Genomic DNA, 66,753 nt, shown 5'->3' with positions numbered 1-66,753 from the left:
AAACTGGTGGTTCTTGATGATATTAATTAATTTAATTTAGATAAAATCTGGACTCCTTATTTTAACAGTTTCAACTTTCAACTATGGCTTCCCTTCTCTTCTCAATCTCAATGTTCACATAGGTCTATTGTTGAACACATGGATCACTGTTTCACTGCTTTTTGAATTTTAATTCCTTAAGGACTAATTTTGAAATTATAGTATAAGAAATTTTGATGTATAGCAATTTTCTTACATATTTAATAAAAAATAACTAAGTTGTGGGCTTTGTAAAAAATATATAGGCTATGGAATGAATATTATTAATTATTAATTGAACAGATTAATGAAATTGTATGAATTAGGAAAATGAATACTAGGCCAGCCTTTCTGAGGAGTGATTAATAACAAAGGTGTATGAACAGAAGTTAACATCTTAAGAAACTTAATGCTAAAAAAAATGAATGAACGAAATGAAATATTACAACTATTATGGGACAAAGACTAAATGATGGCTTATTTTGAAGACACTATGTAGGGAAATAATAGTAAAAAAATGACTTTCAGCAAAAACGTACTTAAAAACAACCAGTTACAACCAGTAAAAACAACATACCTAATTCACGTATTTTAAGGTAAAATGTGTAGGTAGACGATGTTAATAACTATGAGATATTCGTAGGTCATTCAGGTAAAATTGTATGTATTAGCAAACATTTCACCTATGGAATAAGCAAGCCATTACCTAAATTTTAAAGGGCCTTTCAATTTTTATAGGGTTATGAAGTCGGTGTAGTTTGGAAAAACTAATTAACATACATTTAGTAGGTGCGACGAAATGGTTATTAAATTAGTTAAACTACCGACGCACTGCTGTAACGACTAATGTGGATTTATAAATATAAAATACTACTAGTGATAATAGGTACTAGGGGCCGAGTTTTTCCCCTTTTATTGTTCCCCAAGGACAAAAACAAATTCCGTCAAAATTCATAAGGCCGTTCCTTGAGGACGAAAAATCTACAACGGATTATTATACGTAATGAAGATTCATATTATGAATTATTATGTCGAAAAAAAAACGGAAAAAAAACTATGTACTAATCTATTCCCTGGTTGATATCCACCAACCAAGTATTGCGGCTCTAGTCGTCAAACCTGTCAGCTGATTTGCTCACCCCGAACATGTAATCGCCTTAAATTAAGTCATGTAATGAGATCCAGCTAAAACCTTGTCACTCGGTAAGACGCACGGAGATTACCTTCCAAACATGTCCTGACGTGTTATGTGCAAACTGTTGATATTACAGGCGCCATTGTTATTTGAAATTTGGTGTTTCAGTTAGCGTGGCTTCATTTTAAAGGTTTACCATGGTTATGTGACTTTTAGCGAATTTCCCTATAGGGAAGTAGCTATTACCGTAGGTGGCACAGTAAGACCTAGACCCGGGACCGATTTACTTTTTCATTTTGATGTCCCCAGAGACCAAAAACACCATTCGTTCAAATTTTTATATATGTATATATATATATATATATATATATATATATATAGACATATATATATATATATATACGTCCGTGAACGCGATAACTTGAGTAATTTTTGTCCGATTTTGATGAAATTTGGTTTAAAGGTGTAAAGCGGGATAAACTTGAATGAGTTCGCGAATCAGCACGATCGGACCATGGGAACGGGGCTTTACGGGGGGTTTTATGGGGTAAAAATTGGTTTATCTCACTTTTGACCCTCAAAACACAAAATTTCCCAATTTCTCTTTAGACCTTTTTAAAGAGCTTAAAAAAACAAATAATTTAGTATATAAAAGTATTTTTGTTCGATTGTTAGTAACGGAGAAAATAAAAAAAAATGTAAATTTAAAATTCCCATGTTATTCTTATGGAGAATATGGTCAAATGTTGTAGTTTGCTTGTTTATGGATATATTTTGATCAAACTTGGCAAATTTTTTTGTACTAAGCTATCAATATTTTACTCAAAAACACACTTTGTTAGTTTCCTTGTAGCAGCAAACCTAGGTACTCGTTAAACATAATGTTATTAAAATATATTTAACTGAAAATCAATTCAGACAAATGGAAATTCGCTTAGTCGGCAGGATTGCTGCGGCGGGGGTATTTTTGTTTAGAGTAGTTTTAGCAATGATTCACAACGGGAACCTAGATAAAATGTAATTTAAACCTACTTGGAAAACAATTTAGATCACCATTCAGCAAAGAGGCTATACATTTAGATTTCAATTGTTACATTAAAGTCAATAAATAAAGGATATCCAGTTTCCACCATAAAATAAATTTATATATAGCTGATTTTACGAGAAAATCAGCTGTCAAAGCTGTTGTAAATACGGTTTTTGCAATCAATAAAGCTCTGTTTTAAAAAGAGGAAACGTTTTGTGTCCAAATGTAGAATCATGACAATGTATGTGTGACCAAAACATAAAATGTTTAATATTACATGCTCCAAAAGTTGAAGTTGTTTTAAATAATCCTTGTTTTAACAATAAGTTACTTAATAAATTTATTGACCTTAATTGGTTTTCAGATTTTAAAACTATGACATACTCTAAGAAAGTATAGAAAACTATATAACAACCATTATACATGTTATAATATTACCTAACTCGAAAGTGGAATTGTCATTCTCTTGCTGTAAGTTACTTCATCTTAATATTACAAAGCTTATTTATTTTATCCTTCCAACAGCCAACGGCTACAGATGTGGAGTTACAATGCTGATACCAATTTAACAGAAACACATAACAAATTTATATAATAATAATCGACATCTATAGACTCAGCTAAATAAATGAAAGCTGAAACAAATCTCAAATTTGAAACGATAAAATACTTCAACAAAGTAGAAAAGTAAATCTGCAAATGCATTTGGTGCGTAGCGTTGTAAGAAAGGTTAACACCAAAGTTAGAGAATCCAAATTACAGAGGACGAATGCGAATGACTCGAGGGACGTATAAACGATTCCTCACAATTGGTTTGTCCCCGCAAATCCAATCAAATGCGGAGGGAAACCCACCACCATGTCACTCTGCTTACATATCTCATGGCCTCGAACATTGCATGTGGCACGACTTTGGACACTACAAGAATACTTTCCATCTAGATGCAAAAACCAAAACATGTTTGTTTGTGTATTTAGTGTGGTGTAATTTATTTGTTGTTTTAGTAGATGTTTATTTAGTTCTGATAAAGTTCCCCTCGTCTGAACGATCCTAAAATTTTTTCTAGCTTTATCTGTATTTTCTTTTTGAATAATTGAAGGACAACGTGGTCATAAAACTATAATCCATATATAAATCATAAAGTACCGCATGAACTTTTAAGAAAACTAAAAGTCACACCCCAATAAACCATATACTTAAAATGTTCGTTATGACGAGAAACCTTGCGAAAACCTATCCATGCTTTCATAAATTGCCCTTTAAGGCCTTAATTCCTTTCTAAAGGGAACTTTCCATATACCTAATGTTAAAAATACCTCAGCTGTACTTATTTTTTGTTATTCTTTCAATTTATTACATTATTAAAATCAGGTGTAATTATTTGTTTGTATTACTGTATTCTGTTTTGTTTATTTAGGCTTAAATTAACCAATCAATAGTTTTGTTAATACCTCTGAAGTCAAACAGGGTGAAGCCAGTGGGTAGCAGATAGTAGAATATATTTTTTATTTTCTCAATTCAAAGAACTTACAATACAATGTTCACAATTAAGCATTAAAAATTCACTTGAATGAAAAACAAACAACTTAGTTATGGTGATCTGAAATCTATTGGTGAACAGTCAGATTTAAGCTCGGGTATATGGGACATAAGTTCCTTGATCTTATCTGTCAAGGACCCAAGATTACCTTGTGATTTAGACTGCGTGGATTTCGTTTAAATGTTCATAGAATGTGTGCATTCAATGCTCTCTATTTGGTCGTAGTAAATTATAAATTAGTAAAGTACCGAGAAACTATGTACTTTACATCAACAAAAACTCTATTTATGACATATATAACACACACTCTTAATATTCAAATCTATGTTGTATGAAAATAAAAAGGATCTATAATGTAACAAACCAAATCATAGTGGAGGTTCCATTATCACGAAGTTGTTTGGAAAAAGTGAATACCGGTATGCCGACAAAAATTACGATTCAAAAGGTTTTTACATACAACCATGATCAAATTATGTAGAGGATTTGGAAGGAAATATAGGTACTCCAATAATTTATATTGCGTTATTATCACTTACGCTTATTGATTAACAATACACAATATATTCGGTGTTAAAGGCTAGTATATAATTGAAGCACAATAACAGTCATTTTTCATTTTATTTAGCGTGAAGCCAAATGCTTCATTTGTGGTCTACACCACATTACCTTTAGTCAGACAAACCAAATTGGGCTCGACGGATGAGATAGCTCTTGGGACTGAAAACGAACCCGCAAAATTGGTTTGTCTCCCCTATCCAATCAAATGTAGGCCACTTACTGCACGGCTCTTACTGTCAACATTTCCACACTATAAGGTTGGCGGAGATTAAAACTATAATGATTCTACCACAGAATAGTATATTTATGCTTCTAGTACACCTCTTAACTTGTGTAAAACTAAAGTAATATTATTATTCATGTCTACATGGCCTCGTCTATGTGACTGATGGTGTAACGTGATCACCACATAATATGTCAACACTACATAGACAGTATACTATAGTGTGTGTGTATGTGTGCGTCAATGGTAGTGACGTATGACATCGTGTCAAATGTCCTCGTGTTGACATAACTCTATCTTTACCGGCGAAAATCAGAATTTTATATTTATTCTGCAGTTAATAAATTAGGGTTTGTCTTTTTGAGCCATGCGTGAAAACTTCTCGATTATACAATATCAACTAATTTTGAATACCAAAAATGCTGTAATATATTTTTTCCTAACTCGAACCTTTTTTAATATTACAAATGACAACATGTAAAACAGATACTATACAGGGTGTATATAAAGTCCCGCACGGGCTTAGTATTTTCTAAACGGCAACAGATAAATCAATAAGATTTGGTACATCAACACCACACCTAAAAATCTACTTTTTTAAGGAACTATCAATTTTCTGTCATAACATGGGGACGTCCCACAAGGAGTAGAAGGAAATCTTAAATAGAAGCATAGAAGCATAGAAGGAGCTCAAAAGAACGCCTGAGTAAATGGCAGTCGTTCAAAGATTCAAAATGGCAGATTCAAGAAATTTTTGAATGACTGCCATTTTGCGCAGAATCAACCTTTTGAAGTGCGGTTTGCGGCATTGTATTCTACTAAAAAGGGCATTTCATTTTATGTGCATATTGACCTATGCTTCCTTTTAAGATACCCTTCCGACTCCTTGTGGGACGTCCCCATGATATGACAGAAAATTCATTGTTCCTTGAAAAAGTAGATTTTTAGGTATGGTATTGATGTACCAAATCTTATTGATTTATCTGTTGTCGTTTAGAAAATATTAAGCCCGTGTGGGACTTTATATACACCCTTTATATTTGACGAATGATCAAAAGTCGTACCAACAAGTATGCTTTGTAAAGCGTAGAAAGAACAATACATAAAACCATGCAGTCACAAAAGATCTTTATTTCAACTGGAACTGATTTTCCTTTCAATATAGGACTTCATGAATTTAAATATGACATGGAAACGAACAAATTGATTGTGATTGGATTAGACCTACTCACAATGAAATAATTGTTAATGTCACGTACCGTGCTATCACAATGTCAATAATATTAATCCTAACAGTTACCACTTGTACCTAATTATTATACGTGTTCAATGCTATCTCTGCTCAACTAGATAACATTATTAACCTGGCAGTGTCAACTTCATTCTGTGAAGAGATAATTTATAGTTGAGTTCCAACTGTAATTGATTCTCTTGTTTATACAAACAAATATTTATATTTTTATCGGAATTAATGATGACCTTTTTCGTTTTGTAATAGACTCCATTTCAAACCTTTGTTTTCCTGTACTCCTTCGTTTCAGAAACACTGTATAATGGCATCACCTTTACAAATGACAAAGTCCAAACTAAACACTATAATGCCCTTTATTGTCACCACTTTCAACTCTTCCTTCATCGAGCTCTATTTGCCTATAAAATAATTCTCGAAAGTATGAGCACATTATTGAGAAGTGGATTAAATTATTATTAGCTTTAAATTTTGATTATCTGAGGTATTTTTTCAGTGGTGCAGTTCCAATGCAGTTAAAACCGTACCGTGCTCACCAGCACTCCTTCCTAAGAGAATGAATTTACCAATGAAAGTCTTACACAACATTTACCATTTTTTTCTACGTCAGTGTCATTTTGAATTTAATAAACACTTTTAAGTGAATGCGGACCAAGTAAAACATACCTTAACTTACCATTCTCAGTCTACTTCAGTGATATTTTTTTATTTATACATTCTCAAGTTTTTGAGGATGTGCCAACTTGTACCCCACACATTCTGAAGTCCGTGATACACACAGCTTGACTAGAAAAACATTAAGTTCAAAGACAATTTTACTTTACCTAGCCAGAGTTATCTTGCAATTTTACAATCTATTATTACGATCACTAAATCCACCCAAACTTACGAGGATCTTTAGCTTTTAATGAGCCTAAATCTAACCATAATACAAAAAATAATCAGGGTATTCGGACGTAACCACTATATGAAAGTTTAATCCGATCTATATCGCGTTTACCGCTAAGTGAACTGTAAAGGCTTGAAATAATTGAAACTTCCTAATTGACAGCGATGTAGTGTGGTCACCCATTGTTGTACATTTGTGACAATAACTGCTGACAATCATTTCTCGTCGTTACAATTCAAGTGTTGTGGTTTGATTATCGATTCAAGCTGTCAAATCTTAGGATTCTCCAATAGGGATAGTTCAAACAAATTGTAACTGTTTATGTTGTTCACTAAGAACGATAGAAGGGGTTTTAACGCTTCCTAGTCGTTATATTTTGGGAGGAATGAACCAATTTTGAATACTGTAATGGTCTAGTTTCAAACCACAATTGTATTTCTAAATTGTATTTTATTAACATTCTTTATTCTATATTCTTCATTTTATTGGATTTCTATTGTATTTTCGATCAGTTTGTTTATTAAGCTTTTTAGAACGTTCTAGGCTTTAGAAAGGTTTTATTGCAATGGATCAATAATCTTGAGGAGATTGAACTATAGTTACGGATATTGTACGTTTATACTATTTTAGAATTATAATTACAAAATAGTTTTAGCAATGGATGATACTTTTATGTCAACCATATTAAATTTTCCTTAAATTTTCGTTAAAGTGGGTTTCATGTAAAAAAATATAAATACACCCTTGAAAAAGTACACCTTGTTCATACATTTAAGCTATACGAATTCGTTGTTGATTGACACTTTTTCCTAGTGGATTATCTTTATAGAAGTAAGACCGATGACTGTAACGTTCCCATAAAAAAAAACTCTCTTTTAACTTGATCTTAAATGCTTGAACTTGATCTTGCTGGAAACACACAGTTATATGGACGAATGAATTTAGAAATCGTCTATGTTGACATACAAAACCCCTATCAATACCGTATCTCAAATACTAAAAAGCACGACTGTTTTCCAATATCGGAAATCTGAACTTGACAGTCAAATATATCATCTGTCAGTTTTGCTTCAGGCAATTACGAATGGACTTGATTGGCGAGGGCAGTTAGCATTTGGTACAAAAATACTAGGTTTTAACTTCTATTTAAATAGTTGTTGGATAAGTAAATTAATTGAACATAAAATCAATTAAGATTCAATTAGAATGTGTATAGGAATAGCAATTACCTAATTACCCAATGAAACGGGAACAGTTTCCAAAATTTGCAATCCCTCTAGTAAAACTTTCTAAAATTAGTTTTAATCCAACGATAATGTACGAAAGATTAATAAAAGTAATGAATATGAGGTTAGTACGTTTGTTATGTTTGTAATCCATTTGTAAGCTTTTGTATCGTTTTCAGCAATTCTCTACAAGTTTAACACTACAAGATCTGTTTTATGACAAAATATAAACATTTTGTAATTTTAATTTTATCTATTTTGATAAAACAAAATAACCTTGTGAATCATTATTGGAAATAATAAGAGAAAGTGAGTGATGAAGAAAAACTTTAAAAATATCTATTTAAATGTTGCTTCGAGTGGGGTTTTAAAGTAAGGTCCGTTTTTGCATGTAGCTCCGTAGTTCGAGTGCAAGTGTGTAGCCTTTTCATACCTTTGGATAAATATTGACTTGATAGTTTGCCAGTAAGTTGAAACCATCTGATTTAACCGGTTTAGTTCAAATTACATTGGATCAAGAAAATCGGTGAAATACTGTACATATTTGATCAGTTGTCGTTTTCAAATGCCTTGTAATACCTTCAATAATCAATTATTTTCATCCGGGTGCTTTGTACTGTATTTAGCCTGTTTATAAACATATCAAAAGATTGTTTGTTTACATTTACACATATTTTTCCACGGCCATCATACATAAGCCTAATGATAAATATAAAGAAATTAATCCAGTTTTAACTGTATAATATGAATTACCAAATTGAATTGTGTTTCTTTAAAACCTCACTATTAACAGAAACAGGGTCCCAAAGAGCTTCGCTCAACTCAGCTCAGTTAAAATTATCTGAAAGTCAACACTTAAAAAGTAAATTCAATGCGATTAACTATAATTTTACCGTAAAATTGCCCATAAATAGTTGTTAAAACCACTACAATTAAAATTTACCAGCTAATCACAAAGGTGGTAATAGATTAGAAATAAATGACCATTTTCTATAAGTGGAATTTCACTTGATATATTACTGTATTATCAAATTAGCAGCCTAATATTAGTACGTAAATCCATTGCCAATGTCGGAACGATAATACTGTCTGATTGAATAGGAGATAATTGAAACAGTATTTGGATGTTCAGCATGAGTAACTTTGATTTCAAATATACGGATCAATAGCAATTATTGATACTCAGAATATAGTCATTTACAATAGCGATTATAAGGATTAATTAATTTTATTAATTTATAAGGATTAATTCTCAGTTCTAAATTTAATGAATAACCAACCTGTCTAACTGTATAAATGGTTCAATTGTAGGTTTATAAATAAAACTAATAAAAGAGTTAAAGACACCCAGTGAATAAAGGTGGGTAGCAAAGACGATCTTGGTAGTGTTTTATCTGAAGGTCGCTGGTCCGATTACAAGTTAGATCGTTTCCGGACCCAGATGTCCATTTGTCACGGGCTATCAAGGTATTGGAACCAGGGTGTAGGCCGTTCCCTTGCAACAAGTTCAAAATGCCTATGGTATAAATACACGGATGAAACAGTGGAGGCGAGACAAGAATGGAATGTCATAAAATTAAAGTCACAATATTGTTTGCACTAAATAAAATATTATATTGTTGTGTTGCTTAGTGGTTAGTGTCTTTCGGTGGGAGGGTCACTAGTTCAATCACCGACAAATCCACAGTAATTAAGAATCTTGTGGATCACTTCTTAGAATGCTTTGGCTGGACTCTGTAGAATAAGATGGAGTAGAAGACACATTTCAAATTGGTTCTTACTTTCCTCCACTTTTATGTTTAAAGGATGCACTTTGGACGATTAAAGTTTGTATAAATTAATACTACTACTACTTTTCAGCTTGGATTACGGTTAGTTTCACGATCTAATGCCAAGTAAACATTACAGGTACAGTAGCAGCTAGGAGGGGCTTATCCCTTGTGGGTTATAGCGTCTCATTAAACCAGTGGCTAACAGCTGTAAATACTGGTTTGCACTTTTGAATACATCCAAGTTTTTTGAGTTTAAAAGAATGATGAAAAATGTAAAACAAATGAACTTTAACACAAACATTCAATTTATTACGAAACCTTTATTCAAAACGTACATTTTAACAATCATTTAAAACAAAATCAATAAATTTAAAAAGTGAGTGGTATTTATAAAGCATAAGCATCTATGGTCGTAGACAAATTAAGAAAGTATCTTTTACATTTAATTAGCAAATTCACTTAGGAATGATCATGTTTTAGTAGTTTGTTTTGTCTTGCGATATTGAAAAACATATTTAATACCATGAAAAAAGCATAATTTTTATATTATGTTAAAGATATTACGTTAAAAATTGTTAATACTTAATATTTGTAAACCCAATAAGTGTAACATTTAAAGTATGGTAATGAATATTTGTATTGGTAGCAGAGTGGTTATAGTAAGTCTCTTTAGATCTGAAGGTTACTCGTTCAACTCCCAGCGAAGAAGTATCTAGACCTAGATGTCATTAGTATTTGATTTATTAATTAATGATTTTATATAACGAAATAGTTGACGTTAAATGGTAAGAAACCATCGTTTTGACAGCTCACTTACTTACCCGTTTAAAATACCTTTATGGCCTTTATGTATACAAAATAAACATGTAAGTACCAACAGTAAAAAAAAAAAAAAAAACAGTCCAACAGAATATATGAATGGATCGAGGTAATAATCAGGATAAAACTGTAATTAATATTCAAATCATATATGTATATTCAAAGCGTCGAACATATTACTTAAACATTTTTCAATAGCTTATTACAATCAGAAAAGCACTTCAGAAAACTTATGTGTAATTAGTTCAAATAATCTGTGAATAATATATTTACAATAAAAAAATAAAAGGTTCTATTTATAAGTCCATAAACACAGATCGGTCAAAACGAGAAGCTTCATTATTTTTGTATTGGGCTGCCCAATCGAGCGGTTATGGTTGGCAAATAATTTATATGGTTCTAATTGACAGTAAATGGTTGAAATGGAAACTCTGAATTGTTGTCTCGCTTCACAATGAATACAAAGGTTCCGCTTTCACAACAATTACTCGCATTGATTGACAAACCAGTGTTTCGAATGATTACTTTTTATTCCTTACAAGTGGTTAAGCTGTAATAATATGTAAAACTAATAAAGGCGATTAAAATGAAATTGTATATTATATTTAAAACTTAGAAGAACAAATAGCGATGATAATATAATAATGCTCTTTTGCTTGGATCTATATAACACAGTTTTGCAGATTTAAAAGGTCCAATGTCATAATAAATATTAATGTGGTATTGGACTCTTGCTGAAATAACAAAGATTTTATTATTTCAAGGTAGATGAGCTTTTTGTTATGCAATTTCTTTACCAACAATAGTTGGTAATATGATAATTGATAATTTAAATCCCAAAGTAATTGATTTACTACCGTTGAACAAACAAAGGATACCAAAAAGTTTTTACGACGAGGCCAAGATTGGTTTAATTGTTAGCAATTTCGTGTCGAATGGGTATACAGTATTGCAATGAAAATAGACTAGCTAGAGGAACCTCACTATTTATATCACAGAAGAGTGGTGTATAGATTAGGATATTTACTTATATTTTTTATAATTGTTGTGTTTATGAATTCTTCCTTCTTTTTTTGTTTTAAATACGGTGCAAACCTTAATATAGGTTCATAACATCAGCTAGTAATTTAAAAGGTATACTTTGAAACATGGATAAACATTTTTAGGCGTTGATGGGATTTGAACCAAGCAACGTCTGAAGTCGTATGCTTTAAGTACAACACAAGCCATGTTCTACTACAAAAGATTATTACACATGTAGATATTATGAAAATTTAATCATTAAAACACAGAGTATAGATGACTTGATAGTTTAGGAAGCCTAGTTGTTAAAGTGCTCACCTTTAAATCTGAAGGTTAATCGTTTGATCTGAAACTAAATAGATTATGGACCAGCGCTGCTTTTCATGCTCCATTAAATTATGAAATTTAAAAATAGCACGTGGCAATGTTGGATAATAATACCAGGGTTTGCACCGTTCCCAAAGAAATAAATGGCAAAAAGAAGTTGTAATAAAATGCAGACAAATGCTTAGATAAATAAATAAGATATTTAAATTTGTTTTAAATATTTTACTTTACCACATTGCTTTTCTAAATACTCGGACCATAGCCTGGGTGATAGCGTAGTCGGTAGAGAGGGAGTGTTATCAGTTGACCACAGTGCATGGGTCATCATCATATGGGACTGATCGTAATGTGTGTAACGTTTGGTTGTATCGGAGTCTACCAAAACACAATGGAACACTCACAAAACATTCAGTCTCAAAATATAATATGCGGCAATAATGATATTATAAGATATTTTCACGTTTTTGAATATTGTCCTTGTTAAGTGATTGAATTTATAATTCTTTAGATGAAATTCAGTTTAGGTCAAGAATTTGTGTTTTTTAGAGAACTACGGACCTGACTGTCCATTGTAAATGAAAGACCTCTCGAATAGTGTTCACAAATAAACAGTGATAAATAAGTGTAATAAATTCCTTTTTATGTCGCAAAGCAATATTTCTTCTAAAACCCCATATAAAATTTAGGTAAGGAACTTTGTATAAAGTCTAGACATGAGTGATTTTTTATGAGTGAATTAAAAGTGTGGTTATGTTTTAATTCATGCCAGTTAAATTGTTATATTATTCCAAGTTATTAGAATAATAGAACATTTTTATATATTATGCACCCGTGTCCATTCCTTTATTTAGGCTTTAATACCAGATATAAAGTAATTATTATAATTTAAAATTTATAGCTTGAACCTTATATATGTAAAAATCAGTGTATAGGAAACAATTACAAATAAGTATTCGTCTGCTGGGACAACAAGAAATAATTAATAAACATAAAAACCTAATCCATTACTACTGACCAAAAACACTCTTAAATATGTTTTTAAACTAATTAATGAAGAACATAAATTTATAAAGGAGTGTTGTGTTTAAAACAGTTGCAGAAACGATAGCTAAGAATTTAAAAATATCACGACTATGTTATTGAACATAACACTTTATACATTTATCTAAATTTCAGTTAAAAATACGTAATCGATATAAAGTTATACATAATAAAGTATGAAAAACATCGTGGGTATTTCCTTAAAATCAAAATATTTACTTGTGATTTTTTTATTTCTTTGGTATAATAAAATCTACCATCCTTTGGGTTTTAGAATATGTTAACTTTTCATTGTATTGATGATTTGCTAACTCAGAATGCTTAGGATTTTAAAAACGGTTTTTTTTTATTCAAACGCTCGAATAGTATTACTTAAACATTTCATAGATTTTCAAGATAAAATGTCTAATAAATATGTCCACTAAAAAATTGCCTAAAAACTGTACCCACTAAAAGTAAGTCAACATTTCTAACACATAGCTATTGAAATGCAACCCTCCATGTCACGTATACCTAGTATGTTGTAAAATAAGAAACACAACAGTTGTACGATTTTATACAAAACTAACCATTAAAAGTACTGCATTCATATTTAAAATATAAATAACTAAGAAAAAAAAAATAGACGTATTGTAGGATTAATAAAAGCAAGTTGGCGAAGAGTGCTTTACCCTCCAAATCGAGGCAGTCTGGCGGCAAATTACAAGGTGTCTGCCTTGAGGGCAGTCACTGGAGTAATAATTACCACTCATCTCTACATTATAACAGAAGGGCTTTCCGTTTGTAAACATATAAAAAAAATATAGTCCCTATCATTAACTTATGGTAGTTTGTTGTGAATGAGTTTCTTCAAATACTGAGAAAGTTTTCAATCAAAGAAGGAATTAAAATGGAGGAAGGTATGCAGCACAGAGAGTACTATAAATTGTAGTATGTTAAATAGACAGGGACCTCTAAAAAAGGATCTTTGATACAGAAGGACTTCAATTGGAAGAATTTACCCAATCCATGGGAAAATCTTCTCATTTAAGAGGCGTGCCATTTTTCGTCTACTTTGCAGAAATCTCCTCTAAGAAAACAATAATAACAGTTGTTACTTAATTATATCGACTTATTTTATGCATATAAGAAGGCATCTCGTATGCCTTCAATTTGTGACGAATTATGGTTTTCTTTAAAAGGGTTTAACTTTTTAATTGTACCTTTCTGGATAAGATAATTTCATTCTACTACCCAAAAATAGGATTATAACTCAAATCTTAACTGAATTGATAGAAGTATCTTTAATAGTGATCGATGTACGTGGGTGTATTGATTCATATACATTAATAATCATAATAATATATTATGGAGGAACATTAAAATGACTGAAAATGCATCACAATCAAATTACGCACCATCAAATTTCAATTTAATACGTAACTTCAATTTAGTTTAAATAAAATTTAATACATTCCAATGCATGAATATAGATTTTCTTCGCCTTATAACCAACCGTGCCTATATTGCATATAGTGGGTTATATACCGACTCATAACAAAAGTTGGGGAAAATAATTGGTTTACTGTAGTAAATTTAGAATAATAGCTTTAGAACAATAACTTTTTTTAAAAACATTTACCTTAAATAATTGTACTATAATTACTCACCAAGGTAAAACTCTTTAGAAGGAAAAGAGTAAAATAAAACCCTCGATGCTAAGTAAAAGCAGCGCGTTGTAGTGATATTTTAGTGTTAAATTGTTGTTGTAACATTAAGAAGACAAATTGAGAAGAAGAATGTTTGCCGCCAAATCGAGTCAGTCTGGCGGGAAATTGTCGAGCGTCTGCTTCGGCTGTGAAATAATAACTCTCATGTCACCGTAATGTACTCACTGCGTCTTAGGGAGAGTTTATTTTGTAGCTAATACATAACTGAATTCTATCTTACATCTTTTTATCAAAATCATTTAGATTGATTAGCTTTAGTATATTTTAAGGAAAGTATGTAAAGAATGTTACATCATGTTAGTTTTATTTTTGTTTACACCACGTAACCGTGTATATGATGAACAGTTTTTAAAATTAAAATTAAAAGAAACTAATTCATACTCTTGTACTTATCTTCATAATTTGATCCAATCTAAAATGTCCCGTACATTGTTAAATAAGTATATTCAAAATTAAATCAAAATAAATTTTAATAGTTTATACGATAACTCAGAAAATCCATACTGTTTACAATTTACATAATTTATACATCTAATTATGTAATTTTTAGACTAATATGTACAAAATATTCGCCCCCGGGTGGGCTCGAACCACCAACCTTTCGGTTAACAGCCGAACGCGCTAGCCATTGCGCCACGGAGGCTGATAATGTAAAAGGGTCAACATTTGGTCAATTCCACATCATCAGTAAATTTAAACATTGGTTGAGAGTTTCCTATTAACATAGACAATTGAAATTTCACTTTAAGAATATTATTACCTTAGCATTTGTCATGAACATAACTATTGTTCGTGCTCATTTTATTAGATGATGACCATTAAACTGATTTAGCTTTCTATTTCCTGAAACATTTAATAACATTTTTAAGATGTGCGTAGTTTATTGGGAATGAGTAACGAACATAAAAATGTATACGTTTTAAAATCATATATACAAATAATTTAATTGGCCAAAAAATATAGGAAGTGAAATAATTGTCAATTCCTTTAAAAAAAGGGAGAAGCAGGTAATTTTTTCTAATTTGACCAAGGGTTACAGTAAGTTTTTGTGTAAATTATAATTAATTTTTTCACAGTGGGTGTATTACGATTTACCCTTATATAGTGTATAATATGTATACCTAATAGGTATAGAATTCAACAATCATTGAACAAGAGAGAGAATTAATCTCTTAAAGTTCTGATAGTTAGGAATTTTGACTGCAATTGATAACAGTTCAACATAGTTTATTTATATGCCAAAATTTCACATGGTACAATGCAGGGGTACACACATTTTTAAGCATTTGACGTCGTGTTTTATTTCAAATTTAAAATGAATCTAACGCATAATACCAATAAACAAACTATAAAATTAAAACATAAGTTTAAATAAACAAAATTAATACAATATACCTATAATCCAAAGATTACACTATTTAGTACAAATACATTGTGTGTAAATTAAGTATGGAAACAAATCTGTATTTTTAAAACCGAAATAGATAGAAATATTCTATTTGTGGCAATAATAGTTAACAAAGATTCCGCAATTTTTCACATGAAAAATATTTTTTTACCCCCCTAACAGGGTAGGTGGTAGGGGGTGACTTATTTTTTTCAAATAGCAACCCCTATTGAGTGACCCCTCATTTTGAAGGGTTTGTCAAAAGAAACACAATGACGCAAATCCGAGGTGAATATCTCACTCCTAGCCCAAATGGCGGATATTCCAAAATTTGATTTATTGTACGTGAAAAGCACCAATTTCACAAATAATGGAAAGAAATCTGTATTTTTAAAACCGAAATAGATAGAAATATTCTGTTTGTGGAATTGATTGTTGACATAGGTTCCGCAATTTTTTTAATTAACAATATTTTTTCAACCCCTTTAACAGGGTAGGGGGTGGGAGTGACTTATTTTTTTCAACAACAACCCCTATTGAGTGACCCCTCATTTTGAAGGGTTTGTTAAAAGAAAAAGAATGACGCAAACCCGAGGTAGATATTTCACCCCTAGCCTAAATGGTGGGTAATGAAAAATTTAATTTTTGTAAAAAAAAGCCCATTTTGGAATATCCGCCATGTTAGCTAGGAGTGAGATATTCACCTCGGATTTGCGTCATTGTGTTTCTTTTGACAAACCCTTCAAAATGAGGGGTCACTCAATAGGGGTTGCTATTTGAAAAAAATAAGTCACCCCCTACCACCTACCCTGTTAGGGGGGTAAAAAAATATTTTTCATGTGAAAAATTGCGGAATCTTTGTTAACTATTATTGCCACAAATAGAATATTTCTATCTATTTCGGTTTTAAAAATACAGATTTGTTTCCATACTTAATTTACACACTGTATATGCTTAGTGGAATCAAAATATATTTAAGTCCACAGAGAAACTAAAACCTTTTATTAGATTATATGACCATCTGAAAGGTTGCATGAAATTAAACGTGCAATCTTTGTGTTTAGTGGCTTAAAAATTCTAGCATAATGGCACAGCATCAACCAGTTATCAGGTTTACATGCAGCAGTAAACGTTCTGCATTGTGATATCAGGCCCCCGTAATGTTACATTGTAGGTACATACAATGAACATGAGCTACTGTATTGTCATTTTAACTATTTTTTACTTTCTTAGTTTGTGCAGATAAACTTTTGGTTATTATTTACCAGTTGTTTTATAACACATACTACGTTATATGAAGTTTTTACATAATCATTACAGTGATTCGGAATGATTTCTGTAGCTTCTTTAGCATGGAAGCTGACACATTTAGTTATTATGTTTAGTTACTAACCTGAGGGCTGGCATAGAAAAGGTTATCCTTACTGGGTAGGGTTTCAAATTCAAATATATTTATTTAAGATATTACAAGCATGGCCTCACCAAGTTTACAAAACTTGTTGGACCAATAGATTCGAAAAATGAAAAACAAAGTTTACAGATTTTTTCCTTTAGTTATGTTTTCTGAGTGCAAACAGAATGCAAAAAGGATATTTTATAAATAGTAAAAAAGTATTAAATATTTATATTGTGATGATTATCCATTCCTACTTGTCAACTTGAATAGGTGATACGTCAATTCAGTGAGTTGTAGCTTGTATATTTGTTAGCGATTGAAATACCAGTAGAAAAAAGTAAAAATGTGTCATAATCATTGGCATTGTGTACTTTTAGAGTTTTCAGAAGGCTGTCGTTCACATTATGTACTTTTGAGACACCAGAAGGAGGTAATCATCAGCAAAAGCATAAAAGTGTTAACATTTTGTTCAACACCGAAGTTTTCTTAGAACACTAAACGCGCTTAAAGGAAAGCGCTCCAAAACCCTTAAAAAACTTGTTTGGATATACAGGGGAGTGAACCCACGGCACACAAACCAAAGTCCGAGACCTTAACCACTAGTTACTTTGCTGATCAAACCTTTTTGAATTATAAATACATGTTGTGGACTTGAATATCAACGAATACTTATGGGATACATTCATTGCATCACACACACACAACTCGTTTCTCTGCTTCTTTAGGCTTTTGAACACCTCTATTTGTAAAATACACCATCTACAAAATATGCACAAAGTCAAACATCGAATGGAAAAATAGTGTTTCAAGTAATTATAAAAAGTTTTTTTTTTGCCCGTACAGTGAAAATTTGAAAAGAAATTGAATAATAACTCAAAAAGATCTTTCACAATCTTAAATTCCAACAACATAGTTGCAAGCCCTAAAGTAGATTAGCTTCCATAAAAACAATGAATGAAATAACATCACTATCTTTAGACTAAGCTCTTCCAATCTTATCTAAACTCATTTAAAATTGTAGTAAACAAATCCCTAATTTTTAAGCCAGCTTTGTAGCCTAATTAACTGAGTGATCGGAGGTCACGTGGTTCACGTGGTGCTATCTTGTGACTGTTGGTATAAAAGGCTTTGACTGGGCTCAAACTTTCGTCTGTTGGGCCCAGGCTTAGCAGTATGGCACAGCCTGCTCTTCTACAGGTTGGAACCTATTTTCTCTTATTTTAAAAGTGTTTTGGTTTTAGGAGAATTTTTATTTACCAGCTTTCCCATTTTATTCTTCAGTTTTTATAATTTTTAATACTGTTGATTCCAATTCTAAAATTATTCAAAGACGTTATTTTTTATCATTACGTTAAATTATAGTGCATCAATTAATTCTCAATAGATTTACCATTCTAGTTTTTTTCCAAAATCAATGACATGTGGTGTTTTATTTTTTTGTCATTATTTTCTTTGAATATGTACTATTACAAAAATATTTGAAACACGTTTGTTGAACTAAGCTGACCTAAATAAAATGTCTTAACTGCAAAAAATTTATCAGTAGGAGGTTGATAAGAGCAAAATTAATTTGATCGGAAGACAGTTAATATTGTTATGTCTTCGTATATTTCCATTGCCTCGGAAAGGTTTAATGTATTTCTTTTCCTTTTAGCATACATTTTCATTTAATAAAAAAAAAAATAATCAGTGTTAAATTTTTCAGAACAACCATTACGATTATTGCATAGTTTTTGTCTTAAATTTCAAAAGTAATACAATAAGTTTGCAATTTATCTTATATATCTTACAATACATTTCAAAGCTTATAAAAGCGTATGTTTTTTTCTTGAACAATTAACGCTAATATGAAAGCAATTGGAAAGGCTGCATACTTATAATTAATCATCATATATAGCTTTCTTTATAGTTTTTAAAGGTTTTATGAATGGTAAGGCAGTAAACCATTTCAAATTTAAATGTAAGAAAAAAGTTAACCAACCCAATCAGTATAACATACATAAAAAAGTAAATTACACTAGACTTAATTTTCGTGAGATGTTAAACGACTGAACGAACTAGGAACATCTGAACAAGACATTATTACTTTTAAATAGAACGTTTAATACATAATAAAACTAAATTAAATTTATATTTCTAAAATATAGTAAACGAATAACAAAATACACAACGTGTTAAATAACAATGTTAATAAACAATGTGTTAGTTGAATGTAGGTCTACATTACTTAAAAAATATGTCACAAACAATTTTAAAACGAACGTTGGTGTAATTTACCATAAAATATACATGTACATTATTTTAAATCAGTGTGCTACACTGATAAGAAATATTAATATAAATCACAAGTTGTTTGTGATTTAAGGTAGTCGCTGATAAGTTATAATTAATATACTTGCCACTGTTACGTTATACTTTTGGCAAGTCATTGTAGGGTTCATTGACATGGTTAGGGCTCACTGATTCGGGGTATCGTTCGTGGTATTAACAAGCTATACATGGTAAACGGTTTATGCTTTTCATAAACAAGAGCTTATCATATATTTATATTTGAATATCGTGTACAAAAAATAGCCCTACTGCAGCGAACCTGCAGACTAAGGGCATTTCCATTTGCCTGATTTGATTTTTCAGTGAAATCTACTTAAATAACATTAGGTTTAATGGGTACCTAGGTTTGCTGCAACCGAGAGAGTAATAACGTTTGCTTTTTAGTAAAACATCAATAGCATAGTGTAAAATAAATAAATTTGCCAAGTTTGTTCAAAATATATCCATAAATAAGCAAACCACAACATTTTACTTATTCTCTATAAGAATGACATAGGAATTTTATATTAATTTTTTTTTCAATTAAAATGGTTTAGGAATAAATTGGAAATCTTAATGTTTTGAAGGTCAAACAAAGTGCAATTTTTAACCCATAAATACCCGTTTTCATGGTCCGATCATGCTCGTTCGTGAACTCGTTCGAATAAATGTAAATTTACAGGTGAGTATCAAATTTCATTAAAATCTGGAAATTCTTTCTTGAGTCATCGTGCTAATCGGACACATAATGGCGAATTAGAACGGATGGTGTTTTTAACCTCTGGGAACATCAAATCGAAAAAGTAAATCGGTTCCAGGTCCAGGTCTTACCATTAGCCCTACGATAATAGATTATTAACTATATGGGAAATTTGCTAAAAGAATGGGACAAAAATTGCTGAACAATAAATCATTGTATATAGGTTTTCCAAACAGTTAAAACAGGACATAATGTGACATAATTAGCCTAATGTTTTTGAATGAAGGCCAGTATATCTTCCAAGAAAGACAAACTTTTAAGTATCAGTAAACATATTTGAGAAGTGCGGAAAAGGTTTTTCCCATGATATCATTTTCTTAATGCATCATAAGATTTTTGATTTTATTCACCTTTGTATCTTGTGGAAGGGAAAAAGTAAAAGGTAAAACTAATTATGACATAAACATTCATGTAATGAAAATTTAAAAAGTAAAAAGATTATAGATAAATTTACATACTATATTATCGGGGTGTGGCTTATCTATATTTGAGTGCTGTACTGTACAAAAGGCTGGAGTTTCTGCAAATCCTCGATGGGTAAGATGATGTGTTATGTGATAATATGGTGATTGGCCATCTTTATATAAGGTCCATCTCTAAAATTTGATGCATATCGGATTTGAAATGCATATCGTATAGGCCTATAATCGGATGAAAGAAAAATGTATATAAGAAGGAACTATTTTTTCAAACAATACAATCTACAATTAAGTTTAACAACACATATTTTCTTAATGACAAAGCTACAAACATGATGCAAGATAAGGTTTTTGACTTTAGACCACCGACAGGATGGAACCTACGCAGGCATCTTATCTAGACCAACATTGATGTTGTAGTATATTTATGTTTAACAAACCCATTTGGTTACTTGCAGTGACTTATCAAAGTCACTTGACAAAGTTAAACAATGAGAGTTTAAAAAGCGCGCTGGCCCTGATTTTGGGCAGTGATGTCTTGTGGATTCCTACCATACAGTTAGCCTTAGTATCGTCTTGCCAGGTAGGAATGCTAGTAAATAGTATTAGTATCTGAGAAAATCATAAATATACTTTTAGATTATTTTAATTCTAACTTTACTAATATAAAAAAAACAGTTAAGGTGTTCGACGTATTATCAAACTATTATTGACTTCACTAAAATGAATTATGTAATCTTTTTAGGATACACAAGGATTTTAATGGAAAATAAACCTTTCAATAATATCAAGTTCATAGTATGGAACTATCTTGCCAAGATATAAATGCCGATTCGCCTTACAAGCAATTAAATAATGCTATTGTAATTGTACAATTTTAATGGCTAATCAGACAAATTAGGCTTACGAATAAATGAGGTATGGTTATGAGTTATTGAGCACTAATAAATTATAAACTCATGAAATACTAGACAGGAGGTGTATTTTGGTTACTATACGATTTTTGATGCTCTACCATCATAAATTAAATGTACGTGATAAATGTATAGTATAGGAAAAATGGTGTGCTGTGAACTGTAACTAGAATAAAAAAGAAAATTGCTTATGTTTTACTTAAACCTGAAAGATACGTTTTGATATACATATATATATAAACCTGCCCTTGTATAAGAACCCCGCACGTTTACATACTTATAGAGTTTGTTCATTCATACGCCTGGTTATGTGAATACGAACTAAAAATAGGTTTTACCTTCGTCAATACAGCTCAAAGTTCATTCGATGATGCCAGGATCAGGAAGAAGGAGGAGACGATGATTCAATGGCATTGTAATGAATTGAAACAGCCGAAACCAACGTAGTAACACCATTTGAGCTGCACTGACGAAGGTAAAGCCTATTTTTAGTTAAGTGTAGCTCAGGAGCCGAAATCTGGGTTTTAAGTGAATACTAAATCACCAATTAGATTCTACATCACAAATTAACTTGTTACGTCGTTATCTTAATCGCCACTCTTGTAAATCTATAGTAAAATAATCTGCTGCACTTGACCATTTAATGATCTCTTCACATAAAGGAATTTCATGACGGAAAAAACTAAAACTTTCTTGTATTAAAGACAGAGCTTGATATTCATGTACCAAAAAAAGGTTAGTGATAGAGCCCTTATTACTGTAACATAAAAAATCTGTTTATTATTTTTATACATAATGCAACACAACACTAGTTCTGGATTCAGTTTGAGTGGAATTCAACATTAGCTATTTCAATTTCTTTTTTCCCTGAAATATTGTGATTACGTTTGTAAATCTAATAAAGCTGTAATTAAACAATAAAATGATGAGAAATTGATTTTTAAATTGTTATTTTTAGTTAAATAGAGGTTTTGTATTAAACTGTATCAAAATTTTAAAAGCCGAATGTTTACAGAACAAAAAGCTTAGGGACCATTACATTACTAAAATAAACAATATTAGCATTTTAGCAGCTTCACAAAAAAGCTGGTCAATGATAGTTCGTGATCGCCCGCAATACTATAGATGCGATACTCCCTGGTGTGGATTAACGTCCGCACGAGTGAGTACTACGACTATCAGCAGTACTATCCTGAAAATTAGACCGATTCATATATACCAAGGCAAAATGTGGTTCGGATTCCACTATAAACTGTATAGTAGGTCTCTTAGTTGCCATTAGCTGTATGTGCTATTAATTAACAGCTGTGTATAAGGAATAAGTCGGTCTTAGTCACTAACAAGACTACACGATCGCGCCCACTCATCCTACAGTCATCTCCATTCAAACTTGGCTTAAAATACCTACTTTGTAGGGTCGCCATTTCATTGAAAAGCATTAAAAGTAATAACTATTTCATCAGCATTCGCCGTAACTACTGGCTTGGCAATCTGACTTATACGACCTTATACCAACGGAATACCCACACTTAAACCAGGTAAAATGTGTTGGAGTAGTAAAAAACGAAAGTCATGTTCATTTGAGTATATTTAACTGAAGCATATGTCTGTGTCGACCAAAATTGGCTTTTTACATAAGGGTAACTACAATATTATACAACCATGGTACAATACTGGTCAAGTAGTAGAGCGAGGGGCTTTGATCCTAGAGTCCCGGGATCTAATCCCGTCAACCACCAAAGGCTTTTAGCGATATAATGATTCCTTAACTCTCAAGGCCTATCATATAATGTGTAAACTGGTTCTGGGATGTCATATTTTTGCAAAACCCGTCCAGACTAAATTTTGTAAAAAAAATTAACACTTCCAAAACTAGCTACTTATCTCCAAATTCCTACGTCAAGGTGGGGGTTTTGACACCAAAGTCAAAACCTAAATTGACAGACAGAATTGTGTTCCATAATAAACAAGAGAGAAGCGTGCGCTCACATAGCTACTGCTCATTGCGACTACTTCGCTGTTTAATTTGAATTCCAACGCAAACAGATAACACTGCATTTACACTACGAGTATGCGAGTTTTTTAATCTCGGTAAATGAAACTAGCCGTTATTTACGTTTATGAGTTGGAAGGTGGTTTCGTAGCTGTAAATATTTTTTGTAGAATTATATTGTAAAAATTGTTATACGCATTATTTTTTGGGGTAAAAAAAAAAAAAAAAACTGTTAATGTTATTTTATCGTGGCTAATGCTGTATAGACATTTACATGAGTATTTACCCTAAATTAATTTAATTAATTAAGGGAAAATATATAAAATCTGAATAAATACCGATAAATTATAAATACATACCACACTTAATGTTGTCTTAAATATCAGGTTCAATAAAATTTCAACTAATAGCGAGGAGTGCCAAAACTAATAAATGTTGAGCTCTCAATATTTTCTTAGGGACACAACTCAAAACTAATTACAATGCAGTTCAAATCTTTACGCATGGATTACGCTCAAAATTGTTAAGAGCAAGAATTTAATCATATTATCATCATGACCATCATCATCATCATTATCATAATCGTTTTTTTAGCATAGTAATACTAAAAACATTGACTATACTAAATATTTTCTTAGAGATGAGAATCGAAGAACATTAGAGTTTGTAATAACTACCTAATTGACTTTGGCTCCGTAAATTTACATTTATAACTAATACATTCTTAGCATTTCACTACAGCATTTCCGTGTTCAAATAGTCTGTGTCAATCAAATAAGTTTCTAAAATTACACAACAAAAACAAAACAGAAAGCTTTGCGAGAACATCGGTCCTATCGTTGCAAGGTCATACTTAGGTTTAAAATATAAATTATCGTAGTTAAATGTTGTCTACTGAGACAAGCTATCCCACTTGATATTGTTTGCAAAGTATAAACGTTCACTACGCGATTCTTTTTTTGACTTCCAGCCATAGTGACCCGCCAGCACTTAAATTTACAGGAGTTGCATTTTTTCGTTTAGCTTTAATAAATATAAGAGTTATTCCAATTTTCGCTTTTTATCTCTTTATGCAAACCAATTAACCACTTTATCCAAGTTATGCCTTGAAAGATTCTGTAGTTTGCTCAAATCCATATAATAATTTAAAATTAGAAAAATAAAATCATTTTTAAATTTTTAACACGCTACAATTGAAGAAATAAATATGCAAAAAATTAATTTTTAATGCCATACACCTAATATTTACAGTCTATTGTATAATTTTTAACCAAATTTCTCATTTAGCACAATACAACAGCGGCGTCAAAGAGAGAATTCGTGCTGAATTTGTAAAACAAGTGTAGATTAGTGAAACAAAGTTATAATTAGTCAGTGTCCGCTTCCTTCTCGCCGCTTTGTGTTTGTTTTTGTTTTATTCCAAACAAACGTGACTGAACTACAAACCACGTGTTGAATGTGGAGGTCCAGTGGATTTGTCAAGGGAGCCTAGAGAAGATTCCCATGATCACTTTTATTGACGATGTAGTTTTTTTACCACCTTCACTTCCTAAGGTGCTTGATTCTCGTCCGAAACAGTTTTACATTACTAGGTTAAGCCTAGGCATTATTACTTTAATGAAATTCATCTTTGACCGGTAGGATTTGAACTCGGTACCTCAGGAACCAAAATACCATCTCACCAGCTCTTCCACTCGTGGTATTAAAGATAGTAAATCCGTGTTACGCTACGTTAACCTTTGCCATGGTTTCGTCCTGAAGAAGAATTCGGGTTATTGTATCCCACCTAAAGATATTTTAAGATTTTTTAGGAAACCATATATCGAGGAGATCTAATAGACCTATTAAAGGAGCTTTTTTAAAACTTTGGGTGGACAACCCCCCAAAAAAGCTTCATGTGGCTTTATAGACTGAGTTGTCCAATACAGATTAATTTCTATCCCCCTTAAGCCTATATTATTTGTTTTTTTCTAAAACAAATTGTTTTTGGTCTTATAGGATGGGGGTTTTACTATTTTTGAGAAAGGAGGACTATAGTTTGCAGAAGTTACATATTTAGAGATAATTATATGATTGGTAAAAAACTAACATTGGTGTTGAGGAGTGTTAAAGTAATAAAAGGGGTTGGGAATAGAAAATCGTTCATATTAAACTGTCTAGTTAATTTAATTACATGTATCTTCTGTCCTGGGCCCGACTTCAAATTTAGCAAGTCATCATCGCAATTCAGTTTTTGATATTGACGTGTGTCGATAATTTAGAGTTTACTCTAGCTGTGGGGCTAGGTTTATCAGGCGAGGATAAAATATTCTCATTGGAGGCATTTTTAACCTTAAATTTATAAGAACATATCATAAATATGATGATGATTTTTGGTCTGATTTTGATGGTTTTGTTTTTACAAAATCATAAGTACCACAAAGAAGTACCACATAGTACTTTGGTAAGTACTATGTATTTTTTGTAATGGCAAATACGCTATATTTGTTACTATTACTATTGGTTTAATTACAAAATTGAACTTTTGCAGCTGAAAGTGAATGTTGTAAAATATTTACTATTTCGACAATTAAATCCAAACAATAAAAAAAACTCCGTAGAAATTTTTATTTTTTAAATAAAAACAAAACAAGACCGAAAAATGTATTACTACCTTAAGAATATCACATGACTTGAATAAAGAAAAACAATTTTTGATTGAAAAACAGTTACATCTTAAAAGATACATTATGTCATAATTGAAAAAGATATGCAAATTATTAAATTAATTCTTTTGAAAACTAGTTGAACCAAAATTAGCAAACATTTAGGTGCCACCTTTTAAACTTATTTTTGTAGACATAATAACACAAATATTTCTTTATAACTGCTAAGTCTGAACTCGCACGCTGCAATACACACTCGCGCACACACGAATTGGTAATGACGCCGAGCCAATCAAATTTAAATTTACAACCTGGGAAGTACTCTTCCCCAAATGTTATCCGTGCCAATTTCCTTGGGCACCGGTTGGCCTTGAGGCCAACACCAGTCTTGAGACGTGTGGTGGGCTCTCATCAGCTGATTTCACGCCAACAGCTGTGTATTGTTGCAGTCCCGCCATGCCGCTAGTCAGTTGACTACAGCCGTCATGATCGCCACCGCCGCGCTACTACTGGCCGTGGCTGCCGTCGTCGCTGGAGCCCCGGAACATGCACGTGAGTATTTAATTGCTTTATGGTTATTTAAAACGAATATTCAGTACGAAAATTCTGATTGATTAATAATCTATGCCTTTGAATGGTTGTAGCTTTGTTTGAGGTTTAAATTAGTTGGAGTTTAAATAAAATAAGTTTAAATTTGTTACAGAAAATGTGACTTGAAAAATGGAATGTATAATTAATTAACAGTGTATGCATTTGCATGTTTAAATCGTAATTAATAGTTGTCTTATTTATAAGTGTTATAATTGTGAATGAGTTTGAAAACTAAATTGGTTAAAGCAAACATTATAAAACAATGGTAAATTTTACCTTACATATATTTTATTTCTTCGTTTAGAGCATTTAAACACTTTTTTATATACAGAGTAAGGCAAGATTTCATGCCGTTTCGGTATTTACAATTTCCCTAAATACAACGGAAACAAAACCTGAAAACGGTCTAAGCATACTTTACAGGGCGTTACTTTGATTTATTTTATGATAAAATTTAGTTTTCCGGCTAATCAGTTAAATATTCAACTGCACAGTGTTATACCAAACACTGAGACCTATATATGTTAAACCTCTAATACAGAGACTCTTAAAAGTCAGGATGGAAGCTCAAATCATTTAGATGAATAAATTATTAAATTAAAATAAATAACAGTTGCTGTCACACGATATTACACAAAACCAATCGTAAATGTATTATGTAGAGGCATATTTACAAAATATAATGAGGAATACTACATATAGCCTAACCAAAAAAATTTCTACAATCTCGAAAACCATTAACTTAATACTTTTTCCACGAACTATTTCTTTAGTAAAAGCATAACACATTAAATTGAGATTAGTGATGGTATTTAAAAACGTCAACGTTTTACTTTGTAAACAACCAAAACACTAGGTTATTCTTTAGTATTGGCACAGATTATAGGTAGGGCCTTGGTTAAAAGTTAAAGCATCATTTAACTTTTTTTCAAAATTGTTTTGTAAGTTTTATCGGTAGAAAAACAGATGAAGAAAACAAATAATTACACCTCAACTAATACAAAGCACTGAATGAAATGAGAACACTGATTAAAAATTACACCTACAAATATATTTTTAGTTCCAAAACACACTTACAAGGTGAACGTTTTAACAGCTGTTCGCAGCAGTATATGGAAGCTGGAAGCCGTTGTGATATCTTATCATTGCTTTGTCAATAACGTGTTTCAATGGCAAAGTAGAGCACCGACTTTGTTTACATCTAAAGATGTCTCTAGATAACATCCAACCAAAACATTAACGGGTTTGAATCAATAATTTACCTTCTTTGACAAACGAAGACATTAAAACTAAACACCTATCTAAGATTGGACATAAGGAAACTACGTTCTTATTGCAAGCTAATAACTTTTATAATTTAAGCCTTAAGTCATCCTCAATCTATAAAAAATCATTTAGGTGAAAAAGTCACTCACAAAAAAATTGCTGTAATATTTTAACTTTAGCTTAATACATGTTCAACGAACCTTACATTACGGTAAAAGTTTAAGCTACATTTGAGTTATAGCGCTAACCTGCAAACCCATTCGTTAGGATGCATTGAATTGATTAAAATGAAATTGGTTGTATAGAAACACAAGATCTTTAATTGATAACAAACAGTTGTAAAATTTTATGACCACTGTTAAGTAAAAGCATTTTAATCGAATAATTCGTTAGAGTATTGTACACAGACAATAGTATTAATGATGCCCTATAAATAGACGGGCCTTGAGATTTAAAATCAAGGTAAATATTGTCAGTTTAAAGAGTTGAGCTATTGAATATGGATGACAGTTACAGCACTAACACAGGCTAGTATTACCGTTGTTGTAACTCATTGTAATCTCTTTGGCTTGTTTACTAGCTTCTCTTATCGCATGTTCAATTAGCATTAGTATTATCTATCCAAACTAGCATAAACCATGCACCTGATTGGTTTAACGAGACGTATAATTGTTAGAAAAGTCAATGTACCACGATGCGAACCTAATGTGAAAGCGATACTGATATATTAGCATCTGGTTTAGTTCTAGTTTATGATCTACATATGAACGCCTCCTTTTTGTATTCAATCATGGATACTATTGAATCTGTGGTTTAAAAAAAAACTAATTTGACTAGTATAATATGTACATATATATTCAATTACTATAAGAAATAAATCGTAGGAATGATTGGTTATAACAATTTTTCCAAATTGGTCGAACAATTTGAATAGCAATGTTTTGGAGTTCCGATTTATGAATATCAAAATGTAATTGTATCAGGACAACTGATCCAAAACAATAGTGTAGTGCTAAAAAGGATCATTTACTCTCAAATACTTAAAAGAAGATTATAAAACTTTATATAGTTTACTGCATGTTCCCAGTAATTAGAGAACAAAATTAGCTTTGTTTTGCTTCTTAAGCAGTCAAGGGAAATGTTAAGGGAATGTGATTGGAGCAAACTTTTGCACCCAGTGTTTCTTGTGAATATTTTGTTACGATAATGTTATAAAATCGCTGACTTTGTTCTAAAAGTCAACCATACAACCATTTAAACTTTATATTTCGTTCCCTTCGTTCAGGGTTTTACGATGGATTTGAAGGAATAAAACAATATATCTGTGACTTTAGACATAAAAACACAGGGAAAGAATAGATTTTACTATTCATAGAACATATTGGCATATGGATTAAAAAGAAAATTAAATATCACTGCATTAAGAAATTGAAAGTAGTTCTGGTGACCAATCTCTAATCATGTATGAAATAACCTCAGGCATTGGAAGTATTCCAAAGAGAAAGTAAACCCGCGTCAGGTCATTGACGTTATATAACGCAAGCAGAAATATCCTTACAGTTAGTTTTCAGAAATTAAAGCAATTGAATAGAGATCAAAATTTAGACTTAAAACTCATACTCATTCAGACAGAAATTGCAAACAAACTAGGCCTAATAATCTTTCCAAGAATAAATAAAAATTAAATGGGGAATTAAATACCAATGCTATGTATATGCTCATTGGCATTTCCTTTCACATTAAAATAATTGTATGAAATTGTTGTCTTCAACATTGTGTATCATATACATACAATATACAATCTATTTTAAAAGTTTGATTGGAGATGACCACAAACAATTCTTCACACAGCTGGATTCGGTAACATGAGAAATTCTTTATGTTCAGTGTATGACAACAATTTATTAAACAATCTTCTAATAGAACAAGTAGCTAAGCAAACAAATGTATATTTTATCCGTGATTTCCCACTCGTTAACACTATTTCGTACGGCCATGTGACAATATGTGTGGTCGTCTTATCTTATTTTCATTCTTGACTAGTTATCAATGACCTTCAACCGCCTACACACCAATACTCGTGACCAAACAAGTCTGTGGTATTGGGGCTAACATAGTTTGAGAACTTTATTATAAAAGAGATTTCAAATGTGATCATTGAAATAATTAGTATATATTCCGACTCAAGTAATATGTGTAATCATTTCTATAATCTGAATGCAAAGTTCATGACGTGCATATCTTTAAGGTTATAACTTAAGGTCAGAACTAAAGCGCAATGTGTAAATTATTTCTCGAAGATGTTCCCAATTATTTATGTAAAAACCTCAGCAAAATGTAAATATTTGATATCAAATATAACTCATCGCTCAGACAGTAAAGACATTAATAAATATATACGAATCATAAATCAAAATAAATCTTATATATCTAAACTGATTCATTTTCAAAATTACAATTTACTCTTAAGAAAAAATTTTTAAATTTGATTTGTCTTGGAATAAAATATAAACAATTCACAAATACACCACCCAAATCTTGGCCTGCATATGGCCTGAAAGATGCCTTAGATGTCGAACTGAACTAGAGATACTTATCTGACGGAATAACCGATGATTCTAATGCTTTGCAGCCGTCCAACTTTGAGACAATAGTCCAGTCAATGAATGATCCAAAAGTAGGTGTAGAGTGCGTGAGCAGGTAACTAAGCGATTCCTTCAGAAACTTGTTCAGGGGGCTTAGGGTGTTAACATACCAAAAGTCCTGACTCCTAGGTGGTGAGCCAGGGGGTGGAGGGGGGAAAAAGGGGGGGAGAAAGGTACGCATTTTGGGGTTTTTGATTATATCTCGAAAACTATCAACTTTTTGTATACTATAGTAAATTATAAAATTGAAGAAGATTAAATTTTCTACAAGAAAAGTATATAATGTGTTTATTTTGGTTTAACAGATTACGAGTTATAACTTATTTAATTGATATCTTATTAAAATACTCCTTCCATAAGAAATACATGTAAATTAGTATGCGAAATGGGGCGAATCCTATCCACCCAAAGAAAATATAACTGATATTCTGGAAATATTGACAAAATTTCCAGTAATTTGACACTTTAATCATGAAATTTTGTCAAAAATTAAAGCGAGGGTGAGCGTTAAAAAATGGGATGATTTAAGGTTTTTTTTATATTTCCAATAAAAAAACACCAAAACTCGAAATTTTGTTACCTCGCCCTCGCCTTAATTTTGGATCAATTTTAATTATTAAAGTGTCAAATTACTGGAAATGTTGTCAAGATTTCCAGAATATCGTTTATATTTCCTATGGGCGGATAGGATTCGCCCCATTTCGCATACTAATTTACATGTATTTCTTATGGAAGAAGATTTTAATAAGATATCAATTAAATAAGTTATAACTCGTAATCTGTTGAACCAAAATAAACACATTATATACTTTTCTTGTAGAAAATTTAATCTTCTTCAATTTTATAATTTACTATAGTATACAAAAAGTTGATAGTTTTCGAGATATAATCAAAAAACCCAAAATGCGTACCTTTCTCCCCCCCCTTTTTCCCCTCTCCACCCCCAGGCTCACCACCTAGGAGTCAGGACTTTTGGTATGTTAACACCCTAAGCCCCCTGAACAAGTTTCTGAAGGAATCGCTTAGTTACCTGCTCACGCACTCTACACTTCATTCCTTGACTGGACTACAAGCTACAATATTCACTAATGATTTGCTTTAATGAAATTTAACAAGTCATATCCTAAAGACTAAAATGCTACAGTCTTTTTTATTTAATTTATTTACTTATTTCTTATGGTGATCTTTTTGTTTCCAGAACTCGACCAGTTCAAGTACATGACGGCTGTTGATGACTCAAACATACATTCCACTACTACAGAAAATGGTAAGTACCTTGTGTTAAAATGATGTTTGGTTTATTGTTTTTTAAATCATATGTCGTTAAATTATTTTTGGACAAGGCCAAAGTATACCTGTCAAGTTAACGTAGTCAAGTTAAGGTGTACAGTATGAACACATAATGAGGTGCATACAGTTTCACTCTATTGTATAAGTTGTTTATTTTTCGATGTGTAGCCTAACATTTAAAATCGCGTTTTACATAGGGATTTTTAACCAATGTGTTGTATAGGATATGGCTAACTAAAACTAGAAAGGTTGTTATTATTCGTTACATTGGTAGACCACCAAAACAAACTTAAAATTACAAATTGCTATACAAACTAGTGAATGCAATTTTCTTTTGCATTTTACTGTTCAAACCAATCAAATAACTTAACCATAATTATAGTTTAGGCCTAAGCTTAGGAGTGCGTCAATCTAATGAGAAATAATGTATAATCACAGGTTTCAAGCTATAGGCCTACTATGATTCTTGTGCCATGAGAGAAGCTTCTTGTAACAACATTAACAAACGAATGGTGAATTTTATGAATATATTATTGCGAACTACCAACACTTGTACACCACATAACATTAGTAATTGTCATAAGGTGACTTTAAAGTCATCTAAATATAGGTGTTGCCGCCTGAAGGCTAGTGTTTGTTTGATTGATGTGAACCTAAGTACTTAATTGTACTAAAACAATGGAGCCTGCTAACAACACATGATTTGAGAACGTGCATTGTCTTTCAGTTGTAGTTACGTAACAATGTAATTTTATTTTCTAGACTAAACTTCCTTATGTATTTATAATTAAGTGAGTTGGAGGTACCTATAGTTAAGGTTTAGGTAATCTATATTGTAAAGCAAACAGTTAATTCATTCTCAGTTTACACCTCACAAATATTTTATAGTTACTGAGCCACTTTTATACATGTTTAATATTATATGTTTGTTTTGGGTGACTATAAAATTCTTAATAACATAATTACCAAAGCTTGTATGGACAAAAAACAAAACTTTAGAATGTGGGTGAACGAGTCGAAATTAGACAGCAAGACTAAAGTAGAAATTGTACCAATCTTTTGAGAACACTCTGTATTTTTTAACGTAACTAATGGATAAAAATGTGTTACTTTGGTTAAATTAATCAGTTATGAGGTTGTTAATATGTTGGATATGGTTGCAATATCAAAGTATGCATGGATGATTAGCAAACTATGTTGCTTTACTGACATCCAAATATAGGCTACATGAAAAAATATAGATTTCGTTTGCACGCATCAACGACTCGTCATTAATTTAGCTCCAAGTTAAAAATACAATTATAAAAACCCTCTCAACAAGAAGTAAAGATAATTTCTTTATATAGACTTGGCACTGCGATAAGATTGCTTAGAGTCACGACTGTTTCAATTAATTATCAATTTGAGGTCTTATCCGGTAAAGTTCATTATCAATTTTATCTATTCCAAAGTGCAAAGTTACAGCATTACCCCGACCTTGTCGTTTTTAAGTCACGTTTTTCCCAAGTAGCTTCGTTTTAAGCAGGAATATGCATATTTATCTCGAAAAATTCATCTAGGAATGAATGATTTTTTTATCTAACGTTCTACCAAGAACCTGAAGATGTGCCCTAGTGGCATGACACAGCTGTAGTTGCACTAACTACACACGGATCGTTTGGCGCAAAAAAGGTAACATAAACCATTTTTATATTGCAATTTACGATCCAGAGGCTTACCCACCATGAAACAACATAAATACCTTACGTAAATGTTTACCCAAACTTTTTGTGGATTTTTTTTATCTCTATGAACCAGTAATACACAAGTATGATCTACTAAAAGACACAGCTAAGACTTTATTTTAAGATACTTGGTATAGTTACGAGTTTAATAGCTCTAGGAATCGTTACTAAAAGTTTAAGCGTGTATAAGAGTTTGTTATTAAGATTGCGGATGGTTATGACTATTTTTTTAACCAGACTATTTATTAGGATAAATCTAAATCAGTAATGCATTAATGTATGAAGTTAACTTTGGGATGGTCGATGGCCATGCTTATAACATAATTAAAATGTCAACAGTTTAAACGTCAAATACACCTTAGTAACAAACAAGGGGGTTTTCTTGTAGAGATTAACCTATTTCTTGATAACTAAGATGTTGTAATGTTCTCATTTTAAAACACAAACTATTTATCCCCAACGTTTTATAACAAAATACAAACTTTATCAGGTGTCACGTCGTCGAGACAAAGTATCGCACAGTTGTAGAAAGAACAAACGTGTCTCAGTTTTATTAACACAGAGTAGGGAATGCAGGTCAGCTTCTACGTGCAGGGGTGCGATTCAACAAAAATATATATTATATTCCGTACATACTTTATAAACCCTATCCCACAGTTGATGGTCAATATCCCATCTCTAGTTGGAAATATTTAACACATATACTTCAACCTTAAACCGTAATTCGGGGACTAATAGATCGGACGTGACTAATGCCAAGTTTGTGCAGTCCGTTCCGGCAAAGTATGTAATGCAGTAATTCGAATGACTAGACATTCTATACATTGCCTTAAGCTTTTAGGCAAAGTATGAAACAACAATAGAATTGTATACAATTTGCCTATAATACAATTTGTCTATAATATACACGCATGAATGCACACAGGTGTGTCAGGTAAAGTATAAAATAAATGTATTTGTTCAGAAACTCACAGCATTGAAATATTTTGTGTAAGGTTAGGATGGTTAAGGTTAGTTTGTTTTAGATTAGATTGGCTTATGCCAAACAAGGAAAACTTCCTATAATTGTATATTTTACACTTTACCTGCAGTGCTAACGGGTATCCTAGAGAATGACTAAGTAAATAATAATAATAATAGTTTAGCACCTAGTTAGTTTAAGGAAATATTGTATAGAATGCCCGATTAAAAACTTTGCCTGTAACACATACAATAGAAATAACAAATTGCCTGCTTCAAAATATATAGATGGTTCAATATAATTACGTAGATTTTCATTCTAAATCTCACAACAAATCTAAAATGGAAACTAAATGTCTACGAATCTCCTTAGTAAAAGGTAATGTACAATAAAGTGATAATAAATATAATTGGAACATTAACCACATGTACTAACCATTTGGTTTGTATTGAATAATACAACTCTATATAAGCGTTACCCACATATATAACTTCATCAACAGACATGACAAAATCGTATTTGTAGGAAGTATAAATATTTTTTTATTGTTTACTCTGGTGGCGTTAAGTTAAAAACGATGAACGCCTAAAGTAAAAGCTGTTTAACCCCTCAGGATATAATCATAATCAGGTTTATGGTGGGGTCGCCCGCTCATATAGCACCTAAGTCCCCCCCCCTATACCATTGACGAAAAGAATTAAATATAGACCGTCAGCTGTGCTGCGGTTACCATAGATTCAGGTGGTCCCCGCTGGGAGCGCTACGTAACACGGCACTCCCAACGGTGTGTGCCAGAGCCTATGGTAACCACTGTATGGCTGACAGTCTATATTTATTTTTGTCTATGCCTATACGTAGTACTATAAACCCACCACGTTGTTCCATATGTTTTACGCACTACGTACACCCCGAGTGAGCCAAGCTTGTGCAGGATGTACACGAGGATCAAAGGTGTGATATTATACGGCACCGAAAACTTCTCTCGCATGCAGATTGCATTACGGTCTAAGTGGTGTGTTATCCTCTCCCTTCCTCCCCCAATCTCTCCCTTTCTCTCCCTCTTTCTCCCAATTCTCCCCCTTACTCTCCCTCGCTCTTTGCTGCCCGATACTTGTTCTGACAACTTCAACAGGCTCCCACAACGTTATTGCTTCCTCGGGTTTGGTATTGGTCTTATCATATCCTGAATATTTCAAGATTGGATTATATTTAGTAAACTTTGAACTTAACTCATTTTAGGGGTGGCTATTTAGTTTATTTAAATTTCACATTTAATCCACAATGAAATTATTTTAGTTTAAAATGTTATCGGAGGCATTTCACAAAATTTTTAAACTTTGATATATATATAATTACAGGAAATTATATATCTTATTAAGGTTTATTACTTTTTACCCAAAAATATTTTTGAACCTTATTATAAGAACATACTTTTAACCCTATTTTTTTAATTTTTAAATTTATGTACTGCATAATTTGACATTATTTTTTATTTTGACAAATGTAAGAGTTGAACTAGTCAACCTCTGGTTGTACATAATATTTTTATAAAATTACTTGGGGTTAGTCTATTGGAATAATGTTTAATTCATCATTGTGAAATCATCGGTTGGGCTGAAATCAATCGTGTAAACCTTGCCAGATTCACCCTGTAATATGAATGCGAACGGATTGTGTTTTTGACCTCTAGGGACCTCAAAACGAAAAAGTGAATCGGTCCCGTGGCTAGGTCCCTACAGTCACGGGGCCTACAGTTTATAGCTTATCCATTGTATGAAAAATTTGTTAAACTAATCACTGTTAGATTTACAAATACTGAGCAAGTAGTAAAAAATCTTTTAAAACGCTCTAACAGAAGACAATAATAAAAAAATACAAACAAATGTAATTTTCAATTTTGTGATAATTTTGTAATAATGCACATCAAAGTAAAGCTTGGCTTATAAGGAATGCCACATTTTTACCTGAGTATATCTGAATTGTGAAACTAGATGTTGCACTCAGTATCCTATTACTTAAGGTCGGGTTTGATTAAAAACTGCACGATTGTTGTAGATGTTGCCTACTGGAGAGCGCAGGCTCAGGACAAATTGTTCGCCAAGATGCAGCAGCGACCAATCACGTCAAAGGCGAAGAACTTGATACTGTTCCTCGGCGATGGAATGTCCATCACAACCGTAACATCTGCCAGAATATACCACGGCCAACTCGACAACCAATCTGGGGAAGGATCTAGTCTCAGTTTTGAGGAGCTTCCGTGGACTGGTCTGTCAAGAGTAAGTCCAGCAAATACTCCCCTAAACTATGTTTAAGAAAGGAGACCACAAGAGTAACGTATGGATGGCCTCATTATAATAATGGTTGGGCCCGCCAACGGTAATGAAAGACACACCATAAAACATTGCTAATACACATCTAACTTCAAGTGACATCGATTGTTTGTAGTTAAGAGTGTGGGGTTTGATAAATACCTTTTTAAAACTGGCGGTTCTATCAGAGCCAGAGATGGGTGAAGAGTCTAGTTATCTTGGTTTCCAAAGGTAGATAAGAGAAAATATGTGAAGGAAGTTAAACTAGGGAGATCTTCGTGAATAGATCTCATGGAGCTCATAGTGCGTCTGTGTACAGCCAAATCTTAAAATCTGGGAATATAGGTGACTCAAGGCCACCAATTGACCGACATGCCACTTGATCGATATGCCACTTGATCGACATGTCACTTGATCGACATGCCACTTGATTGACATGCCACTTGATCGACATGTCACTTGTTCGACAAGTGTATTGACCAACATTTTAAATTAAATGTCAGTTTATGATTTGCACATCTCCATCCTAATGAAAGTTGGACGATGACTTTGTTTGCAGACGTACTGTGTGAACAAGCAGGTGGCAGACTCGGCATGTTCGTCTACTGCCTACCTGGGCGGAGTCAAAGCGAACTACGGTACTCTCGGGGTGACGGCGGCGGTGACTCGAGGAAACTGCTCTCTATCCAATGATCCTAGTAACCACGTGGACACCATACTGAGTTGGGCGCAGGAGGCAGGTCAGTGGTATTCAATAGCTGAATAGTTATAGTAGTACTTATCTGATGATAATCATGTCTACAATAAGATCCTGGGAATAGTTGTGGAATGTGGTTGAATGGTTGAAAAAATAGTTGAAGAACTGTGATAGCTAGTAATACTAATAATACTGGTCACACTAGTAATGTAATTTGACTCCGATATAGAGATATGTATCATTTTGATGAAATAAAGAGTTTGAACGAGTTAAACTATAATGATACGAGACCAACCACAAACAATGGCAAAGAAGGATTCCTAACGCTTATTTTGAAGGTCGCTAAATGTTATTTTTAGTGACTAATCATTGATTATGCACAGCATCTGTGTATAGTCAATGGTAAAATACAAATATCTCTTTGGATAATCCTTTTCCTAAGTTTAAATCTGAGTGCTACAGTACTGATAAAACACGTTACTTTCTCTAGGCAAGGCGACTGGCCTAGTCACAACTACCCGTATCACCCATGCTTCGCCAGCAGGCCACTACGCCCATATCGCAGACCGTGATTGGGAGAGCGACTACGATATGTTGACTGAGAAACACAAAGCCGATCCTTCAATGTGTCAAGACATAGCTTACCAGCTGGTCCACAACTTGCCTGGCAAAAACTGCAAGGTAACATAGATGAGATGAGATAAGATAAGTGTACTGAACGATCTGTCATCCTTCTGGATAAGCTGAAGACAATGTAAAAATATTTTTTAGGTGTAAAGCAAGTTTTAATGTACGCGGTGAGTTATTGCACGTTAATGTAGTCCCAGGAAGAGGTCCCTATTTTTAAATTGATATGTAAGACGTATAGAGCGAGCTACATACTTGAAATTCTACAGTCGTAACCAACACATATGTAAAGGTGTTGCACCCGAGTCTCAATTAATTCTGACCAACCCTAACAAAATGTTGGAAAACCAAAAAAAAAACAGCAAAATAATCAAACGTATATTAAGGGTAAACCTACTTTTAGAAAATTTCTTTGATATTCGCCTTTTTGTCCTAATGTGCCAAAATTAACTGATACTCAATAGTATTTCTTTTACATATGTGTATGTTAGGGCTGTTGAGTTTTAAGTTTGTTAAATCCCGGTATAATATTTAGATCTTGGTAATTCTAAAACATTGAAACACGTTTCCGATCCAATTAAAATACGTCAACCAATAACGAATTTAAGTAACATACAAGTAAGTTAACTTAGACTTACACCATAACTAAAAAACAACAACAAAAACAAAAAAAACAACAAAATACATAATCCAAACTAGCTATAATTTCCTCGCAGTTACCGCATGCAAAACACTCAAGAAAGATAAAAGGAGAATTTTCAACTGTTCAAAGCGAAAAGAAAAGTAATTTGCAAGAGTGTAATAAAAGCCATTAGTTGTCTGGTCCCATCAGGTGCGTTCATTGTTATGTAAATTGCACAGAAAACGGAAGAGAGGCAACGGCATCGCGATTGACGTAAAGCCGATCTGCAAGTATAAGAGGCAAACAACTCTTCTCCCACCCTCTGCTCTGGGGGTAAAGACAAGGCTTATTGAGTGTCCTACGGCTAGCTCGAACTTTCCACAGTGTTGTGTTTTAATTTGTATCTTAACGCAGATCTTGTTGAATAAATACCAATTATCGATGAATAGTAAAGGTGTTGAATGCTTACGTAACCGGATTGTAATATTATTTTCATAGTGATATTGTAAGTAATATATTAAAAATTTCAGTTTTTAGAGAAGAAACTGCATATTATATTTAGTTTATTTTGAATAAAAATATTTTCACGTTAAACTATTTCCTTCAACCACTCACACTTCAAGAGATAATACATAACGTAACTAAAACCACAAAATACAAGTTTATAATTAGATTTTTGCACCAGAAACTTACCTGACAAGGTAGCTCGGTGGTATTGCCAGAGATTGCACTAGATTGGGGCTATGCTCGTACGAGACTCGCTAGGGTTGTCTTATCATTACGGCCACCTCTGGGTTTACTATGTAACACATGCCGTCACTGTACTTAACCGTCTTAAGATTACTGTACGGACCAAAACACCTATGGCCCTAATCCAAATACAGCACCTATGGACCTGTGGTGAAAGGCTTTTGAGCGAAAATCCTTCTTTCATTCCGCTTGGTATCATAAATTTTTACAAATTAAGAGGTTGTATTTTCTAGGTTCTACTTGGAGGCGGACGTTCCAGATTTCTTCCAAACAATACAAACACACCTTTGGGCGAAGGCGAGCGAAAAGACGGTAGAAATCTGGTGGAGGATTGGAAAGAAGAGAAGAAATACAGAGGAAAAGCAGCGTATGTAACTGACAGAAACCAGCTGCTCGGTGTGGACATAAAACACACAGACTATCTCCTAGGTAAATCATTAAATAAAGTTAGCAGAGTAATAGGTAGGTATCAAAACAACGTAATCGTGGAATGCAATTGTTTGTGGCTTCACGAATTGCCTCGGGTTAGTTGTATATAAAATAAATAAGAACTATAACACTAACATTTTCTACTTCCATTGAATTTGCACATCTTCAAAAGTAACAACATTACTAGGAATTAGTGGAAGGAAACCTACCAATACAGAGAGAGTTTCGTTTAAAGCTAGAACCTTTATTGCAAATACATGTAACTACATCTTTGGTGGGCTTCTAGAAAGTAAAATAGCTAAATTCTATAATAAATTCGTGGTGTCAAGAAAATAGTCTTAAGTCTGAGGGTGAAGTCTCACACCCTCAAATCTAGTAGTTGCGCCACAAAATCATACGGATTTAATAACAAATTTCTGGATCTAACCACACGCCAATCGTTGTGAGATGGCAATTAATTGATCTGCTCATTAATCCTATCCTCTCTTCTACTCTCTTCATTTTCAACTTATCTTTTGCCATCAGGTCTGTTCCAAAAGGAGCACTTGCTGTACCATCTTGAGGAAAATAGCGAGCTTCAGCCGAGCCTTGAGGAGATGACGGAAACAGCGATAAAAATGCTGCAGAAGGAGAAGAAAGGATTCTACTTGTTCGTTGAGGGAGGCAGAATAGACTTTGCTCACCATGACAACATGGCGAGGCGAGCACTTGACGAGACAAACGAGCTACACAAGGCGGTCAAAGTAAGACAAAATACTTTTATTAATGTAAATATTTAGAAGCCCATAGTAAATGATTGAACAACGGGCGAGCCCAATTTGTGGGAAGGTTTTACGACATTACAATTGTAGGGATACTAAGTTTTTCTTATCGTTTAGTTTATCTTTAGTTAGCAATATACAGCGAAAATAGTTCAAATGAAGCTCCTTTCAAATGCATGTTTGGCTACTTTTTGGTGCTTTCAGGTGCAACTTCGAAAGACCAAATGTTCATGTGTATGGTAGTTTACGTAAAAAGGCATAATCACTGTCTTTGCTATCAAAACCTTCTAGATTCTTTCTAGTTTCAATTATATAATCTCCATTTAGCAATTCATAAAGTTGATCATAAACCAATGGATAACCTGAAGAAATAATTTTCTCTTTCTTTGCACATTTATAATTTACAAAATCCAGTTTCTCGGTAAACTTAAATAATTACGGCAGTAATTACGTGTTTTTGTTATTGTTCAGCATTCTTAAATGATGTAATTTTCACTCAGAAAGCCCTGGAGATGACAAGTGAGGAGGACACTCTGGTGGTAGTGACAGCAGATCACTCACACACAATGATGATGGCTGGATATGCCAAACGAGGCTCAAACATCCTCGGACTCAGCCAAAAGTCGGACAAAGATGGGCTGAACTACACAACTCTCAGCTACGCAAACGGTCCTTCGGCAGAGAGGAACAGAACTGGACCTCGGAGAGATGTTACAAATGATGATTTTGGTAAGAGAAAATTGTTAGTTGTAATGCTGATTAGGTACGGTGTTCTTTGTCTAGAGATTGTGAATAGTGGTGACGAGTTCATGTTTAGGATATTTTGCTAACATTTTCCACCACTGATTTGAAGAAAAGAATTCAAGAGGCTTAAAGTGTAGCATTTTAAATTTTATATAGAGGGTAGAAAACTTAGCAAACCATGTATACTATTTTCATCGTTTATGATAGTTTCTTCCTGAAGGTAAAGTGAATTCTTTCTTGGAAAACATCAATAGCTGATGGCCATATTAAAACTAAATCTGAGCACAGGATCTATTATACTTGAACTGGCCAACTTAAGTTTGAAGGCGAGAACAAAAACCATTTAGCAACCCAGAAAATCCAATCTTTATCTTCCGTTTTAGGATCATCCTCCCAATTCTGCACCTCGTACTACTGCATTACGTTTTGCCCATGTGACTTGAGCGATTACAGCCTTTAAATAAGTAAAAAGAAAACGTGATTAAGGGATCAAGCGTGTTATATTTCTCAACGCTTATCTTAAACTCCATCTGATGGACACATAACATTTTCTCTTCCCCCTGTCACAGAAAATATTAGTTACCAAACTTTCAACCGTAGGTACTGTAGTACATCTCTGAATGTTAACGTTTTCCTTGGAAAACCTCTAGCCTTGGCTACCGTTGCAGGAGCGACCACCTAAATTAGTAATTCCTACCATAACGTTCTATTCCTATGATTTTTGAGGTTCTGTCCGTTCTATAATGTAAATATGGTATCTAAAAGGAACGTTTTTCTACGCCTTCAGTAGAAAAAAAGGTAAACTTTTTCTTACGCCTCCAATGTCACTATAGCATTTTCTCTCCCCTGTTGCAGACAACCCCAGGTACCAGTATCCCTCGCTGGTGCCACTCAAGTCAGAGACACACGGAGGAGATGACGTCGCCGTATTCGCCCGTGGCCCGTGGGCCCATCTTCTGGTTGGCAGCTACGAGCAAAACGTCATTCCCCACGTAATGGCCTACGCCGCCCGGATAGGCCCTATGGCATCAGCCCCCTCCCCTTCAGCTGCGCCTTGTATGACGTCACTAGGGGGCTTTGCCCTCATGGCTGTCTGTTTACTCAGGCTGCTGCAGTAACAGTATTAGTTTGTTAGTCTAGTCATTTTTACATTCATACCGACGATCTGCAATTTAAAAAGTATATGAACGACCTGAAATTGAATAGTATATTTTTATTGAACGTAAAAGATAAAATTTAACTATTTAATTTCAATATGTAAAGCTTAGTATGAAAGAGAAATCCCATCGAGATATTTTTGTATTCGAGTGGAAAAATCTTTTGTAGTCTTGGCTATATACGAGAAATATGTACACTCGTAATATTTTTTTTTTAATTATGTTTTTTTCCTTTATACAGTATAGAGCAAGAATTGACGTTTATTTATTGGGTAGGTTCAAGCAATACGAACAAAAAAGGTCAAAATTTTTAAATTTAATATTATAGACCTGTCCTTTAGTCATATATTTTATGAATAAAAGCCTTTTTACAATTCTAATTATATTTCTGATAATTCTTGTATTTAAACAGACAAATTTTTCTTACTGTTTGAATAGAAATGTGTGCATATAATTTTATAATGTAGAATGTAATAAGGTGTAGGCGTAAACATGTTTTTATTTTACAAAAACGTGTTTGTGCCAAACACATTTAAAATGCAGAATGTTATTTGATTATATAACGTTGTCTTGATTATGTTATAAAATGTAATAATTAATTGGAAACATTTTTTAACATTTTGCGACATTGAAAAAGATAATCTCATAAAGCAAACTATGTGATAATTTTATGAAGGATACTTCTGGTTCGATATAATGTATGGTCTTGCAATGTTATAATAATTGTAATAATAATACAACGATATTAATTTGTTGATTAAATACTTATTATTATTTATTAATTTTTTTTCTACATAAATAAATCGTGCCTTTTGGCAAAAAGCCTGGATGTTAGTGTATATGTATGTTTTTTAATCACTCCTTCTCCCCTCACTGATTCCGACTTTGACTTTATTTTATAATAATTAAAAACTAGGCAATACTGGAGGATAAAATTAACAACATTTCGCATTTTAAAACAAATATAAAGTAAGAACATTTATGGATCATTATTTGCTTCGTATATTTTTAATAACATGAGCTTTAAACATAACTCTGAAAAATTGTTACTACACATTACATAGTCACTAAACCAAGCAAGGTGGTAACAGTAAAGATTGGAGATCTTCTCCTATATAAAAGATTATTTTTTCAAACTTGTCAAAGCCACTGTAAACAGCATTCGCCTTGACAGAGCCTGCGTGAAGGCATCTTCATTTGCCTTGACTTTTACACAGCAAATGTTTTATAGAAGGCCTATTTCGGTCTTGTCTATCCTTATCTGTCTTCCGGAATTTCACCCTGGGTCGATGTGCAGAAGCAGACTTATATTAGTCGTTATTCAATCTTGAAGAAAATCTTGAAGTTTACTGGTTGAATTGTATGTCAGAGAGTCTTGAAGGGCCGTCATGGAGTTGGTTGTACGTCCTTTTGCCTCTCTCAGTCTACTTTTAAGTGTTCAGCGGGCCTTTAACGGATATTTTCACCCAAAACTTCAACTCCAAAATTATAACAAAATGTTACTTTCTCTATATGTATAGGTGGAGGAAGCAAAACAATAGTTAATAAACAATCGTCGTTGGTTAACACAAAAAAATACCCCCGCCGCAGCAAACCTGCAGACTAAGCGAATTTCCATTTGCCTGATTGGATTTAGACTAAAATGTCTCCTTAAAAATATCACATTTATTCCCTATTTAAATAGAATCAGTTTAACACATACTTAGGTTTGCTGCAACAGGGAGGGTAAAAGTGTTTTTTTTTTATGTAAAATGTTAATAGTTAGTAAGAAATAAAAACATTTTCCAAATTTGGGCAAAATATGTTAATAAACAAGTACACTACAACGGTGTACTTATTCTCCATAAGAATAACATGGGAATTTTAAATTAACAATTTTTTGGAATTTTCTCCGTAACCATTAGGCGCATTATAACGCTTCAATATACTAAATTATTTGTTTTTTAAGCTCTACAAAATAGTTTGGAAAGAAATTTCAAAATATTATGTTATTTTGGTCAAAAATAGGAAAACCCCATTTTTACCCCATAAAAGCCCCCATAAACCCCTGTTCCCATGGTCCGATCATGCTGGTTCGAGAACTCGTTCGAATAAACGTAGGTTTACACGTTTGTACCAAATTTCATCAAAATCGGATCATTTTTGCTCGAGTTATCACGCTAACGGACACACACACATATATATATATATATAAATATTGAAAAACTAAGGAAAGAAAGAAAAATTCATATAGTATAATGAAAAAAATAATACCAAAATGTATTAAGATTTACTTAACATATTTTATTATTTTTACATATGATTATATTTTTAATTTTGTTAGTTTAAAGAATGAGGTTATGGTAAAAATGACTTGACAATGGACGTAGTTCCGAAACATGTCGTCATGAAAAATAAATATAATTACTAAAAGGGTACTTTGTTATATATGTTTTAATTTTATATAAATATATATATATATATATATATATGAATTTGAACGGATGGTGTTTTTGGCCTCTAGGGACCTCAAAACGAAAAAAAAATCGGTCCCGGGTCCAGGTCTTACCATGAGTACTACGGTAATAGCTTATTCCCTATATGGGAAATTCGCTAATTCCCTATATGGGAAATTCGCTAATTCCCTATATGGGAAATTCGCTAATTCCCTACATGGGAAATTCGCTAATTCCCTATATGGGAAATTCGCTAAAAGGAATCCGTTTGTTGTATTCCTCGCTTACACTTACTACTTTATTGGACATGGGGAAGACGACAGAATGATTACAACATTTAACCACTTGTTTACTATTACAACTCTGACACGTCCACACACATATTGATAGGATTGGACTGCTGGAGGTTACCTGTGGTGAAGAGACGGCCAGACTTGGACGGTATCATTGTTTAGGTAGAGATGTAGGTGTTTTGTAGCCAATGCTGTTAGCTGAAATCGTAAGATATTGTACCCAATACTATTCTAAAGGTTAAATACTTTTTTGTTGCCAACGTAATCCAATGGTCGTCTGGCGATAGAGACCTGTTTCGACACTCATGGTGCCATTGCCAAGCCTTTAAGACGTGTTGTCGCTCCTAGGAGGTCGTCAAGAAGTCTTTAAAACACAAACACGAGACACGAAAGAATATTTTCACGAATAAAGCTCTTGACTCTAGTTTAGACCTACGCCACAGACAATATAATACTTTAACCATTAAAGTATTATATTGTCTGTGCCTACGCCCTGAACCTGCAGCCGTGCCGTAATCATTAGTGTTTTTGTATGAACATAATGTTTTATTTATTCGTTAAAATAGTTGGTAAAAATGATTTCAGTAATAGAGATCGATAGTACGTCGATCTCTATTACTGAAATCGATGGCTACATATAATATAGCAATGAAACCAGTAACATGTGCAAGGATTGACAGCTGTATCGAGGGGTTTCCCGCCAAAATCAGTGTCAATTAAGCAGCCATCGACTGATTGAAACATGTGGCGGAAATCACAGCACAAATTCCTGTTATTGTTTCCATAATGAACTAAAAAAAAATGTGGAGCTGGTTGAATCTATATTACAACGACGGTAATCCTTGATATTATAAAGTAAAAATGCATTTGATCGTGTATTTAATTTGACTTTTCTTACATTAGCTTAATCTGAAGGTGTATATTTTTCAATTAGTTACACATATTATATGGATTCTTCAACAAACATCAACAAATTATTCGAGTTGAAAAAAAATGATAATACCCAGACCGCAGCAAACCTGCAGAATTACCTATTTCAATGTGTCTTATTGAAAATCATAAAGTTTAAAGTTAGTTATACTGTCATACCTTTCACATTTAAATTATCATTTATAAATTAAAATAAAAATCCAAAAACTATTTACCTACTTGTAAATCTGTATAATCTATTCATGAATCGAGGTATTTAACGCCAAAATAGTTGCATTTGGCATTATACAAAAGAGGCTTCAACAGTAAATTAACAGTAGATTTATTATTAGCTTAACTTGTAAATACTGTTGTTAAAATATATACTAGATTTTATTAATTGCATTTATCATAATGACCATTGATAAAAATCTGCCAAATTGTGTTTGTTTGTATTGTATATTGATTGCCGATACTTTTTACCAGATAACTTAAATTACTGAAAATAAAGCTAGAATTCCAAAAAGTCCCTACGGTTCATATTACAAAGCAAAATATACATCACAAACTCTGATAATAAAAATGGCTTTTAAATAAAAACGATAATAAGTCAAAACTAAATTAGATACGTATAGAAAATTTTATAAAATGCCTAGCCAAAAACTGTATTTAGCCATGAAAACCGAATGTAAAAGCGATATAAAAGTATTCAGTGCCCTGATCCGGCGGTTTGTCGGTGTTCTGTTTAAATTGATCGACTAATTCATCAGAGATTACACAGATATCGGTCTGATCAGACCGGGGTATTAGACTATTATGTCCACCTGCTATTGATATCAACTGACAGCTATCGGGACCTGAAACCATCGCATTAAGGCTACGTTTTGATCATGTTGGCCGATTATGCCATGTAGCGTATGATTGTGTAGTTTATAATAAAAATAATATGCAGTTATGGTTTGATTATTTAGTTTGATTGTTAACTATATTACTAAACTGGAATATATTTGAATCGGTCTATTTCCATCACGATTAGTAAAAATTTTTTTTTTAACGTCTTTGCAAGATTATGAATTTGATCCCGTAGTGAGGTGAGAAAGAACTTAACAAGATTAGCAATTAAGTCTGGATAATCACGAAGGACAAATCAAGCAGAAAACTGTATAAATAAAGTTCGTGAAGTTCCAATTTGTACATGTACACTTTATAGAGTTTTAATTTGTATAACTAATGTTGTCCTTTGCCAAATTAACGCAATGTCGATATTAAGTATTAAAGTTTGTATCCCCAAAAATATACTTTGTTTCTACGATGTTATAGCGTACTGTTGGTTCGGATGAATAATGTTAAGCATTCTCACCGCACTATTATTTTTAGCCTAAACGAACCAATATGGAATAAAACTGTATTAAATTGTATTAAACGCGTATTAAATTGTATTGTATTGAATTTTATTGTATTGTATTAAATTGTATCTTAAACGCGGAGCAAAATAATTATTTCTTCACACAAATGTTAATGTAGATACAGAAGATTACTAACATTCTATATTCAAACTTGTTGTTTTGTAAGGGATCCTATAGTTACCTAATAACATATAACATTTACAAATATATGAAATTATTTCTTATTTCTGGTTCTAGTGAGAAATTAGTTTTTAATACAAAATAGGGTTGAATTTCACTGCTATTTATGTTATGACAGATAACTTCATACTTCTAAAATTTAATTTAATAGAAACAAATTTTAGACGGGATGGTTGGTTTCTTAACTACATTTATAAATTTTTTACTATCCTTATCGATTCAGGGAAATTTAATGTGGAAGGTAATAGTTCTCGTTTTTAATTCACTAACGACTTTTGAGGTACTTATCGACGGATATTAAAACACGGTGGTGTTTTTCTTTTGAATCCTATATTATTGAATTCATATGTTCGATCCGGTTCTAAGGGGACATACAAGTAATTTAAATAAGTACAATAAAAAAGAGTTTTTGTAACCGGTGTCACATCAATGTGGGTAATAAAGCTCATGGAAACATAAGTAGGGACTGGCCCCAGGTAACTTATGTGACTGTGAAGTTGAACCTCAGAATGAGTAATAGATATAGTGAACGGTTGTCCTTTAGTACCTTACCAAGTGGGTTATTCTAACTCCACAGTTGAGATGTAGCAGAGTTGACTTTGTATTACAGAGTCTGTTGTAACCATATAATTGATGTTTCTGCCAATCGTATCTATTTATTAAATGATGTACCAATAGGCTGGTGGCCTCTTTTGATCTGAAAATGCTCATATAGGTCTTGGGCCTGTGCGTGGCATATCCAACAAAACAAGAGGTAAGTCAATACAGTCATGAGCTTAACCTCACTCATAAAGTATTGGCGGGCACCAGGATCCGAACCCACGTAATCGGTGCCAAGTGTCAGTGGTCAAGGTCCACCTACTTTAGTTTTTAAATTTTGTTTTTAAAATGTACACAATCCATTGCCTGCAGCTACGTTAATACTCCATTTGATAAGTAACTTTACCAACTTAATACAGAGACAAGTCCATACACCAAATGACAAATTCGTCACTACATTTTGCAAATACTTTTTAGAATATAATTGATGATTAAAATATAAAATGTACGTGCCAAAGTAATCCATATTACACATGCTGTTTGCAAATAACTAATTAAAAAGAAATTAACGTATCAAAAGAGCCGCAGTTTTTTGGCGGTGTATAAGTATATGATCCCTAATTACTTTAAGCCTACACGAGTGGTTTTTCTGACATTGTATTCTCCACGTGTTTCAAACCCGGGTGAGATAATCCGTGGCTGAAAGATATCTTACTATCTCACATTCTAAATTTTAATTAAATTTAATATTCTAATCTCGTTTAAGATAGGTTGATATAAAATGCCGCGTTTCGCATCATCCGTAGGCCTTACACACCTCAAAATCTTTTCTTTAATATCTTATCCCTTTCTCTACGATGAGGCTCTCTGTTCTTCTTCTTCTCTTCTGGGGGTCCAGAGCTTTATCACGTTATCATCCTCGTGGTAAGAACAAACACTATTTAGGTTATAGTTTGTCCATATACAAGTTATAAGTGTTGCTATGATTGAGTTTTTAAAAGTTGGTGAATTGATAATTTGTTTTAAGCTGGTTACTTGATAATTTGATGAATTATAATGGTGTAACACATTTTAAGCTAAACGTGAATGATGGCAATGTAGACTAGAGTGAGGTAGCTTTTAAAGTTGTACTACAGACTAAAGCTAAAGATAAAAGCTATTAACTAAGCCGGATATTGATAATATACTTTCAAGGCTATTTTTAACGAACATTTAATCTTGGAATTGAGTGAATGGCCTTCGTCGTTTTGTTACTGGCTAAAATATTGTTAACCATAGCAATATTTTAAATACCCGATTATGCTAGGACAAAAATTAGTTTATCTATAAAGATAACTTTTCCCGATAAATCACCATTTTCTTCTTAATTAACTCTTTTTACCTTAACTGATACAACAGACTAGTAGCCTAATTAATGCAAAAATAAAACGTTTTTTTACTGTACACCAAATTGTACTATAGATAGGTGTTTGGACCTTACGGGCTTGAAGGTATTTTAAAACAATACTAGGCTTAATACTAATAACTATATTACCACCCACATAAATCTACATAAAATATCCACATATGATTTATATTTTCCAACACACTTAATCATGTAAGGAAATCGGCATTCAAAACGTACTTTAAACGGCTACACCTATAACCTACTGTTTCACCAAACACCCATTTTGTGAATACATTGGAAACCTCTAGGTCTAATTCCTACAGATCGCAAAGATACATAACATACTTTACCATAAGGAAATTTGCTTCCAAATAACTTATACTACGAACACTTTTGTTTTGATACATTTCAAGATAAATTTCGAAATCCGACTATAATGAGACCATTCTAAACATGAAACTGCGGGGCCAGAAGCAAGGAATTGTATCAAAACAATAGTGAGAGTTCAAACAAGCGCTAAACCTCGCAAGCTCGGCCAACAGGTGGTATTGTTAGAGTTGGGAACTCAGCATTAATGCGGAGCTTTCATAGCTCCATCTCAAACTTGTATATTGTTAAGAGAAACAATCCAAACCATCGCATGCATTTTGAACTGCCCGAGAATCAGTTCATCCCCCTACTATGCGAGGAAATTTACTTGGGGGGGGGGGTTATATAATGTTATAACTGAGGAACAATGTTGCATATATAAGCTAATAAAATGATGAACGTTAAACACATTTTGCTGTTCTATTGTGTATTTAGTAAAAATCCTGATTTGGTTCTTTCCCAAATCTTATTTGATTTATTTACCTTTTTACCCATACCCTTATACTACTACTTAAAAATATATACTTTATCTTGGACTTTCCCTCTGGTTTGTGTACAATTATCAATATCTATATACCAAAACGCGGATGAACGGCCTGAAATGTCTGCAGTAAACCTAAAACAGTTAAACTTACCATCACAAATAATGACTTTTAGAGAAAAAATATACCGCACTTGTTAAAAAAAAAAACAGGCATGGGAAATGTTACTTTTTGAAGTAGATTACCCTTGGATTATTTTACAGTTAACAAAGAAATAATTTAGTCTCATAATTATTTTAGTTTGCGTCTTGATAAAAAGACAGTTTAAAGTAGCTTACCGGAATCATTAATACAAGGTATAATACATGGTAATCAGTTATAAACGATTCCTTGACTTGTTTATCTCAATGCGAATAAACAATTTTACATCTTTTAAATTATTTAACAAATTTTCTACGGATGGTTGAACAATTGATTTAATTTTTAAGGCAAGCCTGAGACCAGGATGCAAAATTGATTTGTCTTTGGATATACCTTAGCCGGTCACAGTTTTTGCCGATTTAGACTTTCCTTCTTCTAAAATACCTTTGACAAGTGTATATAAAAGTATGAAAAGCTTTCCTTTTATCGACTTTTTTTCCTAAATTCAAATTTGTTTTGTAACAAAGTTTCAGCTTGCTTTTAATTTGTTTACCCATGCGATAAGATGTGTATAATTATCTTCCACTTTCCCTTTTCTCCCTTTCCTATCACTGCTCATTACCCTCGCCCTTCGTATCAAACATATGTTCTATTTCGTGCAGAAATTCACTCTGCAAGCTGTGTGAGAAATAGTTGAAATGCACTTAGATTTTGCACCTATTCGTTTACCTTCCCATAAAACTACTGTGTTCTTATTTCGTTTGGTTTCTATTGTTTTCCAATTATTTACTTACAGTATAAATTATCAATAGTGAAGTGAATTTACATTACTGCGTGAGAGAGGTTAGTGACGATAATACTACGCTTATTTTATGTGTGACGTTAATTTCAGAAATCACACCTTCTTATGGTCCGCTTAGCAACGAACAAGTAACCAATGACACAAAGGGCCAGACAAATCCAGAAGAGCACAGTAAGTTATTATTTTACCTACTGTAAAACCAGCGTCTTGTCTATTTTGTCTGTTTAGTTGGAATTCAACAAAGTAAATATTTATATAATTTACCCAGGAGTGCCAAAGGTATACTGCCGTTGTATTTTTTTGCCAAAGTGATATTATCCTAACTGTGACGTTTAGAGGAAGAGGGTTTCGAAATACAAACGTATAAATTTAGTACATTCGAAGGTCAGTGCAGTTATTTGACATTTTACATTTTGTTTTGCCACACAGCAATCTGACTCTTTTTAGCTAACAATTGAATTGAATCAAACATATCTGTAGGACTCGTGGATTGAACATTCTCGTACATACATATGTCTTCCTTATGAATAGTTTGAAGACAATTTCAATTTATTATTACCTCCAGCATATCTTTTGATGTTAATATTTTAGTCTTGATCTTACTAGATATATTGTGTGCTTAAGACAGCTGTACCTTTTAGTGATGCTATATAATGTTGAGACAAACACTTATCGGTATATCGGTACTGATTACTTCCAAGAAACTACGTTTTACTCATAATTACTTTGTATTGCGTTTGTATTCCTTATATTACGCCCCGAAGGGAGCGGGACTAGTTCTCATGGAGCTTCATACGGAGTTGTTCCACCCCAGGGTTGCTGCATTCTGCATTATCAAATCAATAAAATTGTTTAATGATTGTGAAATTAGAAGCCTCGCTCTATCCATTTACCAGCACACTTCATATTATTTAGGATAAGTTCAATTTGTGTAACTATACTAAGTATCCCAAGAGTGTGTTTACATCACTGCTAATTTCCATTTTTACTAAATTAGTTCTGTGCCCCTGGTGCTTTCATAATACCAGTTTATCTAGTCACCCCGTCGAAACTGCTCAAGTATACTCTTCACACTTTCTCTTCCAGCCGTCAAGTTCTGGTATGACAAGAGCTCAGCCACGCTGAAGGGCCGGTTTAAGACGCAGCCTAGAGAGGGGGTAGCGAAAAACTTGATCCTGTTCCTAGGGGATGGAATGTCCCCTACCACCGTCACTGCTGCGAGGATCTACTTCGGCCAGTTGGCGAACAAGTCTGGGGAAGAGCAGGAGCTTATATTCGATACATTCCCTTACACAGGACTCTCAAAGGTACACGGAAGTATTATTGTACTATTTGTGAACTAAAGCTGTCCCATATTGGTATACAAAAAATGGGAGGAATCTTGTTTGCTGTACTTGAAAGAAGGCATGGGAATTTCTATAACTGTATATTGTTATATTGTAGATTGTTTAAGATAAAAATTAATTAATATGAACAAACTTATAATGATAGCCTATTGATAGACGTACTAAATTATTGAACAGACGATAATTTAATTATTTTGTTTTATAGGATTTTTGACGAACATAACAAAAAATGTTCCTTTCCAATAACAAAAAAATCCTACATTCTTAACCTCGTTACCAGCTTTCCAAGTCAAACTGATACAATGAATACAATTGTTTAAGGTAGTGACGCACACCTTAGTCTGTATTATGAATGCAGGTTGATCATAAAATGAACGTACCTAGCTTGGTGACTTACTATTTATCTATGTCCACCTAATGCCCAATGATGATGATGGTGACCATGACATGTTGGTACAGGTTCAAACCTACCTCTTCTGACTTGGACTTGATTTAGGATTGACCCGGATCACTATGATCATTATTCACTCCGTTACTACACTACACACAGCTTCCTTTCAACACAATGACTATGTTTTGCAGACATACTGCGTCAACTCTCAAGTCGCAGACTCTGCCTGCTCCGGGACCGCGTACCTCACGGGCGTCAAGAACAACCTTCACACCATCGGGGTGACGGCAGACGTGGGGTACCAGGACTGGCGAGGCATGGCGAACTCTGACTACCACACCTCGTCAATCGCACAGTGGGCCCAAGAGGCTGGCAAGGGGGTGGGGATAGTCACCACGTGTAAGGTGACCGATGCTTCACCCACCGCAACATACGCCAACACCGCGTCAAGGTAGTCCCACAAGTTTTCAATGTAGACCTAGATTCAAAAACACTTTTGTTGGGTTTGTTGTTACCTTATGGTTATCGTTTTGGACTTAGGTGCGAGGTGAGTTCGATTACCCGTCGTAGACAAACATTTGAGGAGTTCGGACTGTTTTCCCATCTAACGTTTGTTGTCTCAAAGCAACCTATACCTATGCAGTAGACACTGGGCAAAATAAATAAATACACATATTTAAAACAGTACGATAGTTATATTTGAATCTTGAATGGGTTCCTACTAGTAATTGACAACTGATGTAGGCCTACTAAATATTAAATACTTACTAATTATAATGGTTTGACAAATGTTATTTCATTAGCTGTTTCAAGTTAATCTCCTTCCACAAATTGGTCTACCATACTTAGTTTAATTCTAACGAGAGGTCGTCCAGTGGTCGAAACTCGACCAAAAATATGTAATGTAAACTTACTCACTTCTCTATTTTCACCCCACACTGTAAATAAAACATGTGATTGGAGTTTCTTCCATTTGTTTTGATTTTCTGTTTATATTTCGTTGTTATTTCGTCACCAGCATGGCAACGCATAAGATCCATGTTAATTTTTTCAAATTTTTAAACTCATTTTTTGTGCTTATCTTTGAGCTTATTTAAATTTATTAAGGGATTCTGCACACCTACAGGAAAATAGCTATCTAACGGTATGCGTAGATTTACCCCACGATGCACACGAGCTGAGAAAAAAGGTTTTAAATAAACATGCTTGCTTATTAATATATAGACTAGTGTCCCTGTTGCTCGAATTCGAGCAATTGCTAAGTATTACAGGCGTTATTTTAAAACGAATATCAACCAAGTCAGCAAATATTTGTAGCAAACTGTTAAATTAACAAACTTATTGACTGTTTACAATTAACATATGCTATTCTTCTCACTTTTGATTTCTGACAACAGCTGGAGTTTCATAACAATTTTTGTTTCCAATGTTAATCTTATGGAGAAATACGAAACTTTAAAGGGCTCCAGGGCCTCACTCTCTCATATTTCCCTAAAAAGAAAGTTTCCTGCACAACTTCACGTTACGCTCTTTCCAATGACACCAAAAACATGACAATCGGTTCAGTAGTTTCGGAGGAGTAATTGTCACAAAAAATCTGCTTGCGTATTAAATAAGTACTAGTGTACATGTTGCTCGAATTCGAGCAATTGTAAAGTACCTATTACAGGATTTGCAAACCAATAACAATCATACTTAGCTATCAACATTTCAACAAAACCACACCTACCTTCCCTGTAGCAGCAAACCTAAGTACTCATATTAAAATTAACTTAATGTTATGGAAATAGGAAAAAAATGACCATTTTAAGGGAATAATTAATCTTTGTATTAATTAAGCCAGGTAAATGGAAATTCGCTTAGTCTGAAGGTATGCTGCGGATACACAATTTTAATAACAGCAAAGATTGAAGAATCTTATTACTTATATCCATGAATTTATCTAACAATTATTTCCTGTAAAATATTATTACAGCAGCTCAAAAATATTGAAACAAACTCGATCAACAAATAATGTTGAAAGAATTCCATACTAATGACATTAACATATAGTTTGACAGTTACATTTAATCTATGTTAAATGTTTACATTCGGGCATAGACAAAAATGATACGGGCGAGTGACATATTTGATTAATGTTTATGATCCCTACCGTTCCTGTTCTAATAATCATGCAGTATTGAATATGTTTGAACCAGCTGTGTGGAATTGTGAAATCAAAATTAATTTGACAGTTAGTTCTGCTTGTTTACATTTTTAAATTTTGTAGGTTTGTTCTTTGTTACCATGGATACCATCAATAAATATTTCACTCTTAATTTCTGACAACAGCTGGAGTTCCATGACAAATTTTGTTTCCCATGTTAATCTTATGGATAGATACGAAACTTTAAAGGGCCCCAGGGCCTCACTATCTAATTATTTCCTTAAAAAGAAAGTTTCCTGCACAACTTCACGTTACGCTCTTTCCAATGACACCAAAAACATGTCAATTGGTTCAGTAGTTTCGGAGGAGTGGTCGAAACTCGACCAAAAATAATTAAGGTACAGACTTCTCTATTTTCTCCCCACACTGTAAATAAAACATGTGATTGGAATTTCTTCCCTTTGTTTTGTTTTTCTGTTTACATTTTGTTGTTATTTCGTCACCACCATGGCAACCCATATGTTCCATGTTAATTTTTTGAAGTTTTCAAATTCATTTTTTGTGCTTATTTGTTAGCCTATTTTAATTTTTAAAGGCATTCTGCACATCTACAGGAAAATATCTTTCCAACAGTATGCGTAGATTTTCCCTGCGATGCACACGAGCTGAGAAAAAAGGTTTTAAAGAAACATGCTTGCCTATTAATATATAGATAGATACCACAAAATTAACTTACGACTTGATGTAAACATAAGTGATTACGAATTATAAAAATATCAAAACATTTAGTTTCTGTAGTGTACTGAATCAGCTGATACAATTTAAATGTGTTTTCAATACTTTGTTTACATTTTTGTTTGTTTACGTTTGACATAACAACATAGTTACTTGGTGTTTCAAATATAACTTTTCTTACGAAAATGTCTTATTACTTTACATAATTAACTCACAGTACTACAAATGGCGCAGTCTACTAAACGGACCGACGATTTACGTATAGATGCTTTTGATGGTCATTCTGAAGAATGGACTTACTGGCTCGAACGTTTCAAGATTGCATTACGAAACAGAGGAATCAAGAATGAGGATACAAAACGAGACTTGTTGCTAGGGAACCTTGGACCTCAACCCTTCAAGCTAGTATTTGACCACGCACGACCTGATCCCGTCAGTAATCTTCACTTTACAGGAGTTATTGATATACTTAAGAAATACTACACACAAAAATCCGCACCACTATCACAGCGGGTTATCTTTAGTCGCCGTTTCAGACAAGAAGGTGAATCTGTTAGTCATTTCGAATTTGCTTTGCGCGAAATTGCAGGTCTCTGTGACTTTAGTGACAACTTAGACGAACGGCTGAGAGATCAGTTTGTTCTGGGCATCAACAATGATCGCTGGCAACTTGAACTTTTGCGCTTACATGCTACGACAGATACTACATTTGAACAAGTCACAAACACCGCTACTTTATTGGAAAATGTTGACAATCAACAGTCACAATTCCGTAATACACGTTCAGTCAACAGAATAAGCAACAGGAACAAGAAGAATGCTTTCGAAACGATTCCGTTGAAACAAGAAACAAAAGGAAACACTTCGAAACAAAACATCTTACATCTTAACAAGAGAACTGACTGCATTCGGTGTGGTTACAAGAAACATACACAAGGAACGAGCTGTCCCGCTGTCGATGCCACTTGCAACGCCTGTGGAGAACTGAATCATTTTGCACGCACTTGTCTTAAAGTGGGTAATGCAGTCATTATCAAAGGTAAGCGACTTAACATGTTAGAGGCAAAAAACTCGTCTTGTAACTCTAGTGTTAAATCTTTTTCTGATACAGATCAAATCCAAGCGATTAATAAAGGGTCGAAAGTAATGCTTTCAGTCAAGTTAAACAATCATACAATTTCAATGTTGTATGACCCAGGTGCAGCGTTCAGTATCATTAGCAGAAACATATGGCGAGATCTAGGAGCTCCTAAACTATTTCCCACAGAAAATCTTAATGCATACACAGGAGTTCTAATTGAAACTATGGGTAAAACGTATGTTTCAGTTGAAGCTTTTGGTTCCAAACGTAAGTTACCGGTAATTGTTGTTAAGAAAAACGATATACCTTTGTTCGGCCTAGACTGGGTTCTTGATTTTAACTTACCACTGCCACCTGGGGCTCAAATATGTACATTGTCCAAACAGCAAACAGAACAAGTAAGTGAACAGATTGTTAATGACATTGTTAACGGTTTTCCAGAAGTTTTCAGTCCCTCTTTAGGTACGATTAAAAATCACAAGGTATCTTTTCACATGGCTTCAAATGCAGCTCCTGTAGTTTCAAAACCACGGCCAGTTCCTTTTGCTTTACGGGAACCTGTGGAAAATGAAATTCAACGATTAGTAGACAGTGGAGTTTTAGAACCAGTCGATGCCAAGAATGAACCTATCATTTGGGCTTCGCCCATAGTAATAGTGGTAAAACCGTCTGGAGCTATCCGCATATGCGCGGATTTCAAAAATACTATAAACAAACATATGCTCCCCGATAAATATCCTATGCCTACATTCGAAGAGATCACCTCAAAACTTACAGGTGGCCAGGAATTCTCCGTCATAGATCTCAAAGATGCATATCTGCAGGTGGAGGTCGAACCATCGGCACAACAGTACCTGATTATTTCTACTCACAAAGGATTTTTCAAGTACAAACGCTTACCCTTCGGAATCAAAATTGCCACCGGGGTTTTTCAGTGCAAGATGGATCAAGTACTGGCAGGCTTACATGGAGTCGCTTGTCTCCTTGACGACGTCATAGTCACAGCCCCAACGAGAGAGGAACATATCGAACGTGTCAAAGAAGTGTTAAGACGTTTTCAAGAATCTGGAATTCGTGTCCAGACATCAAAATGTAAATGGTTTCAAGATTCCGTTAACTATTTGGGTCACAGAATTGATAGAGCTGGTATACATCCAACGACAGAACATCTGGAAGCAGTGAAAAACATGCAATCACCGAAAAATGTGAAAGAGTTAAGATCATTTCTTGGGTCGATCAATTACTACAGTAAATTTATTCCCCATTTACAGTCCTTGTGTGTTCCATTACACAAACTGCTAAAGAAAGGCGTGAAATGGCATTGGAACGAAAACCATGAACAGGTAGCAGCAAAATTGAGGCATCTTCTTACTACAACAGACACGTTGGCTCACTATGACGAATCCCTACCTCTCATCCTCGCAACTGATGCGAGTGATATTGGTGTTGGAGCTGCTCTTTTCCAAAAGTATCCTGATGGGACTGAAAAACCTTTAGCTTTTGCGTCAAGGCGCCTTGATCATGCTGAGTGCCGATACAGCGTGATAGAAAAGGAGGCGTTAGGGTTGGTTTTTGGAGTAACTCGTTTTGAACAGTACCTTTATGGTAGACATTTCGAAGTTCGAACGGACCATAAAGCATTGGTTAAAGTCTTCGGTGAACATGATTCAATTCCGAAGGTAGTTTCAAATCGAATCGCTAGATGGGCATTAACACTGAGTGCCTATGACTACTCGATCAACTATCAACAGGGCAAAGATAACAAAACAGCCGATCTATTATCAAGATTTCCCTTGCAAAATACGATAAAATCTACAGAGGAAGACCAGGGTGGCAGTAACAAAGCACACCTTTTCCATTTGCGTTCACAGGATCTACCAATATCGACAAAGTGTTTGCAAGAAGCGACAAAAACTGATCCAATACTTTCAAAAGTAGTAAACTATTTAAAAAGGGGTTGTTGGCCTTTGGAAAATAATGAAGACACTAACCTACAACCGTACTACAGCAAACGTGAAGAACTTTCCTTTGAGAATGGAATTCTACTTTGGTTTGGGAGATTGGTCATACCTGCGAAACTTAGATCAAGAGTGATGGAAATACTACATGAGGGACATCCAGGTATTGTAGCTATGAAAGGGAAGGCACGTTTTCAAGTCTGGTGGCCTAAACTGGACAAGGACTTGGAAGAACACACTAGACATTGCAATGGATGTCAAGAAAACAGAAGCAAAGATCCTGAAATGCCGTTATTCTCATGGCCTGTTCCTGGAGAAGTTTGGTCACGGATCCACATCGATTTTGCCGGACCCTTCATGGGGAAAATGTGGTTGATTGTAGTAGATGCTCGGTCAAAATGGCTTGAAGTATTCCCGATGTCGTCAACTTCAACAAAGTCAACGATCAAAGCTTTAGAAGAGTTATTTTCAAGATTTGGCTATCCAAGGGTAATTGTAAGCGATAATGGACCACAGCTAACATCCTACGAGTTTCAAACCTTTTGTAAGAGCCTAAACATTAAACATGCTCGAATCACCCCCTATCACCCAAAAAGCAATGGTTTAGCGGAACGATGTGTTCGTACATTCAAAGAACGCATGAATGCTTCAAAAGGAAATGCTGGGACTTTCCAAGAAAAACTCAACAGCTTTTTATTTGCTTACAGAACGTCACTGAGAAGATCTACTGGAAAAACTCCAGCATTTATGATGTTTGGTCGCGAATTACGCTCCAAATTAGACATGTTGTTTCCTGACGTTGAGCATAAAAACGACGAAGAGTTGGTTCAACAGCGGCTACAAAAACCTGGATCAAAAGAAAAAGTTTTTAAAGAGGACGACAATGTATGGGTACTAGACAAATCTGGAGCTGGTTTCAAGAAAGGAACGATTGTGAAAGTGAATGGTCCTTACTCATATGTAGTAAATACAAATGGACTAAATAGACGATGCCACGCAGATCAACTTCGTCTGGCTTAACTCTTAGAAGAAGGGGGGACGATGTAGTGTACTGAATCAGCTGATACAATTTAAATGTGTTTTCAATACTTTGTTTACATTTTTGTTTGTTTACGTTTGACATAACAACATAGTTACTTGGTGTTTCAAATATAACTTTTCTTACGAAAATGTCTTATTACTTTACATAATTAACTCACAGTACTACAGTTTCAATCTGTATTATTTCATCAACAAAGCATGTGACTTAATTTTTGATAATATTTTGACTAAGCAATATTGGAACCGTCAATAGTTTGGCCAGGTCTACTCAAATCAAACCCTTCACATTAAACGTAAAAAATGGTTCGAACTAAGTTTTCATTCTTCAGCTAGAGCTCTGTTGAAAAATTCTTAAAGCAAACAAAATCTTTTCAATTTAAAAACTTAAATATGCAATCATGTTGATAACTATTCAAAACATAATGGTAGTTAAAAAATGATTCTTTTTAGGTATTGGCAGACCGATCAAGACATTCTCAAAGAAGCTCCTGATGCCCAGGGGATACAGGATATTACAAGACAATTGGTGGAAAACGCACCAGGAAAGAACTTCAAGGTAACTAAAGCATGGGTTGTATATCAAGTTGAATATACATTGTATGACAAGATACTTCTTAATACGAATCATTTGGTAAATTTTGTCACGGAGTTGGATTGGTTGTTGTCTTCATGTATTGCAAAACTTTCTTTATAATGGCTGCATATGAATTGTAATATAACGGTGGTTCCTTTAGTTGAATGTTTAACCACAGTCATATTGTATACAAGAGACTAAACATTTTATGAAAATATATTTTAAATAGGCTACTTTTTGGCAGCTGTGACCTGATGGAGAGGGGTTCAATCACTATTTATAATTTTAAAGAATTTATTATTAAAGCAGATTTTAGTTTTTGTATGATCAGTTACTTATTAACATCGACGATTGCAATTCATGTTTTCCGTGTTAAAAACAAATAACGACATTTCATTTAATTTATAATGGCTTTTACAAGGTTATCCTGGGAGGTGGCAGGGAGACGTTCCTTCTGATGGACCAGGACGATGGTTACGGCAACAAGGGACTCAGAGGGGACGGTAAGGACCTCATACAAGCGTGGAAGGACTCTAAGGACTCTAAGGATAACGCTACATACGTCACCAACAGAGACCAGCTTCTGGCAGTCAATGTGGACAAGACTGACCATCTCCTAGGTGAGGAGGTTATACTAGTTAGTTGGATGCTAAATACATTAAGTGTTCTGGCGTGAACTTCAATATTTATTAAATAGTAAACAATGAAAAATGATCGTTTACAGAACAAGATAACACTACAAGTAGCAGGGTATGACAAAAATGAGTCTATGTTCAGACATTGGCGGTTCGGACTCACAAACTGTCTCAGAAGTTACTACTCTTTTCCATTTTATACTGTAACGGCCGATCACCTTACAGATCTGTGGTCCGTAATTTGGTTACAAGAAGTTAAAGTTTATAAAATGGCGTATACAACTAATGTTATCAGGTATATAGCTAGCAAAAAGAAAAAGTGATTAAGCTAATTTTATTCCTATTTTTTATGGATACCCTCAAATCATATTAAAAGTTTGATCTACAATTTAACAGGCTGATACAAACATATTTGAAAGGTTTTAATATAGGCTATTTGCGAAAACAGAATTTTTCTAATGTTTCATTTACTTTAAAATATTTACTCAGCATTAAATCCACTTTACAAATGATTTGGTTATTGAATAAAGAGGTCTACTTATCAAATCTAATAGACACATTCGTAAATAATCAACCAGTAATTACACTCTAAAGTAGAAAGCTTTCCTTAATTAAATTTGTTTCGTTACTAAACAATTAATTAGACCAAAAGTAAAAGTGTAACGAGTATTTAACCATTGAAAAACCTCACACCTCTTTATATTGTCTCAAAATTACTATTTTCTTCGCAAAGGTCTCTTCCACCACAACCACATGGACTACCACTTGGAAGCGAACGCCTCTCATCAGCCGACCCTGTGGGAAATGACAACGATGGCTATCAAGATGATGCAGAAGGAGGAAAATGGTTACTTCTTGTTCATAGAGGGAGGAAGGATTGACCACGGCCATCATGACAATAAGGCTCACCTAGCTCTGGATGAGGTCGTGGAGTTTCATAGGGCTATCGAAGTGAGTTGAAATTCTACCTTTGTGCTCTCCTAAGAGTGTGTTAATAACAACTAAAACGATTAGATACCTGATTAGTACCTGCCTTGTTCAAAAAAGAGATTTACCTTTGGTCGTAGCAACCAAGATATAGGAATTTACCCTACAAATGGTTTTTTTTTCTACAATATATCATTCAATTTGTCTCAGAGTTTTGAACTAAACAGATCCCTCTTAATCCGAACACATTTGTCATTTTATCATACTATACAACACCACACTTCTCAGTCTACAACGTTGTCAAGATATCCTATAGACTTATAACCAAAACCACGTTCATTCTAGAGCAAAGGTTATGTTAATTTATAAATGAACAGGTTGAAATTCTAATCCACCTACATTTTGATTGTTAAGATTCATTCGTAGTTTTGTTTTTTTTACCATCATGGTCACATGAGATGAAAACTGGGTCTAGAATGAAACATATTCTCACGTTTCACAAGGTAAAAGTCACACTAGTTTTATAAGTAACAGCCATCTGTAACAGTACGCCGAAGGATTGTAAAGGGATTAGTATATATGACATATATGATATATATGACAGCTATTATAAATTTCTTTCTTTAAAACAAACTTAGAACACATAGAGGTTTCGTAAAAGGTTTGATTAAAAATGTTTAAACCAATTTAAACCCATCCAGCTTTATTCGTTATTGCAAATGGTGAATAAAGATGAAGAATTAGGAGATTTACGATCATATGCTCTAATACGAGTTTATCCATTGAAATTAAATAAAGAAGTATTCTACTAAAACTTTCCTAAAAGATGAAACAAACCACGTCCGCTCGTTTACAGGTAGCTTTGCATCTGACGAGTGAAGATGACACTCTTATAGTAGTAACGGCGGACCACGCTCACACCATGACATTGAGTGGGTATCCATCCAGAGGCAGTGACATCATCACCACCCTCCAGGCGACAGATGACAACATGACATACTCCACCCTGTCATACGCAAACGGACCTAACCGTAATGGCTTTGAGAAGAACGGAAGCAGACACAACATCGTGAATGACGATAGAGGTAGGTTTATGATCGGTTATGTAATGAAAAGCAAAGTTTCCTATGTCGAACCTAATTTGAAGTTGCAAGTAACTCAGAAGGTGAAAAACAATTATTATAGTAGTCTACTCAACGATTGCGTAAAGATAGTGTTATCGACACGAGCATAAAATTTAAGCTTTGGCGAGTGCCTTAAAAACTTCTACGAGTGTCGTTAACACTATTTACGCGAGTTGCGTACACTACTTTACCTATGACAGTATTTTAATTACTAAAAACTACTACTCGTGACTTTTAAGAGAGATCATGTTTGCGTTTATAACCTCTCATTGCCACTGACAGTGATGAAACGAAACGTGAATTAAACATTAATTGCACCACTCTAACAATTAAATTGGCCTGAAAAGCTGATAGGTGATGTTCGAATCATCACAATTTTACTTCTTCTCCCTCAATCCTTAAACCTCTTTGGTTGGTGTTGTTATGAGTAAAACCATAGATAAAACATACTCCCTTGGTTAGTCTATGGTAAAACTATGCTGTTATGAAAGTAAACAATGCTGGTATGTGAAACTTTTCATTTATAAAAACTGAACTGAAACGGCTAATTTATAAAACGGTCGTAGGTAAAACATTTAACACCTTGCAAACATTAGGAGAGAATTGAGAGTAGCCAAATTGTTATTGGACTAGTCTGGGTTATTTCTATTAAAGCACTATTATGGGGTTATTTATAATGCTATGCAGTTGAAAAAAATGTATTTATCCATTTTTTTTTTACATTTAAGCCTGTTTGGACCAAAAAACAAATGGTTGAACAGTCTATTATCGATTAGAAAAAATATGATTAAAAAGCTGATGGAGATAATCCAGTAAACAATCAAACTAGTGAGCATATTGATTTTATATATACTTTTTATAGTGAAATGAACTTTTGTTTCAATTTATGATTTGATCAATTATAATACATTTTATTTTGTTTCTGCATAGTATACTGAAAGAAGGGTCCCTTCTGAAATTTAAAACCAGCAAAAGAAATCACATGATTCCACTTTAGACTGCGAAATGAGATAATACTTTACAGCAAAGTATTCAAAACAAATTTTTCGGAGAAAAACGAAACCTTCCACTATAACAAATCAATCTGAGTCTGAATTCACGGTAAATCCATTCTCTCATCACGATCTATTAACACAATACTCTCTGAGAGTGGAGGAAGCAATATACATAATGGTAAGTGATCTGCGTTTGACAACAAGAGTCTCTTGTAGCGGTGCCTAGATTTGACTGAGTTGTATATTGTACAACTGTGACAGCTTTGATCCCTACTTATGATCTAGTGTATATTAGCCTACTAAAACTGTTTTTCATGTAACGTATTTTGTTCTTAAATGTACTGAATTTCTTAAATTGTGTTTTCTTGTACAGTATTGTAACTAAATTGAATTATATTTTAGCATTTAGCTAAATATGGCTATACAATTGTACTTATCTTCACACTACCTATATCACTATGGGACTTATATTTATTTTTTGGTAATTTTGGCAGTCTCCAGGGCACTCAACGAAATTTCTTTCAACAACCTCAAGTGTTATTCTTCACGTTTTAGCAACCCCTACTTTACCCAAAATGTAAAATAAAGGCAAGGCATGCTTCTTTCTTGGAGTCCATTAGTACTAAGCTGTTCAGCCACCTGGATAAGTACCTGGACTGACATAAAATATTGACAATGTTATTGACCGTGTAAGGTGCATCCTAAATCCGGCTCAGTTTGTCTAGTTTGACAATATTATTGAGTCAAACATATTGTCAATAATATTGATTATGTAAGGTCTGCTTTAATAGAGTGAGCCTTTCACTGAACAAAATTTTCTCCTTGCCTTAGATACCTACATTGTTTATCATTTGGATAAGTAGACCTACTAGTTAAGGTAAGCTCTGACTCACCATTGCATCAACACACAGCGAAAAAAAATTGGGATTCAGTGAATTTAATCCCAGACATCAATTACAGAACTCGAAATTTAACTGCAACCCCCTATAAAAAAATGAGATTTTCCAATTTTTCATCACACTTATCGTATTGTTTTCAGGAGCTGCAGATTACAGGTTCCCCACCACGTACTACCTAGAGTCCGAGACGCATGGAGGGGAGGACGTGGCGGTGTATGCTAGAGGTCCCTGGGCCCACCTACTGGTAGGCGTCTTCGAGCAAACTGTCATACCTCATGTGATGAGCTTCGCAGCAAAGATAGGACCTGCAGCTAACATTACTGTTGACAAGTCTAATTCCACCTCGGCCTCTCCTGGGGTAGGGAATAACATGCTGGGCCTTACATTGACTGTGATCATTTTAACAATTTTGTATTAAACTTTTTTATCGTATGTGTGGTTTTGATATCCTAGATGTTTAGAATGTGAGAAACTGTACGAGATTGAAGACTGCCGAAAGATCTATGTTGAAAATAACTGTAGTATTTCGTTTGATTATGTTTCTAAACTAGGTTTTGCGGAGGACGCGTTAAAACGTAAAGGTAAAGGTTAAAACCTTTAGGCGATGATTAGCTCCTCAAAAACATGGTTTAATTGTATTTTAACTGTATTGATGTTGTTGCACCTGCAACGACAACAATAGGCCTATAAACAGTTTCACATAAGTTATAACATGAACATAAATACACAACGAACGAAGGTAACATTATGGACAATTATTACGCGCGCTTTTATGGGTAGGCTAAGGTCTGCAGTGGTACTGCCTCGGTCACCAACGTAGCTATGATACAACAAAACCTAGTGCAACGAGGAGATGATGGCTTTATAGGTAGAAATCCGTTCTCTGAAAAAATAGAATAGAAAAAAAGTAAATACTATAATTAATTTGTAAATTCGTGCTACGTATCTTACATAAACATTTTCTCGAACTAGATGCTACATGGGACAAAATGTGTTATTAC

General features: G+C 33.5%; 2 protein-coding genes and 1 non-coding gene across 3 annotated transcripts; 2 read left to right on the top strand and 1 right to left on the bottom strand.

The window, feature by feature from the left end:
- Positions 1–15,129: 15,129 nt before the first annotated feature.
- On the bottom strand, positions 15,130–15,202 carry Trnan-guu (transfer RNA asparagine (anticodon GUU)). The gene has a single exon. It is a non-coding gene; the product is annotated as a tRNA-Asn (tRNA).
- A 3,303-nt stretch (positions 15,203–18,505) lies between these two features.
- LOC128996225 (alkaline phosphatase-like) lies at positions 18,506–43,128 on the top strand. The gene is made up of 10 exons (XM_054421376.1): positions 18,506–18,539; positions 26,833–26,935; positions 32,084–32,152; positions 36,916–37,136; positions 37,729–37,909; positions 38,357–38,547; positions 40,099–40,294; positions 40,820–41,037; positions 41,556–41,784; positions 42,655–43,128. Exons 1-10 carry the CDS (start codon positions 18,516–18,518, stop codon positions 42,915–42,917), a joined length of 1,695 nt encoding a protein of 564 aa, XP_054277351.1. The 5' UTR covers positions 18,506–18,515; the 3' UTR covers positions 42,918–43,128.
- A 6,448-nt stretch (positions 43,129–49,576) lies between these two features.
- Positions 49,577–66,184, top strand: LOC128997525 (membrane-bound alkaline phosphatase-like). Its single transcript, XM_054423165.1, has 9 exons — positions 49,577–49,643; positions 51,991–52,071; positions 52,987–53,207; positions 53,829–54,088; positions 61,049–61,154; positions 61,594–61,792; positions 62,541–62,758; positions 63,591–63,819; positions 65,893–66,184. The coding sequence occupies exons 1-9, from the start codon at positions 49,577–49,579 to the stop codon at positions 66,168–66,170; spliced, it is 1,659 nt and encodes a 552-aa protein (XP_054279140.1). The 3' UTR covers positions 66,171–66,184.
- Positions 66,185–66,753: the final 569 nt, after the last annotated feature.

The sequence above is a fragment of the Macrosteles quadrilineatus genome, unplaced genomic scaffold, assembly GCF_028750875.1.
Source record: "Macrosteles quadrilineatus isolate MER2022 unplaced genomic scaffold, UCM_ALF_1.0 Scaffold_6__1_contigs__length_79288215, whole genome shotgun sequence".
Classification (NCBI taxonomy): Eukaryota; Metazoa; Arthropoda; class Insecta; order Hemiptera; family Cicadellidae; genus Macrosteles; species Macrosteles quadrilineatus.
This window is presented reverse-complemented; position numbering and strand designations above follow the sequence as displayed.

Excerpts from the sequence above, each read along its gene's own strand:
- LOC128996225 (XM_054421376.1), top strand. The coding sequence starts at position 18,516 with ATGGCACAGCCTGCTCTTCTACAG. Across the intron at positions 38,548-40,098 it reads TGCCTGGCAAAAACTGCAAG|GTTCTACTTGGAGGCGGACG; the intron begins GTAACATAGATG and ends TGTATTTTCTAG. Across the intron at positions 41,038-41,555 it reads AGCTACACAAGGCGGTCAAA|AAAGCCCTGGAGATGACAAG; the intron begins GTAAGACAAAAT and ends ATTTTCACTCAG.
- LOC128997525 (XM_054423165.1), top strand. The coding sequence starts at position 49,577 with ATGAGGCTCTCTGTTCTTCTTCTTCTCTTCTGGGGGTCCAGAGCTTTA. Across the intron at positions 54,089-61,048 it reads TACGCCAACACCGCGTCAAG|GTATTGGCAGACCGATCAAG; the intron begins GTAGTCCCACAA and ends GATTCTTTTTAG. Across the intron at positions 62,759-63,590 it reads AGTTTCATAGGGCTATCGAA|GTAGCTTTGCATCTGACGAG; the intron begins GTGAGTTGAAAT and ends GCTCGTTTACAG.